Source organism: Symphalangus syndactylus, chromosome 18, assembly GCF_028878055.3.
Source record: "Symphalangus syndactylus isolate Jambi chromosome 18, NHGRI_mSymSyn1-v2.1_pri, whole genome shotgun sequence".
NCBI lineage: Eukaryota > Metazoa > Chordata > Mammalia > Primates > Hylobatidae > Symphalangus > Symphalangus syndactylus.
The window spans coordinates 27,104,752-27,176,840 of record NC_072440.2 but is presented as its reverse complement, the minus strand read 5'-3'; the positions used below and the strand labels follow the sequence as shown (position 1 = coordinate 27,176,840).

The 72,089-nt window shown below is 42.6% G+C and overlaps 2 long non-coding RNA genes across 3 annotated transcripts; one reads left to right on the top strand and one right to left on the bottom strand.

Annotated features, from left to right (window-relative positions):
• Positions 1-9,871: 9,871 nt before the first annotated feature.
• LOC129467846 (uncharacterized) lies at positions 9,872-11,897 on the bottom strand. The gene is made up of 3 exons (XR_008652492.1): positions 11,703-11,897; positions 10,724-10,799; positions 9,872-9,977 (listed from the first exon to the last, which is right to left on the bottom strand). It is a non-coding gene; the product is annotated as an uncharacterized lncRNA (long non-coding RNA).
• A 13,483-nt stretch (positions 11,898-25,380) lies between these two features.
• Positions 25,381-32,218, top strand: LOC129468319 (uncharacterized). 2 transcript variants are annotated; one of them, XR_008652603.2, is made up of 4 exons: positions 25,381-25,645; positions 28,172-28,259; positions 29,541-29,666; positions 31,973-32,218. It is a non-coding gene; the product is annotated as an uncharacterized lncRNA (long non-coding RNA). The 2 variants fall into 2 exon arrangements; XR_008652602.2 differs by lacking the exon at positions 25,381-25,645 and adding an exon at positions 26,393-26,792.
• Positions 32,219-72,089: the final 39,871 nt, after the last annotated feature.

Here is a 72,089-nt window from a genome sequence, read left to right as displayed (position 1 = left end):
GCTTCCTTCCCTTGCCTCCCCTTCCCATGATGAAACATCCACTATAGAACGCAAGTGGCATGGAGCCAGGTCAGTGATGTGCACCGTGGAAGCTGTTCTGACTGCTCACTGCTGGCAGCCACTGCTCAGGCTCAAAGCATTATAGCACTCTGGTACTTTCCCAAAGGCATTCTCAAAGGGAGCTGATGCATCTGGGTTCTCTTTCTACTGATCAGCAGAACATGCATGTTTAAGAATCAGATTAGACACAACTCTTTGGGTCATTTTATATGGTTTTTAAATTGAGAATGAATGCATCCCCATGTTCTGTGCCAGTGACTGACTGTCAGGGGCAATCACGACAGGGCTGATGAGGGGTAATTATGAGGCGGCTGCTTTGCCATGGACCTCATGTGTTATAACTTGCTACATCCATTCTAGGAAAGGGAAATTCTACCAAGCTAGTTCCTAATTTGCTCATCTGTTTTGGCAAACAGAGATATAGTCCTATCTCTCTTAAAACAAAAAAAAAAACCAAACAAACAAAAAAAATGAGCTTGTCCAAAGCCTTAAAATAAACTGCAGGAATACCTGAGACTCAGAATGCGTAAGCTCACATACTCATTAGACACAGTCTCTGCCCTCTGAGCCTCGGTTATCCTGTCTGCAAAATGGTATAACATCTGTTTCTCTCACCCTCAGTATTGTTTGAATCCAACCAGTGAATATGTGATTTGAAAATTATAATACACCACAAAAATATATTACTTATTTTGCATATATTTTATAAGTAACAATGCTTAGCTTTCTTATCTACATCTAAAAGTTTCCTGCCTTTAAATATTAGGTGTTTGTGCCAATTACATAGTCCCCTGCTGCCCACCACCACTAAATTTCAGCGTAAGTATGAATGAGAATGTGCTATATTTTGCCATGTGATGGATACATGGTAGGATGCAGTAGATACTCATTGAATTAGTTAATCACTTAGTCCTCTAAGCTTTTTCTGATGTGCCTGTGGTTACACAGTGGCCAGATCCATACTCCTTAGTTCCAAGGTTCTTTCTACATAGTTTACAAAACACAATGGGCCAACCAGCAGAGGGTCTGATGCTATGGAGTAAAGTGTTTTATTTACATTCTGCTTGGCCCACTTAGTTTCTCCTCTATCCCCTGAGAGGCTTCTGAGGCTCCTTGACTGTTTTCTTGGAGAAAGGCTCAAGTGGGAGATGAGGAGCTTGAGTTCATGGGGCTGAGACTAGAAGGGGTCTGGAAGCAGGTTGGGGAAGAGTGTACACACAAGACTTTGATCAGAAGACCTGGGATCGAATCTAGACTCTGACACTTTCTACCGAAGCTTCAATGTTCTCACATTTAAAAAAAAGTAGTAATAAAAAGGTTATGTGATGAATAAGATAATACGAAGGATTCTAATTATTTTCATATCATAAAAGATGTAAGAAACCCTGAAGTTAAAACATTGTTTTCTTTGATCGTGGTAGTAATAATAGAAACACGACTGTGGTTCTTAAATGAGCAGCCATGTTCTTCTCCAGTCAATTTTCTAGGGGCTTCTGGGAGTCAGACACAGTGTTGCAAATACTTTGTCCTCGCGGAGCCTTTCAGTCTGGCCCTGCTCTGGCTTTAGTTGGTGGTATATTCTTAATCTTCTAATATTCCTTATTTTCCAGGTGTTCTGAGTTCTTTAGGCTTATTTAAGGCTTCGTCAAAGTTCTGAGAGCCACCCTCTAAAAAGCTGAGTGATGGTACACATATAACTAACGGGAGAACATATTCTGGGAAAATAAAACTTTTTAAAGTAGATTAGTTTCTCATCATACCATATGGCCCTACAAGTGATCAGATGCACTTCTATGTGCTGTTGATAGAAAAATGGAGTATATTACATATACTTTTAATTGTGAGGAATTATATCATTAAAGAATTTAGAAATAGAAATTGTCTCTTATTTGAGTTAGAAGGAGTATTGGGGGAAAATTAGAACATCACCATATGGCTAACCTTAATTCTAATTTGCATTTTAATGGAAATGAAGCTTTAAATGCCTCATTCTCTTCAGAGTCTTTGAGACAGTAAGCCTTTTGTGGGTCTCTCTAGCTTAAGCAAACCAGATTTCAGCAGCTAACTGGCTTTCCAGAGAGTTCATACCACCTAAAAGCATTTAAAGTGAAAATGTTGCATATTGATTTGTTGAACCACGTCTCTGGGAATCCTTAAACACTGCTGCCAAGAGTACATAATTTTTTTTGTTAAAAAAATGTTTTCTGGCCAGGAGCAGTGGCTCATGCCTATAATCCCAGCACTTTGGGAGGCAAAGGCAGGAGGATCACTTGAAGCCAGGAGTTCGAGACCAGCCTTGTCAACAAAGTGAGATGTGTCTCTAAAAAATTTTAAAAATTAGCTGGGCGCCGGGCGCGGTGGCTCACGCTTGTAATCCCAGCACTTTGGGAGGCCGAGGCGGGCGGATCATGAGGTCAGGAGATCGAGACCACGGTGAAACCCCGTCTCTACTAAAAATACAAAAAATTAGCCGGGCGTGGTGGCGGGCGCCTGTAGTCCCAGCTACTCGGAGAGGCTGAGGCAGGAGAATGGCGTGAACCCGGGAGGCGGAGCTTGCAGTGAGCCGAGATTGCGCCACTGCACTCCAGCCTGGGCGACAGAGCGAGACTCCGTCTCAAAAAAAAAAAAAAAAATTAGCTGAGCATGGTGATGTGCACCTATGATCCCAGCTACACAGGAGGCTGAGACAGGATCCCTTAAGCCTGAGCCATGTTCGCACCACTGCACTCCAGCCTGGACAACACAGTAAGACACTGTCTCAAAACAAAAAAAAAAGGAAAAAAGAAATGTTGTCCCTAATTTTAAAGGTAGTTTACACTCTTTGAAAAGGAAATATTAAAAAAAAATAGATTGTCAGGAATCTTAACATCTAAAGATAACCACTGTCTATCATTCTACATCTGTTTCTATATATGCATAAGCAATTATAATTTTTATTGTTTTTGTACTTGCAAAAATGAAATACCAGATTTCCTATTTGTGATCTCTGCATGTTCCCTTAAAGCATGTTGTGAATATTTTCTCCTGGTCACATATGTAGATTAACATCCAGATTCTTATTGGCTGCAATATTACACTATATGAATATGCCATGATTTATTCAACTTGCCTCCTGCTGATAGATATTTAGATTGTAATGGGGTTCAGGACACATTACCTCAAGGTATAACACCTTGGCATTTGAGAAAACTGCAGAGAAAGGAGGGTCTCTCTGTCTTTCTCCTGCCCTGGAGTAGGCTATAAAACCTAGAAAAAATGTTCTGACCTTCTCCTGAAGTAGGTCATAACAGGCTCATGTGAAAGGTGCCCACTCTAAACCCACAGAAAAGGAACATTCTCATTTCTGAAGACACAGAAACACAGGGAAGAATCTAAACAAGCAGACCTTTCTACATTCCCCCCAGTTTACTACCATTAGATCATACCTCCTTTGTCCAATCACATTTCTCCACAACAATCGACTCCTTCATCAAACTTACCATAAAATTATACAGGTTTCTTTGTCTGAAGCCTCCTGTACTGTATAAAACATATTAAATAAAACTGTATGGTTTTCTCTTGTTAATCTATACTATAGTGCCTCAGCCTTGAACCTAGTGATAAGTGAGGAAAAGAAATCTTTCATCCCCTACAACTGTTTCCAGCTTTTATCATTACAAACAGTGTTATAAGAAGCATCCTTATATACAGATCTTTGAGTACCTTCTAAATAACTTTTTACTTTTTTAAAATGGTACCCAATAATTTGGCACATCTTTTTGAAGGAAACATTTTGGCATAACTGAAAAAAGAAAAAAAGAGAACTTTCAATTCTTTAAAAGTTATTAAGTATGTCAAAGTAATTCAGGGATAGTCTTCAGCGAATAGTGCTGGGGAGAAAATAGATGTCTATGTACAAATAAATGAACCTCAATCTTCACTTTACCCTATAAAATAATTAACTCAAAATGAGTCCTAGATCTAAATTCTAGAGCCTAGAATAATATAAAATTCTACAAGACAACATGACAAAATCTTTATGACCTTGGAATAAGCAGATTTCTTTGGAAGGATGCAAAAAATGCAAACCATTTTAAAAACTGATAAATTGAATTTTATCAAAATTTAAAATGCCTCCCCTTCAAAAGACACCACTAAAAAAATAAAAGGCAAACGAAAGACCAGGAAAAATAATAGCAGAAGATAAGTTCAATAAAGGAGATGAAGAATATGTAAAGAATTCTTATAACACAATAAGAATAAGATAATCTATTAAAAATAAATGGGCAAATAATTTGAAAAGAAGGTCTCCAAAGATGTGGAGACCTTTGGTGAAAGGTCACCAAAGATGTGTAAATGACCTATAAGCCCATGAAAAGATGCTCAACATCATAGTCATTAGGGAAATGAGAAGTGAAATCATAATGAAATACCACTACAAATCCACTAGGGTAGCTAAAATAAGAAAGATTACTGTATTAGTCCATTCTCACATTGCTATAAAGAGACTACCTGAGACTGGGTAGTTTATAAACGAAAGAGGTTTAATTGACTCACTGTTCTGCATGGCAGGGGAGGCCTCAGGAAGCCTAAAGTCACGGTAGAAGGTGAAGGAGAAGCAAGGCACGTCTTACATGGTGGCAGGAGAGACAGCGTGTACAGGGGAAACTGCCACTTTTAAATCATCTCTCACTAACACAAGAACAGCATGGGGGAAACCGCCCCCATGATCCAATCACTCCTACCAGGTCCCTCCCTCAACACATGGGGATTATAATTCGAGATGAGGTCTGGGTGGGGACACAGAGCCAAACCATATCAATTACTATACAAAGTGTTGCTGCAACTAGGGTGTGGGAACTCCCACACTTTGCTGGTGGACATGTGAAATGTTCAGCCACTTTGGCAAACAGTTTAACAGTTTTGTCAAAAGTCAAACGTATACTTACAACTTAGCATTCCCATTCCTAGGTATTTATCCAAGTGAAATGAAAATTTACATCTGTGCAACAACTTGTACTTGAACGTTCATAGCAGCATTATTCATAATAGCCAAATATCCATCAACTGGTGAACAGATAAACAAATTGTGGTATGATGAACTACTACTCAATAATAAAAAGGAATGAACTACGGATACATACAATGACATGCAGAATCTCAAAAGAGTTATGCTCAGTGAAAAAAGCCAGATGTAAGAACACATATCCTATGATTTCATTTATACGAAGTTCTACAAAAGGCAGAACTATAGTGAGAGAAAGCAGATCAGTGCTTGAAAGGGATGGGAACTGACTGTAAAGGGATGAGGGACCTTCCTAGAGTGATGGAAATAGTCTATAGCTTGATGCGGTAATAGTGTATATGTTTCAAAACTCATCAAATTGTATACTTAAAACTGGTGAATTGCACTGAATGTAAATTATACCTTAATTTAAATAAATCATGGAATTATAAACTATAATGTTTGCAAGAGATAGCCTTACCCCAATCCTAATCTTCGTCTCATCCATCATCTTGAAGGGGACACCCATTTTTTGGTAAAAACAATTTTTAAAATTGTTCTGATCCATCAAACAAAAATGTTATCCACATCAACAGGCTGTTTCAAATAGATCACATGAAAGAGATTTGTTTCTTCCTGGCCTTGCCCAGGATAAAGTTGTGTCTTCTGGTTTTTAATCTGCCAAATATCCAAAAGCAGACTAAAAATTTATCAATGCTCCAAATATTTAGAACAAATTAAATGTTTGGTACAACATGGAGTAAATAGCTGAAGATTTGATTGAGTTTTTCATTTTTCATCCAGGTGTTCAGATGCAGAATGAACATAAAAACAATGAAGTGGATGGGCAGATTTCCCAGGCAGCTGGAAGTAAATTGGACAAATGCATGACCTAAATATGTAAATCCAAAATTTCACATTCAAAGCAAGTCAGGAGGTAAAACTACACCATGGAGACATGAGGGAGATTGTCAATAAGACTTTCATGCCTCAGAATTTGATGATGATGGTGATGATGGTGATGATGATGGTGATTGATAACAATTGCAGCAGCAATTATTTCTTGAGTGCTTACTAAGTATCAGGCTCTGTATTGAGCCATTTACATACATTGTCTTATTCTTTACAATAGCCATGTGAATGAGGTACTGTTGATAGCCCTGCTTGATTCAGGAGAAAACTGAAACGTAAAGAGTTCAGGAATCCTCCCCAATTTTGTACAAGTAGTACAAGCTGAGGAGGGGCAACAGTCTTGAGATTGGGTGAAGGGGGCAACATGATAGCCACAGAAATCATTACAGAACCATAGTAGGTCCAACTTTTGTGGCCAAAAGTACTTCAGCTTCCACTATTCTGTTGTTAAAGGGTGTTAGAAAGCACTTTATTTTCATCTAAAATAGACTCAGGGGGAAAGTATTCCAGTTTTCCCTTATCTCATTATAAGCTTTAAGATGATTATCTTCTTTCTCATAACTTCTGTCAAAGCTTTATTTTGTCCTACAGGGTCTCCCTCCCACAAAATCTGGACCCATGGCAGGACGAAGTCCTCTTGTCCTGCCACTCTGTGTGGGGAGCAGTGTCTCTGAGGTGCCAAGGCCAGAAGATGCCATTTTGGTCCTATAGACAAAACCAAGAGGTTTGAATGGATCAAAATTGTCTAATTAAGTCCAGATTCATTGATTTAAGTATTTAAAAATCAGTCAAGTTTTGTGTCATTCTGTCAATCTAAAATGTCTTTGTTCTTTTTCTGGGAAAACAACTCTTTAAAAATTGTAAGATCTCATGTTTATTGAGTATTTACCAGGTAGCACATAATTTGCCTAGCACTCCACATGCATTGTCACATATGAGTTTCATGATACTATTATCCTAAATTTGCAGGCACAGAAATTAAGTTTAAAAAAATTTTTTAAGGTACCCATGGTGAAGGCATGGCTGAAGCCAGCGACTGTCTGACTCCAAAGCCCTTGCTCTTCTCCTTCCTGACTTTCCCTTTGAAACCAGACTGAGGAGAGTCAGATGGTTAAAAGACCCAAGTTTCTGCCCTGCCTGTGTCTCTTTGTGAGTAGAAACCTGAGCCTCACAGAAGCTGGCTGTGTATCTACGGATGGAGGACTCAAGGATGTTTGCAAGCACAGCTTGCTTCTGGGGGTTGCCATCCCATAGCAGCCCAACCCACCAAGTTGCCCCCTCTTGCATTATTTATGGATATTTATGGAGGATTCAATAATTGCAACATGTGCTGTGGGAGTGTTGCAATGCATTGGCAACAAGTTCTTAGCTTTTAGTTAAGACAATCAATTCCAAGGAGTTTTCATGGAGCTAGTCAAGATAGAAAGGCAATGACTGAGGTCAAAACCCACAGTGGACTCAGGAAGAGATGGTGGTACTGCTCTTGACAGATGGCTTTTGCCTCTTACCTAGGTACTTCCCATACCACTGGGATTGTTGGCTTATTTTTAAAAAGATATTAAAAATATAACAAGGAGAAGGACCTAAAAGGAAAGGATTTCTCTGAGAACTATCTCCAACTTTTATTGTAAGAAGCATTGTTAGTAATCCATGCTGTAAGAAAATCAGGAGAGTAGTTACTGCTGGGAGGGGTCCCAACTGGACGGAAGCACAGTTGCACACCTAGGTGCACTAATGTTCTGTCTTCTAACCTGGATGCACAGGTTATGTTCAGTTTGAAACTTCATGGAGCTGTATACCTATGACATATACACTTGTCTGTATGTATATTATGCCTCCATAAAAAGTAAAAGAAGAAACATTGCAAATGAAGATGACCTATTAAGAACTTCACCCTCTTTTAATCTGGAGCACAAAACTTTGCAAGAAGCATAAGTTAAAACTTTCCTGTGATGCAGCCCCAGGTATTTGTGGCTCTGCTAAAGACCTCAGCAATGGCCACTGTCATGGGTTCCTTTTGGTGACCCCCTGTGAGCAGATCACTCTTTAAGTCTTTGGACACCTCCAGTGGAGAAAGAGGAAAGGAGGCAGAGTAGAGGTCAATTCACTTTGACTCCGACCTCCCACAGAGACCAGACTGTTGGTTCCTGCTCATTTTCCACACTTCATTTCTGATTTTAGTGACTGTCAGCACTAACATGCCTATCACAGATTCCTGCCTGGCCTAATGGAAAAGACTAGATGGCTGTCTGCCCTCAGCAGAGGGATTCCCAAGAGGCACCTCATACCACATGCACACGTCTTCTTAAGCTCACGATCTCCTGAGTTTTAGCTAGAGAAAGCCTAGGAATAGGGTATATTTACCAATTTATTTCGTAGTAGTTATAAACAAGTACTCTATGTTAAATTAAGTTTGGCCTAAAGCTGCCCCCTTACATATTTTCAGTTTGGCCTAAAGATTTCTCCATAGATAGTGAACTGAAACCTAACTGGGTGTATAAACAGGCTGTAAATGACTTTTGTACAAATCATTGAGTTTCGGCCAATCACATGTGGCCAAGTGTTCAAACCACGTTCAAACAAGACAAACACCGAGCTGTAACCAATGCAGCTGTTTCTGTACCTTGCTTCCATTTTCTCCATAAATTTTCTTAGATCATGTGGCAGTGCTGGAGTCTCTCTGAACCTGTTCCGGTTTGGGGGCTGCACAATTCACAAATCGTTCTTTGTTCAATTAAACTCTGTCAAATTGCATTTGTCTAAGGTTTTTCTTTTAACACCTAAAAATTGTTTCCAAAGATAAAAAATATTTTTTTCTTCCTCAAATCTCTGGTTCACCAAACTCCTCACAAATTTACATTAGACAAGATGCTTTGTGCTAGAAAGAAACAGGTTGACACTCAGTGAAACACAGGAAAAGTTAACCAGCCCACTCCCCCTTCCAAGATTGTAAGTGGTGAATCGGATGGAAGTGGTCTGGCAAATGAAACAAGATTGATCAGATATTGATCAATCAATATTGAAGCTGGAGCATAGGTACATGGGGATTTATAATACTCTTCTTTCTAACTTACATAGTTTTGAAATTTTCCGTAATTCTAAAAGTTTTAACAAGACAACAAGACATTTAAGGTGAGTGCCAGATGGCCAGTGTGGATGATTAAATCTAACATGATCAAATTCATAAATGAAGACAAATGTTCACGTTATAAAAGAAACTGTCTTTTCATTGAGGAGGAGTCCTTCTCATTATCAACAGGGTTTGGCATTAAACAGGAAGTCCTAGAGGTGAGGGATTTTTCTCATGTCAAGTGCTCATTTTGTAAAGCTATTCCACCTGGTGCAGTAGACAATACATGGGCTTTGGAGTCAGGTTGACCTCGGTTTGAATACTAACTCCATTTTTTACTGGCTATATAATCTCAGAAGCAATATTTAACTTTCCAAAACTCAGTTTCCTCAACTCCAAAACACAGAATTGTGCTGTGAACCAAATGTGTTAAAGTGCTAAGTACAGTCCCTAGAATATAGAGGGTGTTTACTTTTATCAACGTTGCATTAATATTACCAACATCATTGAAACAAAGACTATGCATATGGTATAAATTACACGGACGCTTAATCTGCTGTTTTGCTGAGGTACTAGCATTCCCTTCCATGATCGCTGATAGTAGTAACATTTGTCAGCTTAAGATTTACCAAGAATCTGTATGATTTTAGCGATTTGAGCCATTAAGCTAATTGGGTCATGTAGAATTCTCTCTCTAGATCACATTCACTTTCTTTCAGCTGATATATTGTAATGCCTGGAAGGTCACCTTTGACATCCTAATCACAAAGTTAAAGGCCTTTTCCTGTTTCTTCTGCTCTTTGATTCTTCTGCAGCCAATGGGCTATTGGCCACTCTTTGTTCTGGAAATTATACTATTTTATTGTCTGACATGATGCTGTGTTGTCCTGGTTCTCTTCCCACCTCTTGACAGCTTTTTTCTTTTTCTTCATTCGCTCCTTCTTTACCTACCTTTTAAAAATGAGAAATTATTTAGTTCAATCCTTGGCTCTGGCTTTCCTAGGATATACCATCTCCTCTTATTTCCAACATCTCATCCATGCAGATGACTCCTGAAACTCCACCCAAAACCTCATTGGCAATCAACACAGCAAAGCAATGAACATTTTACTTGATCACTGAACCTTCACCAAAACCTCAACATCTAGGTATAAGTTTCTCATCTGAGCTCAAAACTGTCTTTCTCTAGAGATTCCTCCATTATTCCAATCTTTTAGGACTGAAATCTCAACTTTATGTCTTCCCTTTCCTCTATGGAAAGTATCTAAGTAGTGACCAGTAGAGTTTGGATATGGTTCGTTTGTCCCCACCAACCCTCATGATTAAATTTCATTCCCAGTGTAGCAGTGTTAGGAGGTGAGGCCTAATGAGAGGTGTTTGGGTCATAGGGGTGGATCCCTCATGAATAGATTAATGCCTTCCCTGGGGTTGGCGGGGGTTGGGGGTGGTGAATGAGTTTTCACTCTATTAGTTTCCAATATACCTAATGCTAAATGACGAGTTAATGGGTGCAGGAAATCAACATGGCACATGGATACATATGTAACAAACCTGCACATTGTGCACATGTACCCTAAAACCTAAAGTATAATAATAAAAAAAAAAAAGAGTTGGTTGTTAACAAGGAGCTGGCACCTCCTCTCTCCCTCTCACTTCCTCTTGCCATGTAATCTTTACAGGGGCTGGCTCCCCTTCACCTTTTGCCATGAGTGGAAACTTCTGAGATCTTCACCAGAAGACAACCACAGTTTGGTGTCATGCTTCTTGTATAGCCTGCAAAACAGTGAACTAAATAAACTCTTTTCCTTTATAAATTACCCAGCCTCAGGTATTCCTCTATAGCAACACAAAATAGACTAAGATAGTGACCAAGTCTTGTTTCTTATTTCACAGTGCTGGTTATATTCCTACTGACAACAGGCTAAATTGGACTCTTTTACCTTTCCTAGGATTGCTGAAAAGTCCCCTTAATGGTTTCCTCAATTTCAACGTCAGTTACCTCCATTCTATACCCCACATCTATGTCAAACTATCCCTCCCCAAAACACTGTCAGACCATGCCACTCTGCCACTCAGAAGCCTTCCAGAACTCCTCATTGCTTACTGGATTGTATCTAAAACCTTCAGCTCAGAGTTCAAGAGCCTCCACAATGGGCCTCAATATACTTTTACTACCTCCCCTTCCCTCAACTTGTCTACATAAAATAACAACTCCAGATAAACTTATTTCCTCATTCTCTTCCAAATATACTTTTATCCTTCCATTCATCTTCCTTTTTCTTAGACTACTTTCCCCACCAAAACTGCCTTCCTAACCTAATCCTAACTCCCAAATGGGACCAAGGTCAGATCTCACTTCTTTAGTAATGGTGTTCCTCATTCTGTAAGTTGAATTAGTCGATCCTTTCAAAAAAGTTTCCACAATTAGTATTCAGATAGTACATTTGGTAATTAACCACTTACTGCCTACTGACATCTTTTCCATTATTGCTTGCTACTATTAAGAGCTTTATTGTTATTTAAGTTTTCATATTTGTAAATCTTGTATCTCCAACTTGATTGTTTACCTCTTCTTTTAAAAGGGGCAAGCTTATCCTCTTTGTATCTCACAAAGGATTTAAGAGTAACTTGTACAATGTATTAACTTTTTGTCCAAATAATTTTAGAAATGTTTACCTCCAATAGTTAGGACCTATTCACATCGCTTCATATTCTTTCAGTTAATATGTCTTCATGATGGTCCTCAGAGCTTTGAGAAAGCATGCATCTCCAAAATGTGTGTGTATTCTGTCATGGTTTGTATCCTGGATCCTTTCTTCTGGCTTCATGTACTACTTACTATATGGCAGATTTGGCCTTTAACTACCATTAAACCAACGGAGTATGATTTCTAAACATAGAGAATAGACAGCTAGATTAGTTATGCTGTAGTAATGTGAAATAAGAATTTTCTTCCCCCTACCCCACACAGATCTTACTCAATAAAATTGTTTTTAAAAATGTGGGCTTGATTACTCAGTCATTTTCATCTAGTATTATTTTAAATATTCAAATATTTTGAAAATAAATGAATGTGATATGTTCATTGATCTATTTGTAAGAAGCTAGATATCCACAAATTGTGAAATACAGTCAACTAGCAATTATCCTCATACAGATCCAGGCTTTTCCTGATGACTAGTGATCTGTGGTCTGTTGCCAACCAGCTCTCTTCTTCCTCCAGCTCACACCCAATCTACTTTACCCAACCACACTGAAAATAAATGTTCACTTGGTCCAACCTACAAATACCAATCTAGCACAGGTTGAAAAATAAGTATCTTATGTGCCAATCTCCATTGATTCGTACCAGCTGCCTGGATTGCAGTGATGCAAAGAATTCTAAAGCTATATCCAGATTCATCAGGAAAGGCCTATTAGTGAGTCTGCTATGAGCACAAGACAAGATGTGTTGGCACTTGAACCATGAATTTGCAAGCTCCAGCCAAAGCAAAACTTACAATGTGGAGTTTCTTGTAGGGACCAAAGTAAAACTACCCCTTTGCCCTCTGAGGTTTTGCTGAAAACTCAGCTGACAAAAAGATTAATAGGAGAAAAGGCATACAAAATTTTATTGTAATGTGTATAGCACAGGGGATCACAAGAGAATGATAGAAGTGATATACCCTTTTCCATAGGGGAGGAAGGAGATGGGAAGTATAGACATTTCTTTTAAGGAGCAGTAAGTCATTAGGGAAAAATAATGGACCTGGGAGGTGGGAGGCAGACATTATGGGAAGGTGAGGGGTGGAACTGCACAGGAACAAAGGTCATCTTATTATGCAAATTGAGTCCCACATGTAATCTCTTGGAGCTACTCTCAGAAGAATAGATGAAAAGTCTGTCTGGGCAGGGTGAAGATTCCCAGTCTCTTCTCTTCTCAGGTGATTAATCTTTCCTGGTTATTTGATGAGGTCCCTAAGGAAAGCATTTAAGATAATTGCATTTATTTTGGAAAGAAGATTTCTTGGTCACATAAAGAAATTCTAGGAAGAGTCCCTCCTTGTGCTTAAGAGACAAGACAAAGGTAGAGGAATCTTCATTCTAAGGCAACTTCTAGGGCTCCTCAGCACACCACAGCATCAGTCTTTGGGGCATCACTTTCTGGGCCCCAACATTCTCCAAGGCAAAGATTCTGTTTTATTCGTCTCTACACATCTTTCTCTCTTCCCCTTTTACTAAGTCATGGCAGATGTAGCCTGCTATGAAGTTGGCACCATTAGAGAAGGTATGGTTGCTTAGCTATATCTGTGCCTATAGTGAACATGTGTACTCTTAGTCACACCCAGTTTCTACTTCCACTTCTTGTGGAAACAGTCCCCATCTTCATTTAGAAATTCATTCATCTCCTATTTTTAGTCTACATGGTTCCAGGGAGATGATCATAACACAAGCTCATTGTGACATGTGATTCAGACCACCAAACATGATTATTACATTTTTCAATAACTGGCTTAGAAAGGACATTTAACCCAACAGGGACAATGAGATACCCCAGAGTTTTCTTCTGAGGTGTTTGTGAGGGAAACAGTCACTCTTGTTGCTTGCCGGATTTGAAACTAAGAACTATCTTGCTGTCACATGGAGTTGAGACTTTTAAGCTTACAAAAAAAGAAAAAATGACCAAGTCAAAATATGATAACAACAGTTGTGATTAACTAACCTAAGTCCCCGAATCTATCATTCTGAAGCCCTGAATACCTTTCGTTAATAAATTCCCTTTTCTGCTTAAGCCTTTTTGAGTTTTCTGTCACTTATTACTGACACAGACTCCCTGAGACAAAGCTTTATAAGGACCTTCTTTGACTCCTATCAACTGCAAAAACAATATCTAATAAAAAACATGAGAAACGGCTGTGTGGGTGGTATTTATGCTGATGTTAGGAAAGCTCATACCCCGGCAGTAGAAAACATAGCAATTCAAAAGCACATGTTCTGGGAAGTGACTGCTAGCTGGGTCTGTTTTTTGCTTTATATCATTGCTCTCTTCTGTGAGTACTAATAATTAAGACTAGGTTAGATACTTTATAAGTGCTTCAACAGCAGTGCAATTGGTCCAGGAAGGGAAGTTTGGCAGCTGAGTCACCTGTCAGGATAGTGTGTTGCAGGAAGTCTCCAAATCAAGGAGAGACGCCTTCTCAAGGAGAGGTGGAGCTGGACTGGGCAGCTGTGGGAAAAGTTGGTTTCTAGCCACAGGCTTTTTCTGTAGGCAAATCAAACCAGCCTAGGTTTCCAGTCTAGGCGCAGAGCAGGCACTCCAGTCTCAGACACCTTGATCCTTTCCATAGAGGACAAAGAGGTAACGGGGAGAGGCCATAGCCTACTCATTCAAGAAGGTAGTTCTCAGGATGAAAGTTCATCACAAATGTGTCTGTCCTCTCTGGATTTTGGCAGCTTTGTTGCATAACTTGAATACTGGATCATGTGAGAACGTTACCTAGAGGAATATGCCCACTGCTTAGTGAGCATCTTTGACATTATTAACCTTGAGTAACTTGAGGAAACAGTATAGTCTATGATTCTCTTCATCTTAGGTTGAAATTTTTTCCAACTACAAATAGTAGCTTCCCGCTTCCCCAAGATCAGACTCAGAGGGTGCCTTAAACGTCAATGCTGAAATACTCATTTCAGCTCCAGGAAAATAAGTCTGTTGTGTCTCAAAAGAATTGTTCTCTGAGGCAAAACTATCTTTTGCTGCAATGCCCCCACAAAAGCCTGCATGAAAGGGTCACACAAGTATGTACAAAGGAAAGATCAGCGAAGATTTCCTTTCTTCTCTCTCCATTTTTTTTCCTTTTAGCTCTGAGCTATGAACATGCTTAAAAGTCCAAGTGATGAGATCAATTCTGAATGGTCCTTGTTCTTCAGGATAAGTTCAAAGGTATCAAAAGTCAGCCTTTAAGGCTGAATGAAAAATGCTTTCTACTTTGCTGCCGAAAGAGTTTAAAGTCTGGGGGCTTCATAGAAATTCCAAGGTGAGAACCAGGAGGGAAGTCATAGATTGTTCCCTGACATTGGAGGATATGGCTTTTTTTTTTTTTTTTTTTTTTTTTGGTAGGGAAATCAAATCCACACAGCTGTGCCTTTAGAACAATTAGACACACCTAGAAGATCACACCAGGATGCTAAGAAAATGAGACAAACAGTGAGCATTCTGACATCATATACGCCGATTGGCTTTTTAAATTCTGGGGCCTTTTCACACAGATTTTACTCAGATAAAAATGCAAGCATCTGAATAAAAAAAATTAGCCAGGCGTGGTGGCGGGCGCCTGTAGTCCCAGCTACTCGGAGAGGCTGAGACAGGAGAATGGCGTGAACCCGGGAGGCAGAGCTTGCAGTGAGCCGAGATTGAGCCACTGCACTCTAGCCTGGGTGAAAAAGCGAGACTCCGTCTCAAAAAAAAAAAAAAAAAAAAAAAAAAAAAAAAATGCAAGCATCTGAACCATATGCTTAAGTGTTTTCTCTGTACCGCTGGCTGGAGCAGCTGGCAAAACATGATCTACGACTGCTAAAACTGTTCTGACAAAAGCACTTTAGTGGGGTCTGCAGGACAGGGTCTGAAAGATGTCAGAAATTTTAAAAGGTACTAATTGCTCAAAGGATGAAGCAATCCCTCCGAAAACTAACCCAGCATTTTAATAGAACCCAGAACAATACTGAGAATCTCAGAGGGAAAATCCGCTTGTTTTCTAACTCCTGCTGATAAAGAGGAAAAGCATAACCACTAAGGACAGGGCAATGTGGAAGAATGTATTGGCTTTTCAGGCACCTATGAATCCTTCGAGAACTGTACCCAAAACTTTAGCAACTGAGCAACAAAAAAAAGAGCAGAAGCCTATTACCAAAGCACTGTTGGAAATAAGGCTATTTGGCCTCTGTGCAAACCTCTGATGTCTGTCAGTTCAATCCTTCCAACAGCTCTTGCAGAGGTCCACCAGGAAGGCAGTGAGGGAACTGTGGCCAAGGGGTGTGGAAGAATGTCCTGTCCTCACAGTCAGGCCCATTAACCCTCCACGGAGAGCTCAAAACTCACAACAGATCTCTGACCCAGTTATTTGGCTCATGCAATCAATGGCTGTCTAATAGGAATTTATCAAACCTATGAAAACTTACATTACTAGGCAGTGAAACCAAGTAAGGACTAAAAAAACCAGATGCCATCTGAATCAATCAGGACTTGGGGACATGGGTCCCCATCGGGATGTTTTACACAGCCACAGTGCCTCTCTACATCAGAGGAGCTCACAGATTCTGGGCTTCTGATAATCATTTCTCAATCCTGTGAATGTAAACCAAAATTAAAATTCTAAGTTCCTCAACCATCTGAATGGACCCATCCTCTCAGCCGGGGGCATTCCAAAATTAACCTAAAAACTAGCTCAGGCCATGATGGGAAGGGGGAGCTGGACATGCCTCATTATACCCTCCTTCCTGTTGGAATTCAAGCACAGCTGACCAGCTTCAGCATCAATACAGAGACCTTAAGATTGATAGAACAGACTCTTAAGCCTGATAAGTAACATTTACAATCTATTCTCTCTGAAGCTTGCTGCTGGAGGGTTCCTCTGCATGATAAAACCTTGGTCTTCATAACCTCTTCGTAACCTAGACATTCTTTCTATAACCCAGACATTCCAGGTGCTTAGATAATAACTCTTTCAACCAATTGCCTATCCAAAAATCTTTGAATCCAGCCAGGCATGGTGGCTCATGCCTGCAATCCTAGCACTTTGGGAAGCCAAGGCGGGCAGGTTGCCTGAGCTCAGGAGTTCAAGGCAAGCCTGGGCAACACTACGAAACCCCATCTCTGCTAAAAATACAAAAAATTAGCCAGGTGTGGTGGAGTGCACCTGTAGTCCCAGTTACCCGGGAGGCTGAAACCGGAGAATTGCCTGAACCCAGGAGGTGGAGGTTGCAGTGAGCTGAGATTGTGCCACTGCATTCCAGCCTGGGGACAGAGCAAGACTCTGTCTCAGGAAAAAAAAAATCTTTGAATCCATCTATGACCTGGAAACACCCCACTTCAACTCCCAATCCCCCTGCCCTCCACTTCCAATTCTCCCACCTTTCCAGTCCAAACCAATGTACATCTTACATATTGATTTGATGTCTTATGTCTCCCTAAAATGTATAAAACCAAGCTGTAGCCCAGCCACCTTTGGACACATATTCTCAGGATCTCATGGGGCTGTGTCACAGGCCATTGGTCACTTACATTTGGCTCAGAATAAATCTCCTCAAATATTCTACAGAGTTTGACTTTTTTTGTTGACAACTATTTTATCAACAGAGCTAGGAACTTGAAAATTAATAAATAACTCAGTATCTAACATACACAAATACACCACAGTAGGATCCTTGGCTCTTGATCCCCATTGCCAATGGCATTTTCAATAAGAACAGATGAACTAAATTAAGCAAAGAAAGATGGTTCCAGGATAGCCATTCTATTCTCCAAATGAGCAATTAATATACTACTGCTGTCTGAAAAAATATGATATAAACAAATAACAACATAAACACATCCCAGGTTAGTCAGTATACACAGAAAACACATTAGTCTCTGATGATACATCCAGGAATTGAGTATAAAATACTGTGTAGAAATGAGGACACTCTCATGGCAATGAAGAAGAATAATGGTTTTACAAAATACAGCAGTGAGCCCAGCATCCCATTACCCTCCCCTCAGTCCCCTTCCTCTCTGCTTTTTCCTTCCACCTGAGACAGCAATGCACAACTGAGGGAGTCACCCGAGATGACTAAACGGAGGGCATGACTTCTGCAGATGAATCACAGCTGTGTGGCCTACTGCTCCCTCAGAACTCAATCAGAACTCAGGAGAGAGTCGCTCTGAGATGGTAATAGCCTCGTTACTGAGGTTATAAAGGCAGTAATGTGTCTTCTCTGAAAGATAAAACAGTATTATCCACATTTCATTTGGTAAATTAAATCCCTTTGAGCTTATTTCCCATCTTGAAGATGGTGCTATTCTCTGTGAGCAGAATTTTCAAAGTGAGATTATGCTAATAACTCATCCTTGTGTCTCATTGGCTTAGCACACAGGAATGACTAGTGACATGGTATCTGCACAGAGGATGCTCTCCCCTGTCTCCAGAATATGCTGGCATTCAGCCTTCTGCTTGGCTGGAAGTTTTAGTTTGGGGGTCTTTTGATGTTTGTTTAGGGATGGAGGGAATATTATTATTACCTTGACGCTACATACCTTGGAGGTTTTAGAACTTCTGGCTTATCTATCATTTATTGAGCACCTACTACATACCAGACCCTGTGCTTAGTTCATGCACATGCATTATCTCAACAATTGTATCTTGGGATGGATATCATATCTCTCCATTATGCAAACTGATATGTCAAAAAGTTAAGTTTCCTATCCTAGCTAAAAGAAATAGTAATGATTTTAAAATTGGAAGCTAAATATACATCTATTGACTACCTCAGAGCCCCCTCCCCAGGACTGTAGCTTTGCCAATCCACCAGAACCAGGAAGAAGCTGCCACTGTGTCTGTGAACTGTAGCCACACAAACATGTGTGCAATATTCCTACCTACACAAAATGTGAATGTGTCAGCATTTGCCCAACTTCTTAATAAGGTACCTGCCATTCTTTCCAGTCACTGGGAGCCCAAGGACAGCAGGAGCATTTATTTCTTCCTCTGCATGTGAAAATCTACAACTCAACCTCAGTACATAACCCATGGCTAGGAAGGTGGTCAAAAGAAGTAGCTAGAGCCTACCAAAATAAGAAACATGCAAATGGTATGTGAACCATCCAGTGTTACCAGTTCTCTGGTCAACCCAGTGCTGACTTTCCTACTTGGCCTCTTGGGAAAGAGATAATGATCAAAGTAAACAATTTTACCACATGTTAGAAAGTTCTAGGTATGAGATAGTTAAATTCAGGGAGAATACAATCATAAATTAATATACTTTTTTGATTATTTATGAACATATATGGTCTGGTTAATGCAGAGAATTAGAATATGAAAAGAACCATATTGAAGAATATTAGTCCTCAACGTGAAGACAAGCTGATCTCATCACCACCTCTGGTCACCTATATTTCTCTTATTGCAGCTAATCAATATGGCCCACTATAGTGGGAATAATTATGATTACATAACTATGTATCTGAAATTTTATCAGGTTAGAATCTGCTCAGCCTTTCCCCAAATCCATGTCTCCCAATTTTGCGAGGCATGTGGTCCACAAGAAATCACTGCTTTTCCAAGAATTGGTATAGAGACAGTCAAAGGTCACCAAGGGTCACCACGTCATAGGGCAGTTCTCAAACTTTTCCACCAAAATCTCTTGAGGGCAGAGGGAGCCAATACATCACTTGGAGGGTGAGCCCAAATGCCTTCCACAAGTGAATGACTTCTTCAAAGTCTCATGCTTGTGATAATCTTTCATTTTTGCCCATAAGTCCACATATTTCAATATAAAAATAATCTTTTTTATTATTTATGTACTTAGAGTTGAACCTTTAAGAATGCATCCATGAATCTAGTATTTCAAGTGCCACCTTACATTTTGAGGGTAGAAACATGGAATCTAATGTCCTCAGTTCTTAAAAATCAGAGCGAAGGGTAGGAGAGAGAGAAAATGGATGAAAAGAAGCCGTCTGGTCAACTGAATGATAGAGCTAAATTTATTGTAAATTGATAATAAGAACAAACCCTAGCCTGCTCTATTTTAAAGAAGACTGTGCAAATGTGTGTGCATTGTCTCCCAGTTACACGGGCAGTATAAGCACGATTTCACAGCAAGGATCACTTGTAACAGCTACTGAATGGCTCATTTCCCTGTAACCAGGGGGCTGACTCATGGGAATGTTTCTGCACTGACCCAGCCTGGAAATCCCCAGAGAACCTTCCCAGTCTCTCGTTCCCTCCTCAGCAGTGAGGTGGGGAGATAAGCCTCCTCCCGGGGTTCTCAGGCACCATGTCTCAGCTGCCCTTAGCTTGACAGGCCAGTCTTCCCTGTGATTGGAGTCTTCATAGGGAATGGGCCCCAGACTGTAGTAGAAGTGGCTGCCATGGTGAGGTCCTGTTACACACGCTTCAGGCTGTTGCCACCAGGCCTTATCTGGCCATCTGTGCATATCTGTGACGACAGTTGCCATGGCACCAGCCTGTGGGCAGTGAGAGAGGTGCTGGAAGGGAATTCAGAGCCTGAATAACCCTGGGGTGAGTAACAGAAAGCGAGGAGGCAGTGCAGGGAGGGGTAAGGAAGGTGCTAGAAGTTCTATAAGATTATGTCAGAGATAGCACTGTTCCTTAAAGCTCCCTCAGAAAGAGCCACCAGTCTCCTTCCCTCACCAGACCTCCTTGGGCCATCATGGCTGCCTTGGGCTCTCAGCTGGGGCCACATGTTTACCCTTGTCTGGCACAAGGACATTTGCCATGGCCTCTAAGCCTGTCTTCCCCTCTGGCCTCACCACTATACCACCCACCACATCCTCTCCTTTCTGCTTTCAAAACCTGCTCTAGGAATATTCTCTAGAGATCCTGGAATATTCCCTGACGCATTCACCTTTGCTCTCATGTCCATACAAAGATAACATAGATGTATGTATATGTGTGTAAGGTGTTTTAGTTGTGAGCAGCAACCCAGACCTAGAAAGAAAAAAATCAAAACAGAGTAAAACAGTGAATCTAAAAAGAATTAAGTGAAAAACAATCTCTATGATTTTAAAGTAAAGGAGGAGAGCATCTGCACGGGAGTGGAACCTCTGTTCTCTCCAGAATACGGGGGGCCAAGGGGTAGGGAAGGTTGCAATACCTTCTGGTATAAGGACAAAAATCCAAAAAAAGGAAAGAGAGGCAACAGAAAAAGGAACAGAGAAAAAAGGAAAAAGGAGACTAACTCAAGAGCAGGGGAAAGCAAGGTCACTTCACAGTCAGAGAGAAAATATTTTGAGTGATTTTGGAACAAAAATACCTTCAGACTTTGCCCACAACAGAATCTGAAGAGATTGAAAGTGCAAGTTTAGTATAGAAGACACAGTCGGGTTTTGAATGTTCTCCTCTGTGAGCTGGGCAGAGGAACTGGAACTCAGAGCCCAGGATGACGACGATGACTAATATTTATATGGTGCATACTATATGTAGGCACTCTTCTGAGCACATCGCATGTTTTAATCCCCTTAATGCTCACAGCAACTCTCTGAGAAGGCAATATCACTCTCCCCAACTACAGTTGTGAAACCTGGGCCCAGAGAGGGCAAACAGCTTGCCCAAGATCACACAGCTAGTAAGTGGGGCACCCAGGATTTGAACACAGGTGGTCTGACCCTGAACCCAGCCCTATTTACCACTACCCACTAGCGTGTGTTCATAGTTACTCTCAGTAATAGTTTCCCAAAAGCAAAGTTACAAGTTTAAAAAGAGAAAGAAATGGGTGGAGACAAATTTCAAGCAGGTTTTAGAAAAGCAACCTCTAAGTGTAGGAGGGCTGGATAATTAACGGTGCTCCACCACACAGGAGAATGAGCAGGAGTCTCAGAGAAATCCCCGGCTTAGAACCTCTGACTTTCCTTTGTTCTTTAGTTGGTTCTGAGCATTGAGTAGGTGGAGGAAAGGTCTCCTAAGGGTATCATTATCTCATAGCCCCACTGCTGCTTAAAAAGCCTCAGCCTTGAGTTTCTAAGTGTCCTTCAGGCTTTTTAAAAGACTTAAACTGGAGCCAGATGTGATAACATGTGCTTGTAATCCCAGCTATTCAGGAGGCTGAGGCAGGAGGATCGCTTGAGCCCTGGAGTTCTGGGCTGTAGTACACTACGTGGATCGGCTGTCCACACTCAGTTTGGCATCAATATGGTGACCTCCTGGGAGCAAGGGACCACCAGGTTGCCTAAAGATGGGCGAACTGGTCTGGGTCGAAAATGGAGCAGGTCAAAACTTCTATGCTGATCAGTAACAGGATTGTGCCTATGAATAACCACTGCACTCAAGCCTGGGCAACATAGCGAGACTCTGGTCTCCTAGTAAAACAAAACCCTCAAACTGGAGCTGAAGACAAAAAAAAAAAAACAAAAAAAAAACCCCACTCTATTGTAACTACTTAAAGAGTTGTTGACCAGGGATAAAGCACTCAAGTAGAACAATATTAGGAATCATCCAGACACAAAATACACTGGGGTATTCTTCTTGGCCTTTCTGACATCATACCCTCTATGTATATTTTCTTCTTCCCGCTGGCCTTGAGGAGAAATTGCTGGGAGAAAGTTGCCACCAGAATCTCTGGCCAAAGACCTATCTTTTTTCTATTCCACGGTAGTCTAGGGGTATAGCATTTGGCATCCTCAGCTTTTCATCATCTTTGAGGGGCCTTAGAAGCTACTGTGTACTTAGATTACTTATTGTCTACAGCAGTTCTACAGATGTAAGTTCCTTGCTGGAAAAAAAAATTTTTTTCCTTAAACTGAACAAAGCCTGTTGGTGTAAATGAAACCTCAGAAAAAAAAAAAGAAAACACTCTTGTTCATTGTTATAGCTTTGCCTTTCTAGATGCTGCCACATGACCAAGTCGGACAGGTGGGAACCACTAACCATCTACCTAAGAGAGGAGTGATAAGTACTTCAGCCTCAGGTTTCAAACCTTGGATTTCAGAGTGTCTGTAAATGGAGAGAGGCATTGATTCTGATAAGTGCCTCTGATAAACCCACTTGGGAAGAAATAAAATCTTGTTACATGACTGGTTTTCCTTTTTACTTTTGCTTTTTCCCTTCCTTTTGGTAGCACTGATTCCGGGGCGAATGTGCTGTTTTCACTGGGTGTTTATGAAGAAATATTCTGTATTGTAAACTCAATTCAGTGAGGAGCAGTTCTCAACTGTGATGTCAGGACTCACTGATGAGTCTCAATAAGTCATAGGGAGTATCACAAATAAGTTGTTCCTCATCATAGAATACCAAGGTGTCAGAATGAGCTCCATTACAAAAGACAAACTAGAGCTGACTCAATATTCTTGCCATTTCAAAGTAATTCATAAACTCATGTATTCCAGTGTGTTTTCTTGAATGACAGAAAAAGAGACAGAATTACAGCCAGTGAGTGGAATGACATACCTTCAAAATACAACCACGGGCCACCTCACAACTATCAGGATGACTACAATAACAAGCAAAAAATACGAAAGACAACAAAACAGAAAATAAACTGAGAATATGGAGAAATTAGAAATGCCTGTGCACTGCTGGTGGGAATGTTAAATGCTGCAGCCACTCTGAAAAGCAATATGGTGGCTCCTCAAAAAATTGAAAATAGAATCACCATATGATGTAACAATTCCATTTCTGGGTATATACCCAAAAGAATTGAAAGCAAGGTCTTGAAGAAATGTTTGAACACCCACATTTATAGCAGTATTATTCACAATAGCCAAATGGTGGAAGTAACCCAAATGTCCACTATTGGATGAATGAATAAACAAAATGTGGTGCATATGTACAACAGAATATTATTCAGCCTTAAAAAAGGAGGACATTCTGACACAACAATATGGATGAACCTTGAGGACATGATGTTAAGTAAGATAAGCCAGTCATAAAAGGAAAAATACTGTATGAGAGTTACAGACAGAAAGGAGAGGGGTGGTTGATAATGCCATGTTGTTGTTTAATGGGTACAGAGTTTCTGTTTTGCAAGATGAAAATGGTTCCGGAAACTGGCTACAAAACAATATGAATGTACTTGACACTACTGCACTGTATACCTCAAACATGGCTAATACGATCAATTTAATGCTATGTACATTTTACCACAATTTTAAATGTTTGTAATTTTTCAAAAAATAGAACTACAACCATGGGCCCATGGAGTGTTTTGCATGTGAAGCATCACCCAGCACACATGCACAGTGGAGAAACTACTTTAGACAATGGAGTATCGGGAAGTTGTGGAGTATTGCTAAGACCATCTTTTGTTACGCTCCTTTTTCTTCATCTCCTTCCTCATAGTCTATGAAAATGTATCACCAAAGCCCATTATTTGCAGAATCTTGCTGACTTGCCCTTTCTTTTCTGCCAATGCAATCTCCATCCTCTCATAAAATCTACATTCTAACTCATCTCCTTGATTCTAGTTTTCCCTTCCCCTCCAATTCTTTCCTATGCCACTCCCATTGAAGTGTTTCTAAAAGAGCCCTTATCCCATATCTTTAGCTTGTCCAATAAGATATAATAATTCCTCTTTAATTACTGCATCGGGTCTAACCTCAGTACCCTTTAAGAGCGGACTGTTTTCTGTTGCTTTCTTTCATGAACTTTCATCCTAGCTGGAACAGATTCTTCATCAGTCTCACCTCTGTGCCTCATGCTAAATCTCCGCACCTTGAAATACAGAAGATCCCTGATTTCATGTATTTGAAAGCCACCTGTAAGGCCTATGGCCTGTCCTTATCTGTCATGAATCTAAGCCCTGCACCCTGGAGTGGAAGCATGAGTCACTCAGCTAGGAGGGAACCTGCCATCCTCGGCATCTCAACATTGCCTTGTGGTTCTCTGCTTGTCAGTTCAGAGGCAAAAACTCTCTTTGTGTTTGTGTTGTGGAAGAAATTATCACGATATTGGTGTAATTAGAAGCTCACAAATGTCAGGGACCTATCAGACTTTCTTTTCCTTTTCCACAATTTAAGCTTTTCCTCCTTCTAGAAGCCTTTCCCAGGGATTCTGACACTTGGTGTTCTCTCTCCTTTCTATTTTCCAGTGGCAAGAAAGGAACCTCTGACCTGCAAACAGGTAGCATAAGCTTCTATATGATATCTATCTGATATAGTTTCTAAATTAATTTATTTGAATAAACTTTACTACTTCAACCACAGTGTAGACTTTTTTGAAGATTAGAAACCAGGTCCTCTACATCTTTTGCCTTCACATCACCAAGCACAAAGCTGGACACATTGCGGGTGCTCAATAAATATCATAAATTGTTGATCTAGAAACAGTACACTAAGGTCTCAAAAGAGTACATGACAGCCATGGAGAAAAAATGCTGTATATTGATCATCCTAGAAAGACACGTGTCTCCAAGGAGACATGGCCCCTTTCAAACAGCCACCTCAGTTCTCTTTCACTTCCCTATCCTTTCGCCAGGTTTCTCCTTTCAACCTTGAGAGATGACTGACATGGGCTTAGGATATTCAATCATTCTGGAATTCTGTATCAGCACTGAATCATGAGTGGGGAAATTCTAAGAAATTTACTTCTTTTTCTTTTCATATTTTCCTCATTCCAAAGTGGAACTAAATCGAGGTTCCCTAGCAACCCAGGGCTCTGTGAAGATTCATTATTCTATCAAATCCCACCACCTTACAAACACAAAATGTTACATAGTTGCCCAGTTACCCCGGCTTCTGAGATGAAGAATATTATTGAAGTCAAATCTGGTAGCTATCACACTCCATGGAACTTGGGGCAACATTTAGGTACCTCTACCCAGGAAAAAATCTCTGAGAAATAGGTGGCAGTTTCTCTAGCAGCATAAGAAGAACCTTGATAAGCATCATCCTTAAGTCCTGACAGCAGTGGATGACTAGTCAGGAACCTGTCCAGGTAAGCGCACACCCTAGCAGGGCTCTGCTTAATGGCTCCAATGGCTTGGAGGCCTTACTGAACACTAGGGATTGATTTCTGTTGAAAAGAGAAAGGAAAATGAGAATCAAAATCAGGGCTCCTTCCAACCCTGGCTCAATAGCCCTTTGTTTTGCATATTCTCTCTGCAAGATGGTGAAATGTAGAGATATAATTAGAATATCAAGGCTAATGAAACTAATCATTTCAAATTAAGCCCATATACAACTGTGGCACCACAAAACTGCCTTCTCATCTCTGCTCTCTTGGGGGAACATCCCAGATGCACAGGAAAAATTAGCTGTCTTTTCTGGAAATTAAAATGGTAAAATGCCTGATACACAGAACATACTTCATAAATCTTAAGTGAGCCAAACAAGGCTTTTATCCCCTGACAGCAATCTTTCATGAGCTGGAAAACTGTCCCCAGTGTGAGGCAGTGAAGTCTGGCTAGCACCCTGCACACAGGAATATCAAGGCCCCTTTTCCCTTTCATGCTTTGCCTCCTCAACCATACTCTCCCCTTTGTAATATCTGTGTCACTAAGGAAACCATGGTAACATCAGTGCCTCTGTTGAGCACAGTGGCCACTCAGAAGAGGGAGAGTGGGTTCAGCCTATCATGTGAGATCCGAGTATGACTGGGGAAATATCCTGAAATAGTCCATGATTTGAAGAAATGGATAGATGGCTAGAATAATATGCTAGATGGTAGTCAAGTTACTAACTGCAGAATTGATTTGATAAAATTCTCATCGTGTCTCCTAACTTAGGAGAAATATTGGGTCTGATGAATGGGTAAAATTCCCAGGTGAAAAGAATTTGGTCTGTAAGATTTGGCAGCACCCTGAGGTTTGCCATATCTGATGGCCTGGCTTTAGTGGCAGCACCTAGTGAAGGCCCAGGTGTCCTTCTGACAACCTTTACCGCCTACCATTTTGTCCTTACTTATGTTGAATCACTACGCACAGGCTGTTGAATTCAGCTGTCTGTGGAAAAATTATACCAACCACATGGTTAGACAGAAGGAATACAATATATTGCTTAATTTGTATCCGAAAGCTAAGCAACATGGAAAAAAACCAAGCCTGCTCAGTCACTTCCATGAGGACAAATGAAGACACTTCAAGGTAACCTTAGACCAAACACATATTAATCTATAATCAGATGCCATTCAAAATAATAAGAGACATTGACTTGAATCTTGGAGCTGATGCAACTGAGTGTGTCACCTCAGTATTCAACAAGTAGGGGGTTGTTTACGGGGAGGGCTTGGGCTTGCCAATCAGAAGTCTTGGCTGATTCTAGCACTTCCTTGTTCTCTTTCTGCATGTCAGTTACTTGGTTTGTAAAAGTGTACTCCTTCTCAGCAGCTATCAGTTCCCTCTTGATAGGGTTATTTCTTTTACTTCTTTGTATTCCTTCCACTATACAAAATATAAACCCTTGTTTATAGTTGGCTCCTCGGTAAATATTTTCTGAAAAAACAAATGGATGAAAGAAGGATGATTTATGATATGTCCATGGTTGCTGAAAGAACGGGGAAAAATGTAAAATCACCTTGAAAAGTTAATAGATAATAAATACAAGAAGTTTTATTTATAAAAAGTCAATAGATAATAAAATAAGTTTTATTCATGATAAGTAGATGCTGCTACTTTATCAATGTCCCAGAGAAATAAATGTGTCCAGAGAACATTCATTTGACCAATTCAATCAACCAACCAGAAATTCAGTTGAAGCATCAGTTTGACAGGTATTGACTGCAGTGGCTGGGTAGTATAGTAGATCTCATTGGCCCTTTTGTGGTCCACATTCCTCTTGGAAACCAGAAGGAAAGGAAAAGGGAGGCAGGGCTTTAGCTATGCCATGATGTGGTTCAGAGAATATTGGATGAGAGCTAGTAGACCTGGTTTCTCCTCAGTCTTGGCGGGGGGCTTCCTGGCCATTGCTATGTGACCTACCTCTCAGGACAGTACACTGAGAAGAGACAGAGCAAAGAACTAGTCTGAAAGAGAGTGGACTATTGTCTGCTGGTCCCAGATCCATGCCATCCTTCCATGCCTTCCTCTGTACTGCAGTCCACTTGCTAGAGGAAGGCTAGAATATAGGAGGAAGAAGGCTTTTTTGTCTGCTACTGGTAGAGCCACCAATAACAGTAGTACCAAGATCAGCAACTATGGGCTCTGGCAGCTCCATGGGTGACACTGAGCTTTAGCGGTGTCAGTCCTGGTTTCACCAGTATCAAAATGTAGTGTCTGGGGTTCCTAGTCAGAACAGCACAGATGCTACCGTGGCAATGGTAACAGCAGCAGCATGTTTAGAAACTCAGCAGACAATGTGGGCTTGCAGGTTTCAACCCAGGTTGAAAAACCCCAGCTTCCTGATCTCTGGGGCACATGTTCCTCTCTGTGTGCTTCCCCAGCCCATCTAACACCTTTGTAACATTCTTTCTCCATTAATTCCTTCTGTTTGAAACATCCAGAGTAGTTTCTGTTTTTCTGTCTAGATAATGATTGATACATCTCCCATGCCCCACCTCTCACCCAGGACAGGATCAAAGTGTTGGGGGAGCCACAACCTGCTTCACCTAGAAAGTAAGAAAAAAAAGAGAACTGAACAGTACCACACCTTACAAATTTCAACCCCATTTTGAAAATTAAGGGTGGCTTATCAAATTTCCTAAGTCAGCCAACTCCTGGTGACAAGTATTCATGGTGGTGCTGTGATGCGCCACTGAGATCCCCCATGAAGATTGAAAGATTTATCCCGCAGAAGCTGGAATTGCTCCCAAAAGACCAACCCCAACTGTCAATCCTCTTCGGGATTTGTCTAGGCTTATGAAAACTAGGCAGAGGCAGCCCCCACCCAGTGACCGATCAGCAAGGAGTTATAAAGGCCCAAGCTCATATTCCAACAACGAAGCACCATACCAGCTCCAGCGCTTCCCATGAAGTCAGCTAAGACCTTTGCTGGGACTACATCACAGCTCAAATTATCCCTCGTCCCAATCTGCCCCCTTCCCTTCTCTTCCATGGGAGTTTATCCCAAGAGCACTCCCTAATAAGCCCTACATACTCATCTCTGCCTCAGAACCTGCTGCCAAAGAGACATATATATGTGCTGGAGCTGCCACCACAAAGTGCCACTGATGAAGTGGCCTAAGCAACACAGAGCTATTGGCTTACAGTTCTGCAGGCTGGAAATCCAAGATCAAGGTGTCCACAGCATTGGTTCCTTCTGAGGGCCGTGAAGGAAGGACTTGCTCCAGGCCTCTCCCCTTGGCTTGTAGAGAACTGTCTTTATGTTCACATGGCAGTCTCCATGTGTATAGATCTGTCTCCAAATTTCCCCCCCACCTTTTTTTTTTTTTTTTTTGAGACAGAGTCTTGCTCTGTCACCCAGGCTGGAGGGCAGTGGTGCAATCTCAGCTCACTGCAACATCCACCTTTTGGGTTCAAGCTGTTCTCCTGCCTCAGTCTCCCGAGTAGGTGGGACTACAGGCATGCGCCACCACACCCAGCTAATTTTTGTAGTTTTAGTAAAGATGGAGTTTCACCATGTTGGCCAGGATGGTCTCGATCTCAACCTCGTGATCTGCCCCCTTGCCCTCCCAAAGTGCTGGGATTACAGGCATGAGCCACCGTGCCCAGCCCAAATTTCCCCTTTTGGTAAGGACGTCAGTCATATTGGATTAGGCCCCACCCTAATGACCTCATTTTAACTTGATTGCCTCTATAATACCTTATCTCCAAACAAGGGCACGCTGAGGTCCTGGGGGTTAGGACTTCATCACATGAATTTGGGAGGGTTGGGGGGACAAATTCAGCCCATAACAGAACCCAACCTGCAAACATATCAATTGTCTTTTCAACTAGGAGGACATTGACATGGATCTGCCAGCTTTCTAAGCCTTTCCCCAGATTCAAGTCCAGTCACATCAAGTTGCCTTGTTAAAGGGTCTGCCCACTCAAAAGGAGAAAGTGCAAAAGATGCTCAGCAAGGTTAGTTATGGGTTCCCCCACATAGGCTGGCAATATTTTAATCAGGAATGACAGAGTCTGGTTCTCAGGCTAGAGGGAAACCTGAAATGGGGCATCTACTGGGAAATATGCATTTACAAGGAAGCTATTTATTACACATAGCTGGGTGATGAGAAACGTGGCTGATCATTCACCTCTGGAAGGGTGTCTGGGAGTCTAAGATAATTAGGCTCTTAAGTCCTTTGTTCCCAAAATTAATCACAGTATGACAATGAATAAAGGTGGGAGGAGGAAAGTACAGGCAAATAGATAAAATTTTTTTTTTTAACTAGAAAAGGAGCAATTTTCTTTCCTTCTTTCTCTTTCTTTCTTTCCTTCTTTCTTTTTTTTTTAATTTTGAGACAGAATCTCACTCTGTCACCCAGGCTGGAGTGCAGTGGCATGATCTTGGCTCACTGCAACCTTCGCCTCCCAGGTTCAAGAGATTCTCCTGCCTCAGCCTCCCAAGTAGCTGCGATTACAGGCACGTGCCACCACACTCAGCTAATTTTTGTATTTTCAGTACAGACGGGGGTTTCACCAAGTTGGCCAGGCTGGTCTCAAACTCCTGGCCTCAAGTAATCCTCTGGCCTTGGCCTCCAAAGTGCTGGGATTACAGGTGTAAAACCATCATGCCCAGCCCTATTTTTTCAATTTACTGATAGAGTTATCATGGTATTCCTATGTTTTTCTCCGCGTACACATTGCCTTGGTTTCAAGCTGAAAATGCGAAAATGCTTTGCGGTAGAAAGCATTGTCACAGTAAAACGCCTTAAGAGTCAGCATTTTGTTAGTGGGGGCAGGGCAGCAGGAAATGTGGGCTATAGAGAAATTTATGCATGAATGCTTAAAAGCAACCTAAAGCCACCCTGCACTTTGGAACTCAAGTTGGTGTTACAGTCTGTATCTGGAGCCATCAAAACCATGTTGGGATGGGGCATTTGAAGGAGTACAAACAGGCAGGGTTACAATCTGGCCCTGGGCCCTAAATCCAGAGAACACTGGCCTCAAAAACATCAGAAAGCAATGGAGGTCTGAGAATCGAGTGCAAATGTTCTCATGTGCCAGGAAAACCTAAGACGGCTATTTTCACAGCATATTGGGGCTTGGCCAGGTTCCAGAAACCATCAGCAAAGTAGCCTGCCTTGATACTTCAAAGGAAGAAGTCGCACTGATAAATCCTGCCCACACTTTCCACCGCACACACTTCATCTTGAGGTATATAATACCACAACAATGAGTCACTGGGCTGGAGCCTGAGGCCTGTCCACAGGACAGAAAGAAAGAAAAAAGTCTCTCACATCTGTTGTCTAGGGCAATTCCCCTCACTCTTCAAAACTGCATAAAAACAGAATAGTAAAAACTGTCACAGGAAAAATGAGTTATGGCCTGGTTTACCTGTACAGTGTCCCTCAGTAGAACTATAACGAAGTTGGCCCACCATTTTTCTTTACCACATTTTATCACATTTTGATAAAACTCATCAGACAGGGAGGAACCAATCTACTTTATTCCTTAGATTAAGCTCAGATATCTCAGGAGGACTTTAAACCATGAGACAAGCTGAGAGCTTTTCTTTAACATACTTACACACTCATACCTTTCTCAGGAGATCTGAAACTTGGAAAGCCTCTGTCTTCTGAATTGTACTTGGTATAAATGAAAATTCAGCAAATATTCACAAGAATATCCAAGGTAAAGAATATCAAGCCTAGGTGTCATGGACGAGAAGAAAGCAACAAGGGGATGCTAAGGTCAAGAGTAGGGCCTTTGCTTCTTCGTGGGGGTTGGGCAGGGAGAAATCACAAAAATTCCTTTGCTATAAATCCTGCACGTTCTGGACTGCTCATGGGCTGACTGGCAATTTGATCAGGCAATAGACTTTTCCCATCTGGTCATTTAGCAAGGGTCTATGGAAAGATGGTGGAAATCATCTACATCTTTGCTAGGTGAGACAAGAAAGTCAACGAATGCAGCAACTACATAGCATGCTGGAGGCTAAAGTCGTAAGAGACGCTTTTGTTTAGATGTGTGCATGTGGCCATGTTTGCTTTGGGGCAGTTTTTTGGACACACAGACACGTCTCCACCCACTCGTTTACCCCTATCCCATTCCCACCCTTACCTGCACCCCCACCTCACTTTCTTCTTAAGACTATAGTTATGCATAACTGCTAAGAGTAAACACTTTCCAGATGACCTACACAAAAATCCTTTTCCAAAGACTCTTCTTGGTTTCAGGTGAGTTCTCATTTTCCTTTCACTCAAGTTTTTGTTTGTCTCCCCCAGGGTACCAAACGCAGTCAGATGACACTTCCTGACAGCATCCAAGAGCAAGCCTCACCACTACATCTGTCAATGAAAAAGAAAACGAGGAGCTGCCAATTTGTCTATTTACAGGTGCCAATAAAATCCTGCACAGAACTTTAGTCAACAAGACTGTTTCAGAAGGGGTGGCCAACAGTGTGGCCTTTCACTGGCAAGGGCCACCTTTGTCATCACTTAAGAAGTAAAACCTGCCAAGTTTTCTGTGGGTCTCTCAATAAATCTCACTGAGTAATTTCATACACATCAGCCACCTTAACTTGAGGAAAGCCAACTTGCTGAGCATTATGTGGATTTACCAAGATAAGGAGCCCAGAGTCTATGGCAAGAAGTTCTTGAGGCCCCTCAGGGAGTGTCAAACAGTCCAAACCACAGGCAGGGGAGGAAGAAAATTACACCTCTCCTTCAACACCTCCAGAGCCCAGGATCCCGCCACCTGTCAGAGCAGAGGGGCAGTGGGTGTTGGCATGGCCCACAAGATGCCTCCAAGGAGAGAGGCACTGAGATAGGGGTTGCACTGGGGTTTCTAAATCCTGGGAGCTGAGAGTCAGATCCAGGATACACACTGGGGTTCCCATTGCCTAGGCCTAAAACATGGCAGTTGTGGTTAGCTCTGGTGAAGCAAAAAGACCACCAAATTGAATTCAGATAATTAGTTCTAATTATGCTAACTCTACCACTTTCTGCTTTTTAGAACTTGAGCAAATTGCTTGATTTTTTCTGAGCTTCATTCTTTATACAGTTCTTATGATGACTAAATAAAAAGGTATTCAATATTAATAGGTAGTTTATTAAGCATTTCCTGTAAGCCAACGACAGTGCTAAGAACACAAATATCCTAGTGTTCAGATAGGAATCGCAAGGGGTAGAGACAGTAACTTGCCCAGAGACACACAGTTAAAACATGGCAGATATCTTATACATATTTTGGTTATTTTGTTTCTCATTTTAGAACCACAAGAACACCTCAGCTACCACTATAACATATGAATTTTTTTAATCCAGTGCCAATTTTATTTTTTGGTTGTTTGTTGGCAGAACACAAAACTTATAAAAAACTTCCCCCAGGATAGCCACTGTTGTGTGATAAAGTTGGGAGATTGATTAAAATGGCAGTGACATTGTGATATTATTTTTGTTTTGTGTTGTTAGTGGCCAGATCCTTCACAACCACCTGGAAACTAGTGTGGCTTCTGGTTCTAGCCATTTGGTAACAGCTCTGAGGCTGAATTAATTGGACGTGAGAATGTGACAGTGAAAGATGGCTTGGGAACACCCAGGGTCTGAAATAAAGCTTAGAAAATACACCATGCCTTTATAGAAAAAGCAGATTTCTGTTTTTTATAAGGGAAAGACTGGCAGGAATTCCAGGCCAGCTGCCCCCAAGAAAGAGGTAACTATTTAAGCCAATAAGGTTTCCATCTACACAAGTGCTCAAGTGGAAACCAGCCAACCAGAGTTAGCAGTTCTGTGGCAGAGAATCTCTGAAATCGCTGCTGTGTTCTCAAATCACAGAACAGAGGCCTCCTAAGCTTCCCGAGCCACTCAGCCTCACAGAGCCTCATTTCTGCTTCTCTAAGATGTAGGGATTAGACCATGCAAAATGGTCTAACCAAACAGTAGATATCTTGAGGTTTCTTTCTGTTCCAAAATTCTGAGATTCTTAATTATGTCGAGGAAGCCACTTCGAAGCTGCTTTAGATAAAATAACCAGAATCCAAAATAAAGTTCGGCTTCAGCCAAGCATAATATTCCTGACACTTTACACCAAGCTTGTCCAACGCGTGGCCTGCGGGCCACATGCAGCCCAGTACAGCTTTGAATTTGGCCCATACACTTCCTTAAAACATTATGAGATTTTTTTTTTTTTTTTAGCTCATCAACTATCGTTAGTGTTAGTGCATTTTATGTGTGGCCCAAGACAATTCTTCTTCCAGTGTGGCCCAGGGAAGCCAAAACATTGGACACACCTGCGCTACAGTGTGTATTTTCTTTCACAGTGTCTTAAAAGGAACACATTTCAAAATCCCTACATTTTTCTTCTTTTTCTTCTCCCTCTCCTCCTCCTTCACCTTGTTTGCCATCATTATTGTTGTGATTGTACTTAGGGTATTTGTTTAATGTGTTTGTTTTTACAGAAAGTGCCTTTAGCAAGCCACTGCTCCTACTGACCTAGTAGTGGAAAGTAAACTGAGTGTCACAGAACTCCAAGCATCCTCACATGTGCACTGAACAAGAAAACTGTGGGAGTGCCTGCCCAGCAACAGACCCCTATCCCACGCCACCCCAACGGGTGCCCACAACAGCCCCAAGGGAAGGGGTTCTTGGCGCATAAATTGCTAGGTTCAGATCAGGTGACTCTTCTTCCTCATTCACAGGTGATTGGTCTGAAGCCTGTACTAGTCAGGGTTCTCCAGAAGGACAGAATTAAAGGAATATATGTGTGTGTGTGTGTGTGTGTGTGTGTCTATATATATATATATATATATATGTTAAGTATTAAGTATTAACCCATATGATCACAAGGTCCCACAACAGGCCATCTGCAGGCCGAGGAGCAAGGAGAGCCATTCCGAGTTCCAAAACTGAAGAACTTGGAGTGTGATGCTTGAGGGCAGAAAGCATCCAGCATGGGAGAAAGATGTAGGCTGGGAGGCTAGGCCAGTCTCTCTTTTCACATTTTCCTGCCTGCTTATATTCTAGCTGTGCTGGCAGCTGATTAGATACCAGATTAAGGGTGGGTCTGCCTTTCCCAGCCCACTGACTCCAGTGTTAATCTCCTTTGGCAACACTCTCACAGACACACCCAGGATCAATACTTTGTATCCTTCAATCCAATCAAGTTGACACTCAGTATTAACCATCACAATCTAGGTGTAGAAGTCTGACCTCAGAGCAGCTCCTCTCTGAGTCAGCCTGACACAAAAGCTGAGCCCAACGAAGACAAGGGGGATCAATGGAAGCACTCAGAGTCCCTCTCTAGAAGAGTCTAAATGAGAATCATAGAGATATTCACGAGTGGAAAGGTAGGAATGAAACAGAAGCCCAGAGGCCTTCAGCAGAAACCTAGAGCAGCAGAAGCCACAGGCAAGAGGAAGCCTGGGCAGGCAAAAGCTAGGGGAAAGCCTGCAGTCCTAGACAGCTGAAACTGAGTGACATGCAGAAGAACAATGAGATACTCAGCTGTGCAGTGGCACAAATAGTAGAAAATTAGAAAACTCCTGCTGCTGTAGGACCACAAGGCAATCCAGTTCCCAGAGCTGCTTCTGATTCTGTGTAACCTCCTAGTTCCTGATGGACATACCATTGTCTATGAGTTTTGGCTCTTTGCAATTCCCCCATGAGGTCTGGTACAGATTTCTGCCTACATATATCCACCAATGAATCTCGATTTCTTCACTGTAACCTGAGTCAGTCTCTCGTTCTGATCATCGAAAGGCCTATTAAGTATAAAATGCTGTAGGGACTTACTGTCTGAACAATGACTCCTAACCTGTTCGCAACTCCAGTAACATGGATGCTTCTGTTCTGGGAAATTCCAGGGTTTGTATTTTTATTGAATTGACCACTTGCCTGTTCTTCAAATGCTCTAAACCTTTTATTTACATAATGCCTTTGTACTCTCTCGTGTACTTCTCATACTGTCTCTAGCCTCTCATAACTAAAAGTACTGATACTATTACTTCGATTACCATTTTACATTTGTACTTTTCCAGACAGATCTTTCCATAGTACTTTTCCAAGCAATTTCACCCACATTATCTCTTCTGAATCTTGTAATAGCCTTATGAGGTAACAATAGTAATTATAATACCTAATATTTACATGGTGTTATATAATTTAAAGACCAATTCACACACAGAATCTCATTTGGCCAGATCCATTTAATGAAGCTGTGGAGTATTTTTCTCATTTTACAGATGAGGAAACTGGGTTCAGGGATGACAAAGAACCCATTGCAAGTCCACACAACAAAGAATGATTTCTCCTGGCTGTCACTTCAGTGCTAAAATGCTCTGTAACATTTTAGCAACAGACACCCAGGAGCTGCTCTTCACTGTGTTCCTGTGGCACTGGAGTGTGTCTCGTTTCTTGTCTTCATTAAGTCAAGGGTCCTTTAGGTTTAGCTTGCACCATTTATGTGACTGGGGTCTGCCCACATGATCTGGGAGTAGCCATTTAACAAGAAAATCACCTTTGTCTTCCATAGGTGCACTAAAAATACATTGATCATATTAATTTAGCCCCTAGAACTGTTTCTCTCCAGTCCCTTAATTTAATAGAGATGTGTTCCAGAACCCAGCTACCTGAGGCAGGGCTTCGCTTGAATACAGAGGGCTTTTATTTTTCAGTACCGGGAAACTGATTCTTTCAGAGTTGCGAATCAAACCGGCCTGCTATACACACATTGTACCATTACAGCTTGTAGGACGGAATGTTGAGATCATTTTAGCTTGAGAGAGAAAGAGAAAGACTCAAAATATAAATTGTTCTTCATTTTTGTCTATAACAAATGTGGTTGCTCTAATGATAGCACATGAAGCGGGTTGTTTTATCATTCCTTAAATAAGACCTTGACATTCAGTACCTCATCTTCCTGTCATTTGAAAGCCAGGAGAGCTTAAATTGTGTTCACCCTAGTATCTGTTCTTCCCAGGCACGCAGATGGCTGATGCAGTTTATAATGGTAACTCTGGTGGTTAGAGCAGCATTGCGCACATAATAAAGCAAGCAACATGCAAACAGCGTGAGCTGGATTCTGGAGGGCTCCTCCACAGGGTCTGAACTACTGCAGAGCAAGGCGTTTAGAAAAAAGGTGGCAAATTCATGGCCATGGGCTCCACACCATCAATCAAGGCTTTCTTGCTGATAATAGATACAGCTTCTGATTCTTTAAAATATAGAATTCTGGGTGCTACTTACCAATCAGATCTGACTACAAGACAAAACTTATTTGCCATTTAAAAATTAGATGATCCCTAGCAAACAAGACTGCCAAGGATTGATCTTGATCCGATGACTAATGGACCCCATGACCTGGTCCCACTAAAAATGAACTCCATGGCCCCTGCTGTAAAGGTGACAACTCAAATGTGTCACCTCATATCATAAATGTGCACTCGACACTTACTGCCCCATTCATATTGGGAACTACATTCACACTGATTCAAGGGCCACACTCCAATAATACTGGACAGTGGCTCCCCAACATATCACATGGTTCCAAACCTCTGTGCCCTTACATACCCTGTTCCTTCTGCCTGGAATGTCCTTTCCCTTCTAGGTGACTTATAAATCCTCTTGATATTTCAAGACTTCAAGATTAAATAATAGCAACTATCCATAACTCACTTCCTCCCTGGGTTATCTGCTACCCTTTCCCAACCCTTGCCAACCCTAGGCTAAGTGACGCACTCCTCTTCTGTGCTAACCATGTACTTTGGACATTCCTCTGTCATTCACTTATCACACTGACATTATTAGTATTCATATTACTACTTCTGTGTCTGTCTCCCTAATAAAGTGTAGCCTCTTGAGGATAACAACACTCTTATTTACCCCCAGCACCGAAGTCAATGCCTAGCACACAGTAAAGGCTCAGATGTGTGACAGAAAAATACATAATTTGTGAAAAATTAAAGAAGTGGGTACGTAATAAAAGGCAAAGGCAATCCTCCATGTGTTCATGTTTGCATCATTCAGAGGCAACACTTCCCACTCTACTCCCCTTTAAATTACAAATTTCTGCACAGAGACACTTGGGCTTCCTTCAGTGTATTAGTTAAGAGTCCAAGTAGCTGCACAGCAAAAAAACCTGAACAACCAGTTTAAACAAGCAAGGGTTTATTTTCTCACATAAGAAGTCTGGAACAAAGTGGCTGCTGATGTTGATTCAATGGTTTGCCATTATCAGGACTCAAAAATTCTATTCAATTATCACCTCAAGATGTTTCCTAAAGCTCTGGAGATAACTCCAACAGTCAGAACAGGAAGAAATGATAAGGGGGTTCCAGCTACATCTGCCTCCTCCCCAGACTTCTGCTCATATCTCATCGGCCAAAACCAAGTCACATGATTAGGGGATATGTCTCACCCCCAAAGGTGAGGGAGGCTGGTAAGCTGGAAGGAAATTATTCTGACTGACTTGGGCCAGGCATGATCCATCACTAGGGCTGGGCACATTGTCTCCTAAACCTAATCAGAGTTCTCTTGGTAAGAAAGACAGGAGAACTAGATATTGAGCAGACAACTAAAGCATATGCGGATTCAGAAAATAGCTCAGTGCTTTAAAAATAAAGCATTACATCAGAATGCAAAAGAATCAACATTCACCACTCACTGTGAATCTTAAGGTTTCTCCTTAAAGACCCAATGAACATGCCTTCAGGTGCCCTCCTGACTGCCCCACTGCCAGGACCAAGGCTAAGGCCATGGCTTTGCAGCAGTGACTTCACTATGTATTCAGCACAGATCTCTGAAACAGGAAGCTGGCCCAGATGTACTCAAATTCTGATTTTATGATATTACAACAATGAAATATCCTGTTCATTCAAGGAGCATCTCTGGAAAGGTGCTGATACACTGCTGGTGGGAGTGTAAACTGACACCAGCATTTTGAAAAGCAGTTTGACATTTTCTAGTTGTTCTGAAATTATACCCAGGACTTAATTTACAGAGGCATGACTGAGCGACAACACAGAGAAGCTAATGCCACCGTAGAATTTATTACTTCATTTCCCAAGAGAAGGGGGCATGCTTACCATGCAGGGCCATGTGGGAAGCATCGGTATGGTCAGGAGGCAGAAGACAGGAGGTAGGGGAAAGCTGGGGGCACAGCCTTTATCAGGGTTTCCTTGAAAAGGGAAGGCAGGGCAGAGTAAACAGTTTAGGATGAGCTAGTTTGAATAGCCTCTATCAGCCCTTGGGTTACAGGGTTGGTCTCAAGTTGCCTGGAACATGGCCCTGGGATAATTTAGGGCAGAAGAAGTATTGGCTTGGTATGTGAGAGTTAGATAAGGAGGGTGGTTGGGACTATAGATCCTGGATTCCTTGGCTTGTATATGAAAAGTATGCTCTTGGCCAAGCCCTTTGCAATCTCCAGGAATTGGCTCACCCTGGGAGGGGCAGCATCTCCCTGGGTCTGCAAGGCCCCCAAATGCCAGAGAATCAAGAATACAGAAAATAAGAAAAAACAGTTAATATACTTGGCCCTGTGATGAGTGGATGCCAAATAGACACACACAGAACACTAGTCAAGTTGAAGATACACATCTCTATGATCCAGCAATTCTATTCCTACATAAAAACCCTAGAAAAATGCATGCACCAGGGAACATACCCAAATGTTAATACCAGTGGATAAATAAATACCCAGTGGGAGTGGGTAAACTGTAGCATATTCATACCCTGGGATGCTAAATGGCAATAAAAACAAATCAACTAGAGATGCACTTAACATTAATGAAGCTCATAAACAATATAGAGTGAAAGAGGTGAAGATACAAAATAATATCTTGTATATGATTTTCCTTATCTAAGATTCCAAAGGAGGCAAGACTAAACTATAGTGCTTAGGGATACAGAGGTGGTCAAACTGTAAAGAAAGTTGTGATCACCTTAAACGTCAGAATAGAATGGTTTCCCCTGGGAGATGAGGGATTGTGGGGGGGAAGCAAGATTAGGGTTCCTGGGGTACTGATGATGTTGCATCCTTTGAAATAATGGTGTTCATTATTTGTTATACTAGACTTTTCTGTATGTATGCGATATTTAATGATTTTTAAAGGGGTAAAAGAAAAAAATGTAATTTATAGTCATTGAATGTCATTTATTAGGTACATAACCTCCCTTTATCAATGTAAAGCCTGCTGCTATAGTAGAAAGGTAAAAAATATATATAATCTTCTTCTGGTATACCATGACTACTGTAGCATAAAATATATGTTTATGAAAAATAAATTGACCTGGTGTTTTTTTGATGACCCTAAATTCTCACATTGTCTTGTCTGCCTGGAGCCAGGCCCTCAAAAACGTGGTTGTAGTGTTTGCATTCTCCCTCCTGGGTCACCTCTTCCACAGAGGCAAATTTGAAAGCAGTTTCTGGAAGCCAGCATTGGCTGGTATTATGACAATATATAATTTTTTATATTTTTTAAGTAAGGAGGAATTATAAACTTCTTGAAGTTGGGAGGCAAAGAGATGCATCAAGCGTAATTACATCCTGCCTGCTTCGGTGCCCCCTGTGGCTGCAACTGGATATGGTGCCACTTCTTCATTTCCCATCCTAAACCAGTGTGCACTGCTGCTCTGTGTATGAAACACCTGTCGGGGCCCTCCACAAGCAGCTGCTTCTGGAGGTTGTGTGAAATGAGTCTGATATCCCTGGTGCCTCAGCACCTTGGCTCTAGGGTCCATGATATGCTTCAGTGTACAGGTAAAAATTACGTGCTCAAAGCTTGAGATTTGCTTTTGGCTGCTTATTTTGTAAGCACCAAAGATCAGCATTTTATGGGGAAGCTCACATTCTCAGCAGGGGTGGGGGCTAAGGGGAGTATCTAATCAGCCGAGTGGCTTGAATTTTTGCCCTTGAACCAAAGCAGGTAGCAAGGGAGACGTGAGGCAGTACCAGGACCGCTCTGAAATCTTGAAAAATCTAATTGTATAGCCAAGTGCATTACTCTGGCTGGAGTTGTCAAGAGGCCTAAAGGGTAAAATGCTGAAAGTAGGGGCAGTACGGTAAAGGTTTTTCTGTTTTGTTTTGTTTTTTGGTTTAATTTCTGGAAGAATTTACTTATGCTATTAGATATTGTAGTGTTAAAGTGAAGAAGGGTTTTGTTAAACAAAAAAAAAAAAAAAAGAAATCTGCTAGGAAAACAAAGAAAGACAGGGATATACAGGGAAAGAGATTTAAAGAGAGAAAGAACACGAAGGAATACAGAGATGGATAGAGTTCCTAAAAGCAGAAACACACTGAAAGACAGAGGTTCCTGTCCTGACGGCGGACGGGAACTTTCCTTGCCTTTGTTCATTCTGGGGGGTAAATATGTCAAGTTAGAACTCTTTGCACTCTCCAGGTTAGTACCGTACTTAAACCCATTTTATTACTGTGATGGATTGCATTCTTACCACCAAAAACCTTGTTCTCACTCGCCCTAACTACTAATGGGCTATAAATAGGGCCTTTAAAAAGGAAACCATGTTTGATGTGGATTGTGTTCACCTGTGTTAATGACATGCTGGGGAAACAGATTAGCTGCTGTCTTCCCATGACACTGCATCATGCATTTTACCACTGACCTGACCTGGCCCAGTCCAGCGGGACAGAGGGCACTGCCCTGACTGTATATAAATCCAGGCTTTTATCGTGAAAAGAAACATCTCCAGTGAAGGAGAGCATTTATAGCAGGACAGAAAGAGCTCCAGTTATTGTTTGGTAAGCAGTTGAGTCCTAGGAGACTCTTCCAGGCAATGAGCAACTTCAGCTGGAAATAACTAAACAGCTCTAAAGGGAAGGGGGGCTAAGGGGAAGGGGAAGTAATGAGCTCCAAGCCACAAAAGAGAGCATAATTAACTCCCCCATGGTCTCACTGATGGTGCAGCGGTGCTGTCCAACCCTCCCAGCCCTTCCTCTTCAGCTAGAATTAAAGTTTCATTCAGTCTCAAAAGGGCATTAGGAAAAAAGCACTGCACAGTACAACAGGAAGAAATCAATGAACTTTACGGAGAAAAGATTACAACGTGGCTGCTCCTTCCTGCACAGTTTGCAGAGTGGGCTGACTTTAAAGTGCAACTATTGGATCGTCTGAAGTAGACTGAAGGAAGTCTAAGTCTGGGCCATTTGGGAGAGAAAAGGATGGAAATAGCTGCCTGATGCCTGGAGAAGCTATTTGTTTTGACTACTGCTGCTGCTATTTTCCTGAAGGTTGGAGCTCACAGGACTGGAAAATCAGTGCCCTGAGCTGAGTAAAAGTATTTTCTTCAAACAACTGGGAGGACCTGTGCTTTGGCACCTACATGCCTTTTTGAGTGTTCTGTGCTCAGGGCAGGGAAACCTATTGTCAGTGGCCTATCTTCCACACTTCTCACCCACGGCAGATCATCATTAATACCTCCTCCTCTATTCAGCAAAATTATTTCTATCAATAATTGGAAATTTTAAAAATAATGTGGCCAGGAAAGGCAGTGAAAATTTTTCTTTACTATATTTTTATACATATAGCCTTGCAAGAAAGAAAGGAAGAAAGGAAGGGAGAGAGGGAAAATTTATTATACATACATAAAAGGGAAAGACACAACTATTTATTCAAGGGTTTTATATCCACCTTACAGCATGAGCTTTGATCCTTTCTTTACAATATATTATTTTATATAAAGAATTGTCTGGCGATGTCTGAATAAATTTTAATAAAACCAAAATGTCTACAAAAAATACAAGTCAGGCAGCTATGAAATCAGGCAATTGTGGTAATATTTTATTTACTGGATTCATTATTTAGTTTTAAAAGGAATAATTATAATTTTAAAAGAAGAGTGCATTTCCATTTTAAAGCTATTATTTACGTTCAGTAAAATAGTTTATGTATGAACTAGAATATGCACTTAACACAAAATTCATACCGCATCAATTTTCAGTGTTTCACTGTTTCAAATTTTAAACACAAACACTCAAGATGTTTGAGTGTCAGAAATGAGGTAATTCAACTTCTGTTTCTTTGTCTTTTGCAATCATTGTTTTTTTTCAAATCTGCTGTAGGAATATTCAGCACAATAAGCATTGAAGAAACAAACAGCAACGCGACCTCAAAGGATTCCAAGCCATTATGAACTGACTCTTCAAATAAGTGCTTATTTTCACATAACCAGGGAGTTTCTGGATTAACTTCCATATAAGACATATTTATTAAAAGGTAAATAATTTGGCCAGGTGCAGTGGCTCACACCTGTAATCCCAGCACTTTGGGAGGCTGAGGCAGGCGGATCACGAGGTCAGGAGATTAAGACCATTCTGGCTAACACAATGAAACCCCGTCTCTACTAAAAATACAAAAATAGCCGGGTGTGGTGGCACGTGCCTGTAATCTCAGCTACTGGGGAGGCTGAGGCAGGAGAATCGCTTAAACCTGGGAAGTGGAGGTTGCAGTGAGCTGAGATTGCACCACTGCACTCCAGCCTGGGTGACAGAGCCAGACTCCGTCTCAGAAAAAATAAAAAAGGTAAATAATTAAAACGTGCTGATTTGAAGCCTATATAGCATTGAAACTCAACAGTAAGCACAACTATTGTTTAACATCTAGATCATTAAAAATTTTGTCAGGGAAGAGTTTTTATTATGACATTATTTAGAAGTGGGGGTACATGGTGCTAGTAGAAAACGGATCTCAGGGACTGTATGCAGTGTTTCAAAGGGCTGGGCGTGGTGGCTCAAGCCTGTATCCTAACACATTGGGAGGCTGAGGGGGGTGGATTGCTTGAGCCCGGGAGTTCAAGACCAGCCTGAACGACATAGTGAGCCCACATCTCTACAGAAAATACAAAAATATGCTGCGCATGGTGGTGCATGCCTATAGTCCCAGCTACTCGGGAGGCTTAGGTGGGAGGATGACTTGAGCCTTGGAGGTGAACCCTACAGTGATCTGAGATTGTGCCACTGCACTCCAGCCTGGGCGAAGGGAGTGAGACCGTGTCTCAGGAAAACAAAAACAAAAAACCAAAAAGCAGGTCCCATTTTAGTTGATTTGGCATTTTAGTTGATTTGGCATTGTTTTTCAATTCTTTACAGATTTGCACCCCTATTGCTGGCACTAGGTGGAGCTCCCCAAAGGCTCTGCCCTTGGCGCTCTTCTGCCGGTTATTCTCGCCCATGACCCCAGAGCCAGGGAGAATCTCACCAGTGCAGCCCAGAGCACCTCTGATAACATCTGAGCAGAGTGAGGGAGAAGAAACGCAGGAGGCAGGCATCTCATTTATGGAAGTGCTCCTCTGGGTCAAGCCCTCTGCCAATAGTTTTCATGCACAATGGCCCTTTCATTCTCCCCAACAATTCTTCAAGGGAGGGGTGATAATCCCAGGATTTGGAAACAAGGAAAAGCAGACTACAAGAAGTTAAGTGACCTCCCCAATGGTCCGCTGCTCATAAATGGTAGTATCAGAATTAAAACCCAGATGAGGCCGCCCAGGACTGAGGCTGGAGTTACCCCCGAAGGTGAGCACCATGGAGAATGGCCTGGAGTTCCCTGGCTGCATATAAATGCAGGAAGACATGCTAAGAGTACCACCGGTCTCAGTAGAACAAGCACACTTCTCTCAGGCTCTTTACTGAATTCAAGTAATCACACCTCGCACACCAACCCACTGCCAAGAAAGAGCTTTTATTTGACTCAGGAGGTAGAGAAAGTTTCATTGAAGGATTTCTAAATTTGTCGTCTTTCTTTATTCCTTCCTTCTTTCCTTCCTTTCTCTTTTCTTCCTTTTGTTCATTGTCTTTCATTTTTCTTTTTCTTTTTTCTTTCTCTTTCTTTCCCTTGTCCATTCATTCCCCTTTCCTTTCTTTTTCTTTGCTTTTTTCTTTCATTTCTTTATATTCCCCTCTTTTGCTATCTCTGAATTTTCATGTCTCTTTTTTGTTCTTTTTTATTCCCTTTTTAACCCACTTCCTTAACAACATCTGTATCTCGGGTGAAATTGCTGGAACTATCACATTAAGTTCCAGAGAATTTCTCATTTGGGACCTTGCATATCACACATGGCTCCAAGGGGCTGATGGATTCCTTTTATGTCCTCTTTACTACTAAAGCTTATGGGGAACATCTTGTGTCTCTCTGTCTTTTCTCTGCTACATTAAAAATGATCATCTACCTCTCCATATGGCCAAAGTTTGATTGAGGTCTTGCTTACTGGTTAGTATTGATTAGTACTTATTTATAACTGGTATAATATTTTTCCTACAAAGTACAAATTGCAATTTGCAGTATCAGACCACAGAAAGCTTTGGACCACATAATAAATGCAGGATTTGACAAGCATGAATCATGTTCTTTCTTCTCTCTATTTCAGGCAGAGCTATTTTGTGTTCTTTTGTGGTCTTGCCTTTGAGTATGACCAAGGGCAACAAATTCAATGCTCACCATCTCAGACTACTGGGGGAAGGGCTCCTCCCAACTCACCAATGTGAGTGGCATAATGAGAGCTAAGGACAGCCCGGGGCCATGGGACTGCTACACAGCAGAGCCTTCCTTGAGTTTGTCTCCTCTGGAGGCACGTCCTTGACAATCTTCATAGCAACAAAACAGGTCAGTGAGGAAGGGAGAGAGCAATTGAGGGCTTCCTCTCCTTCCATAGCTAGCAAAGCAACAGGCGTCCTTACTATTATTTTTATTTTTATCCATTTACCTAGTCAAAACACATAGGAAGAGAATAAGCATCTTCAGAATAACAAAAATGTATCAATTAGGATTAGGTTCCTCTGCATATAACAGTAGCCCACATAAGTGACTTAATGATATACAAATTTATTTTTCCCCACATAAAAGAGGTCTTGAGGTAGGCAGCCCCAGGATGTAATGGAAGTTCCACAGTTACTGAAGACCAGGTGCTTTTTATCTTTCTTTGCCATCATACTTAGCATATGGCTTTCATCCTCAAGGTCACTTCATGGTCCAAGAAAGCTGTTGGAATGCCAGCCATCATTTCTGCTTTCTAGGAGAGAACCAGGAAAAAGGGAAAGGCAAAACACGTAGCTCTCTCGGTTGAGGCAGCATTCTTGAAGATTTCTGGAAACCCAACAAACAACTCCTACTTACAGGAGGCTAGGAAATATGTCTCTGTATCTAGGCCCATCACCAACCAGAATAAAATCAGAACCTGTGAGTGAGGAAGGAGAGAATCAATACTATGTAGGCATCCAGCAGTCTCTGCTCCAAGCGAGGTGCCAGCCCCTGAGCTAAGAACTTTATATACATAGCCCTGCTTCTTCCTCAAAATACCTCCACTAGCCACAGGCCATCAGAGCTACAGAAGTCTCAGGAATTATTAATCCACCAACCCAATTTTATTTTAACTAACGTTTGAGTAGAGCTTTAGCATTTACAGAACTATGCCCCAGATCTCATTGAATTCTCAGAAACACTCCCTTAAAGTAAATATTATCTTAACTTGATTTTCCAGTGCAGGAAGTTGAAATCTAGAAAGATTTCAGTGGTTGGCTCAAAGTCACATAGCTAATTAGATGCAAAACTGGTACTAGCACTCAGATCTCCTGATACCTAGCCCAACATCTTCCTTCCTTTTTTTCTCACTTTCTTTTTCCTTCCTTCCTTCCTCTTTCTTTTTCTTTCCCTTTCCTTCCTTCCTTCCTTCTTTCTTTTTTTCTTAGATAGGAAAGATACAGAAAAGTTCAGAGATTATTATAAATGTCAAACCACTACTCAACAAATGCTGATGTTTTTGTCATTTTGCTTCAGAACTTTTTACTTTTAGATTTAAAAAAATTACTGAGAAGATTGAAATCCATTTTGTTTTCCTCACCAATCACATTCCCCTTCCTCTCCAGAAATAATCAATATCATGAATTTGATGGGTATCTCCATGGTCCATATTTCTCTTTTAATTTCTCACATGAATTCATAAATAATATAAATTGATCTTTTTGAAGCCTTTTTTTTCACTCAACATTGTTTTCGAACTTTACCCAGGTTAATGCATACAGTTCATTCATTCTAATTGCTATGGGATGTTCTATTCATAAATATACAGTACATTTTATTTATCCATTTCTATTTTCCTACTACATATATTGAGAGCTTATTATGTGCCAGGAAGTATTCTAAAAGTTTTTTGTGTATTATCTCAATCATCATAACAAGTCCATGAGGAAGAGATTGTTATAATCCCTGGTGTATATAAGGAAGAAACTAAAGCAAGAAAGAAATAGGAATCAGCCCAAGGTTTCACAGCTCTTAAGCCACAGAGCTAGAATTCAACCCCAGAAGATCGGAATCCAGAATCCCGTCCCTTGACTTCCGTTCTAAATATCCAGGCAAACTCAGGCATCCTCACCAGTAAGCCATTCCTGTTATTAAAATATTGCCCCGAACACTCTGCCCTGATCTGGCAGGACCCTGCCCCACTCTATGACCAGCATATGTTCTGATTGATTGGTGCCTGTACCTATTTTATTGCTAAATATTTTGAAAACCACTCCTATTCTGTACTCACTAGACACTTGGGTTTTTTCCAATTCTTCACCTCTACAAACAAGAAGACCTAGGGGTAGAAATGCTGAGTCATACATTATACCTATCAAAGATTTTACTAAAAACTGCTGATTGCTCTCGAAAGTTGACTACATTCATGAAATATACTAATAAGCTAATGTGAACTCCCATTTCTCACCAATATTTTATGTCATTAACCATTTTGATTTTGCCAGTTTATTGGGAATAAAAGAGTATCTCCTCGTCTTTATTTGCATTTTGCTGATTACAAATAAGGTAGAAAGTTTTTTTTAATGTGTTTATTTGCCATTTGGATTTATTCCTGTTTGAATTGTCTTTCTCTGCTCTCTGCTTTTTTTTGAAGTGGCTTCTTCTTTTATGTATTATCTCTTTTTTTTCAAATGTGTATATTTTCCTTTCCTTTTTTTCTTTCCAACTTTTAGGTTCAGGGGGTATATGTGCAGGTTTCTTACATGGGTACATTGTGTGTCACAGGGGTTTGGTATACAGATAATTTTGTCACCCAGGTAGTCGTCATAGTACCCAGTAAGTAGTTTACCTGCCCTCACCCTCCCCCCACCCTCTTCCTTTTTATAGTTTGCACATTAATCCTTTGCCTATAATACCTGGTACAAATTCTCCCCCTGCCTCATCCTTCCTGTTTTAATTTTAAACTTTATATACTCAAATGGATAAATATTTTTCTTTATAGGATACACTTATTGGTATTTTAAAGAGTTTTCTCACTCTAGAAGTAGTGAAGAAATCCAGTATTTTGTTCTTATTATTTTATAACTTTTTTTCTTATATTTATTTTTGTGTGTGTGGTATGAGAAAGGAATCCAGCAATTTTTTTTCTCCTTGGAAATTGTTCCAACGTCATTAATTTAGTAGGTCATCTTTTCGCCACTGATTTTTAATACCACTTTTAACACACATGTCCAAGTAACCTATGTGTACTGATCTGTTTCTCCGTCTTCTATGCTATTTCATCAATTTGTTTTTCTCTTCTCAGTATTCTTTCAGTTTAATTCTCTGGCTTAAAAATAATGCATGCTAGAGCCTGATGCCTTCTATCTACTCATATAATTCCTGTTGTCCTGATGCTGCACACAAGCCTAAAAGTTTGTTAAGTGTCTGACAGTTCTTCAGGAAAGGAAGCTAGAAGGCATATGGTCTCTTTGATTTCCACATCGGAGATTCCACTTGCGTGACTGAGAGATCTACCTATTTAGAGTGCATTCCTCTGCAGTAGACGGAAGAATAAATTCTTTTTTTTTTTTTAGATTTTTTTTCTAGTATTATACTTTAAGTTCTAGGGTACATGTGCACAACATGCAGGTTTGTTACATATGTATACATGTGCCATGTTGGTGTGCTGCACCCACTAACTCATCATTTACATTAGGTATATCTCCTAATGCTGTCCCTCCCCCCTCCCCCCACCCCACGACAGGCCCCGGTGTGTGATGTTCCCCGGTGTGTTCAAGTGTTCTCATTGTTCAATTCCCACCTATGACTGAGAACATGCGGTGTTTGGTTTTTCATCCTTGTGAAAGTTTGCTGAGAATGATGGTTTCCAGCTTCATCCATGTCGCTACAAATGACATGAACTCATCCTTTTTTATGGCTGCATAGTATTCCATGGTGTATATGTGCCACATTTTCTTAATCCAGTGTATCATTGATGGACATTTGGGTTGGTTCTAAGTCTTTGCTATTGTGAATTGTGCCACAATAAACATACGTGTGCATGTGTCTTTATAGCAGCATGATTTATAATCCTTTGGGTATATATCCAGTAATGGGATGGCTGGGTCAAATGGTATTTCTAGTTCTAGATCCTTAAGGAATCACCACACTGTCTTCCACAATGGTTGAACCAGTTTACACTCCCACCAACAGTGTAAAAGTGTTCCTATTTCTCCACATCCTCTCCAGCACCTGCTGTTTCCTGACTTTTTAATGATTGCCATTCTAACTGGTGTGAGATGGTATCTCACTGTAGTTATGATTTTCATTTCTCTGATGGCCAGTGATGATGAGCATTTTTTCATGTGTCTGTTGGCTGCATAAATGTCTTCTTTTGAGAAGTGTCTGTTCATATCCTTCGCCCACTTGTTGATGGGTTTTTTTTTTTTTTCTTGTAAATTTGTTTGAGTTCTTTGTAGATTCTGGATATTAGCCCTTTGTCAGATGAGTATATTGCAAAAATTTTCTACCATTCTGTAAGTTGCCTGTTTACTCTGATGGTAGTTTCTTTTGCTGTGCAGAAGCTCTTTAGTTTAATTAGATCCCATTTGTCAATTTTGGCTTTTGTTGCCATTGCTTTTGGTGTTTTAGACATGAAGTCCTTGCCCATGCCTATGTCCTGGATGGTATTGCCTAGGTTTTCTTCTAGGGTTTTTATGGTTTTAGGTCTAACATGTAAGTCTTTAATCCATCTTGAATTAATTTTTGTATAAGGTGTAATGAAGGGATCCAGTTTCAGCTTTCTACATATGGCCAGCCAGTTTTCCCAGCACCATTTATTAAATAGGGAATCCTTTCCCCATTTCTTGTTTTTGTCAGGTTTGTCAAAGATCAGATGGTTGTAGATATGCGGCATTATTTCTGAGGGCTCTGTTCTGTTCCATTGATCTAGGTCTCTGATGTGGTACCAGAGATTATTGTGTGGGAGTCCAAGTCTCTTTGTAGGTCTCTAAGGACTTGCTTTATGAATCTGGGTGCTCCTGTGTTGGGTGCATATATATTTAGGATAGTTAGCTCTTCTTGTTGAATTGATCACTTTACCATTATGTAATGGTCTTCTTTGTCTCTTTTGATCTTTGTTGGTTTAAAGTCTGTTTTATCAGAGACTAGGATTGCAACCCCTGCCTTTTTTTGTTTTCCATTTGCTTGGTAGATCTTCCTCCATCCCTTTATTTTGAGCCTATGTGTGTCTCTGCATGTGAGATGGGACTCCTGAATACGGCACAGTGATGGGTCTTGACTCTTTATCCAATTTTCCAGTCTGTGTCTTTTAATTGGAGCATTTAGCCCATTGACATTTAAGGTTAATATTGTTATGTGTGAATTTGATCCTGTCATTATGATGTTAGCTGGTTATTTTGCTCATTCGTTGATGCAGTTTCTTCCTAGCATCAATGGTCTTTACAATTTGGCATGTTTTTCAGTGGCTGATACCAGTTGTTCTTTTCCATGTTTAGTGCTTCCTTCAGGAGCTCTTGTAGGGCAGGCCTGGTGGTGACAAAATCTCTCAGCATTTGCTTGTCTGTAAAGGATTTTATTTCTCCTTCACTTATGAAGCTTAGTTTGGCTGGATATGAAATTATGGGTTGAAAATTCTTTTCTTTAAAAATGTTGAATATTGGCCCCCACTGTCTTCTGGCTTGTAGAGTTTCTGCTGAGAGATCCGCTGTTAGTCTGATGGGCTTCCCTTTGTGAGTAACCCGACCTTTCTCTCTGGCTGCCCTTAACATTTTTTCCTTCATTTCAACTTTGGTGAATCTGACAATTATGTGTCTTGGAGTTGCTCTTCTCGAGGAGTATCTTTGTGGCATTCTCTGTATTTTCTGAATTTGAATGTTGGCCTGCCTTGCTAGGTTGGGGAAGTTCTCCTGGATAATATCCTGCAGAGTGTTTTCCACCTTGGTTCCATTCTCCCCGTCACTTTCAGATACACCAATCAGATGTAGATTTGGTCTTTTCACATAGTCCCATATTTCTTGGAGGCTTTGTTCATTTCTTTTTACTATTTTTTCTCTAAACTTCTCTTCTCGCTTCATTTCATTCATTTGATCTTCAATCACTGATACTCTTTCTTCCAGTTGATCAAATCGGCTACTGAAGCTTGTGCATTCGTCACATAGTTCTCATGCCATGATTTTCAACTCCATCAGGTCATTAAGGACTTCTACACTGGTTACTCTGGTTAGCCTTTCATCTAATCTTTTTTCAAAGTTTTTAGCTTCTTTGTCATGCGTTCAAACTTCTTCCTTTAGCTTGGAGAAGTTTGATCTTCTGAAGCCTTCTCTTAACTCTTCAAACTCATTCTCCATCCAGCTTTGTTCCGTTGCTGGTGAAGAGCTGCGTTCCTTTGGAGGGGGAGAGGCACTCTGATTTTTAGAATTGTCAGCTTTTCTGCTCTGTTTTTTCCCCATCTTTGTGGTTTTATCTACCTTTGGTCTTTGATGATGGTCACGTGCAGATTGTCCTTTCTGTTTGTTGGTTTTCCTTCTAACAGTCAGGACCCTCAGCTGCAGGTCTGTTGGAGTTTGCCGGAGGTCCACTCCAAACCCTGTTTGCCTGGGTATCAGCAGCAGAGGCTACAGAACAGCGAATATTGCTGAACAGCAAATGTTGCTGCCTGATCGTTCCTCTGGAAGTTTCATCTCAGAGGGGTACCCAGCCATGTGAGGTGTCAGTCTGCCCCTACTGGGGGGTGCCTCCCAGTTAGGCTACTCGGGGGTCAGGGACCAACTTGAGGAGGCAGTCTGTCCGTTCTCAGATCTCAAACTCCGTGCTGGGAGAAGCACTACTCTCTTCAAAACTGTCAGACAGGGACATTTAAGTCTGCAGAGGTTTCTGCTGCCTTTTGTTTGGCTATGCCCTGCCCCCAGAGGTGGATTCTACATAGGCAGGCAGGCCTCCTTGAGCTGCGGTGGGCTCCACCCAGTTGGAGCTTCCTGGCCACTTTATTTACCTACTCAAGCCTCAGCAATCGCGGGCACCTCCCTCCCCCAGCCTTGCTGCTGCCTTGCAGTTCGATCTCAGACTGCTGTGCTAGCAATGAGTGAGGCTCTGTGGGCGTGGGACCCTCCGAGCCAGGCGCGGGATATAATCTCCTGGTGTGCTGTTTGCTAAGACCATTGGAAAAGTGCAGTATTAGGGTGGGAGTGACCTGATTTTACAGGTGCCATCTGTCACAGCTTTGCTTGGCTAGGAAAGGGAATTCCCTGACCCCTTGTGCTTCCTGGGTGAGGCAATGCCTTGCCTTGCTTCGGCTCACTCTCGGTGTGCTGCACCTACTGTCCTGCACCCACTGTCTGACAAGCCCTAGTGAGATGAACCCAGTAACTCAGTTGGAAATGCAGAAATCACCCATCTTCTGCGTCACTCACGCTGGAAGCTGTAGACTGGAGCTGTTCCTATTCAGCCATCTTGGAACTGCCCCCAGGAAGAATACATTCTAAAGGTAGTGAGTAAGAAGGAATGAGTCCCAGGTTCTGCATCCACACAGATATCCCCACTGCTAACATCCATTCTCTGACATCCAAGTAAATGTCAATGACAGCACATTATTCATAACCATCATTCTTATTAATTTACATTGACCAAGATAACACAGGTATCCAAAAAATACTGGAAAGTAATTAATTCCAGAGCTTAGGCAATAAAGCAAGTTTTAAAATCACATTGCTTTTTGGAAATGATCATATTCATACTATATAATGATCTGTACTCTATAGTACTTTACAGCATTTGGGCATCTGTGTATATCCAAGGTTTAGAGTCTGGCTCTGGGAAAAGGCCCCTTCAGCACAGTTATATACACTGTAGGCAGAGAATGTGAGGGTTGATCAGTGTCCTGCATACAACACCCTGAAATAAACCAGGGCACAAAAGAAACAGATCCTGGCCCAGAATGGTGCCTCATATCTATAATCCCAGCACTTTGGGAGATCAAGGCAGGTGGATCACTTGAGCTCAGGAGTTCCAGAACAGCCTGGGCAACATGGAGAAACCCTGTCTCTACAAAAAATATATGCACAAAAAATTAGTTGGTTGTGGTGTTGTACACCTGTAGTCCTAGCTACTGGGGAGACTGAAATGGGAGGATCACCGAACCTCAGGAGATCAATGCTGCAGTGAGCCGTGATCACGCCACTGCACTCCAGCCTGAGTGAAAGAGTGAGACCTTATCTCAAAAAAATAAATGAAAGAAAGAAAGAAAGAAAGAAAGAAAGAAAGAAAGAAAGAAAGAAAAAGAAAGAAAGAAAGAGAGAAGGAAAGAAAGAAATAGATCCCTCACAGCAGTCCTGAGTTTGACTATGGCAGTTATCTCTCCTCTGCCTGAGTATAGACTCAGCTCAGAGACCAGTGGGAATGAGGAGGATGGGGACCGTCTAGGAATCAGTATCTCATAGGGCCCAGCTTTTGACCCTCACCTCAACCCAACCATAATGGATAGAAATATGAATCATTATTCTTTGCCAGTATTAAGAAGATCATAGGCAGTCCTGACAAAGTGCTTTTCAGCTCAAACCACCAGCGTTATTTTTCCTATTCTGTAAATCATTAAGTACCTGATCTGTAGAATTTTTAAACTCTTGCAAGAGACTCTTGCACGGCAGCTTCAAGAATATGCCACAATTCAATCAGAAAGCTGTTTTTAATATTAGAATGTATTTTTCCACAGACAATTTGACTCCCAGTGGTGGAATGTGGGGTGGAGGAGTGGGGAGGAGTAATTCCTAAAACATCTTGACTCTCTGGTTTTGCTGGAGAGTTTGTATAAAATATGGTTATCAAGATACTGATTGCACAGAGCCAACATTACAGATGCACATCTTTTTACTCCATCTCTTTACTCTCTTTTCCCTTTTTCCAAATGAAATTTTACACAAATAAAGGAAGATAATTTTTTTAACTCAAGAAATGTAAGGATATTTCTGATTTGTAGCATCTAATTTCTATAATTAAAGTTATATTTTGCTCAGATTAAATTTGAATAGAAAGGCAATCAACTGTATAGCCAAGGATATTTATTTTTTAAAATGTATTTCTCTCCTGCATTAGAGCTGGCATGATTCTTCTGGTCTTCACCAAGCAAAACAATTGTTTTTTAAAAGGAGAATAATGCAGGCTACTCATTCATTCAAAACAAGAAGTTTTGAAGAGGATGAAATGAGAACTCCACAACTCCTTCCTTAAAACCATAATTGGATACTCCCCGTAACATTGCCCTCTGGGTTCACATCTAGGGATCAAATTTCAGGTAAAGCTGTGTTTTAACAAGATTCACCCAATTCTTCGAATAATAAACCACATTGGACAGGTTTCAAGACAAAAATGCCATGTATTGTATTATGCATAATAGCAAGTCATATTTATGCAGGCCTTGGTATGATTTACAATTGTTTATCAATTTTTATTTCTTTTTATCCTGTTTCTTAACATGTGGACCCGACTGGCATGCTTACATCAATTGCTCTTTTTTCTTGCTTTATTGTGGTTGTGTTTTAATGAAAACTCTTCTTCCTGAAAGACATCCAGCTCCATGCCAGATCAATGGAATCTGCAGGTTTTCTTTCTGGAATATAAAGAACTTGGATTCAATTGGCCAACAAATATATTTGTTAAATGAGGCTTTCCTCAAAGGTCACTCATTCATTCAGCAAGTATTTACTGAGCACCTCTTAGGCTCCAGGCATTGTGCATGTCTGTGAATTCAAATTTGAATGAAGCAGACATACAGCCCCTGACTGTGTGGTGGCTGAAATGCAGCGGCGAAGACTGAAAAAAGCAAACATCTAATTATACATTGTCTTAAGTGAAGGGAGGAAAAACCGGAATACTGTGATACAGAATAATGCAGTGCAGAGGGCTGCTACTTAGAACAGTTGAGGAAGGCCTCATGGAAGTCTTTTAAGCCAAGTCCTAATTGATGAGGGGGACCCAACCATTGAAAGAGAGGAGGGGAGTATGTCAGCAGAATAGCAGATGTGAAGGTCTGGCAAAGGAGGTAGACAATCGACGCTCACCATCTTTGCCCACCTACCTGCTGGCCAGCTTCATGGGCAAGTCCAGTCCATTTCCCCTAAGAAGCCTTCCTGCCCATCCACGCATGGTCCTCTCTTCCACGACCTCCTCCGGCATTTCATCTGTTCCCCATGACTTACCACTGAGCCATATGCTGGGTTGTATTGTCCTCAGATGTTTCCTGTGGTTAAACCTGTCTCTTTCGCAAGTTTTGCAAACCCACTGAGGACAGAGGGCACGTGCCGCTTTTGCACTGCATGCCATGTCTGCTGCAGCGCTGGAGCGGAACTGACGTAGGAAGCATTGAAATGAACTGAAGATGGAAGGCCTAGCAGGGCAGGTGAACGGCCATGGCTAAGCCTCTTTTCTATCTGCATCTGCTCACACTAGACGAAATGCAAATAGCTAGGCCCCATCTTTCTCTGTTCTACTTAGCATTTATATGACACCTTTCAGCACAGAGAAATGAGTAAGTGTAACCAGAAGTGGCTGTTCCATGTGCTCATCCCCAGCTCGGCTGTGGCCAGGCATCTGGTCCCCACCTGCCCCCATACCCCTCCTTCCCAGAGGGGCAGCTGTGGACCCCACCACTTCACTTTCAGCAGAGCCCTTCCCATGGAGCCGCACACTGTTGAAAGAACGCATTGTCGGTGCTAAAGGGAGAACGTGGGTAGCACACTGCAAATCTGAGCTGTTACGTGATAGATGAGCAATGAAAAGCGTCCTGACATCATTAAGTTGTTCCGGAACATGGTGTCTGCTCCAGCCTCACCTGCATGCAACTGCGTGAAGACAATTGCCTGCATAATGACTAAAGCCTGGCTTCGGAGTCAGCAAATTGGGTCATTCCAACCCCACGAGGTTTTTCTAGATTCTTCCAGTTGGGGACAAAGACATTTCATAGAAACTGCTAGACTCACATCTGCAAATGGTGTTAGAGGGTAGGGCTGTCTTCAACCATATGAAAATAGACTTACCTTTTCACTGTTCCAAGTATTCCCAGAATTTGAAGCTGTCCTTCAGCACTACCTCCTGCCCCACATTCTGGAAGCCCTCTCCCAAGCCCCAGGGCATCCACGTCTGGACAGGCCCTTTTGTAGAACCCACAGCACAACCTCCTGACTTTGCCAGGGCCCAGCACTAACAGGGAGTTGGGGACAGACCACCTGCTGTGTGGCAGAGCAACTTATCTGACATTTATGGGATGAGATTTGTCAGGGTCAGAAAGGGCAACTCTTCAAAATTTTTTAAAGAACATCTTAACCTTTGGCATGCTGCCTGGGGAACTAAAAGTAACCTCTTACTCTTCCCTACTGATATTGTGGAATTTCAAGTTTCTACAAAAGAACTTGAGTATCAGTCAGCAAAAGCAGTGGAGTGGCTGGATTTATTCCTCATTGCTCAATCACTCCTAATTTGCCTACAGGAACCTAATGGTCATTGGGGTAGAAGAGGATCCATCACTCTACAACATACAGGACAACATCCTGGGCTCTGTCCTCATGGCAGCAAGCTCATTTTGCCTCCTGTTTCATAGTAAGAGTCATTGTTCACCAACAGAGCAGCATGTGTAGTAATTGGAACATGCACTTCAGAGTCAGATTACATGGGTACAAATCTTGGTTCTGTCTCTTACTAGCTGTGTGATCTTGAGCAAGTCACGTAGCATCTTGGTTTCCCCATCTGTAAACCAGAGGGAAATAATAGCTCAGTCAATGAAATATGATGAGACTCAAATGATGGCAAAAGTCCTCAGTACAGTGTCTGGCATGTAAAGGGGTGTAGTAAGTATTCACTATCTGTCGCAGACCTACTTACTATGTCACACACTGAATTATGTGCTTTATTTAATTCTGTAATTTAATCCTACAACAACTCTCAAAGGTAGGGCCTATGCTTATAATCACCATGCTATGCTACTCACCTTGTTTCCCTAAGAGAAATATTTTCATGTCAGTGGCTATTCCCACCTGCAATTTTCCCTTGACAAATTGCTCCAAGACGGGTACTTCCTAAGGGGAAGCTTTCTCCATTAGCGAGAGAGTAGGGGAAATGGAGGGGCAAACCTTGACCCACCATTGCCAAGAAATCAACTGTGGAAGTGAGTCATCTATCTCTCATCACTGGGCTGGACTTGATGATTAATGGGAGATATTTCAGATTAATACACTTTCTTGTTTAAGTTTTGAAAATTAAAGATCTTAGAAATGTGAACCCAGAGAATAAAGAAAAAAGAAGGAAGTAGAACAATATTCTCTTTCTAGTCACCTGCTTTCAAGAACTCAATCCCTTTAGGCCAGCATTTAGAGAATTGCCTGTCCCCAGCCAGGTCATCTTGCTTTCCTTTTCTCCCTCCTCACCTCCAAAAGGACGTCAGTTCCAGCCAAAGTGCTTATCATAGATCCTCAGCACAAACAGTTTCCAAGTTACCAAATGGGACAGTGGAACAATTGATTGTACTGGCACAGGCCAACGGTGGGAGATAATAGAGTGACATGTGGGCCCAAGCAGCTATTGTTGCTGCATTTTTATGTTTGGTTTTGGGTTTTTTTTTTTTTTTAAAGCATGAGTATACAGGCTGTGCTGGCCTAAGCCCTTGAGATTCTTGAGAAAGAAAAGATACCTCAGCTAGAGTCTTATTGAGGCCAAGTTTCTAACAGCTCAGACCCAATCCTGTTACCTTAACAGAGCTGATACTGCCTCATCCTGAAATGGGCTTTCAGACCTAGCCATCAAGAGCTACCCTTTGGCCCCAAATGTCACCACCAGAGTTAGGCCATTTAAATGAGCATGGCTGACATTTATTGAGCACTTTTCACTGTAATAAAAGTGTTTTTCAGGCTTTCATTTAGATCTCAAAACAGATGCATTTTAAAGGGACTTCTATTTTCTGATTTCTAGGAATAAGAAGGCAGAAGCCAAGAGATCTTGAGAACCTCACCTATAACTGCACAGCTGGTCAGTGATAGGGCAAGAATCTGAGCCCAGGCCTTTGTCTTTGACCTTAAACCCATTGCCTAAGAATGAGAGGAGAGAAAAGGAAAGCACAGGAAGTGGGAGAAAAGATGAAGACAAAAGAAGAAGGTGTGATATAAGACATAAAGTCAACACCCAATACTACATGCTGCCTTGACATCTGGCAAAGTACGGCAGGCCCCAAATCACCTAGATGCAAGTTCCCCTCCTCACTCTGCTCCCAAGGATAAGGTTTTCTAGCCAAACAGCACTCTTTATCAGAGGTCAGCTAGGGCTGGGCACGGTGGCTTGCACCTGTAGTCCCAGCTACTCAGGAGGCTGAGACGGTAGGATCACTTGAGCCCAGGAGTTCGAGGTTGCAGTAAGCTATGAGCTATGATTGTACCACTGCACTCCAGCCTGGGTGACATCATCTCTAAAAAAACAAAAAGAGAGAGAGAGACCAGGCACGGTGGCTCACACCTGTAATCTCAGCACTTTGGGAGGCTGAGGTGGGCAGATCACAAGGTCAAGAGTTCGAGACCAGCCTAGCCAACATGGTGAAACCCCATCTCTACCAAAAATACAAAAATTAGCCAGGCGTGGTGGTGGGCACCTGTAATCCCAGCTACTTGGGAGGCTGAGGCAGGAGAATCACTTGAACCCGGGAGGCAGAGATTGCAGTGAGCTGAGATCGTGCCATTGCACTCCAGTCTGGGCGACAAGAGCAAGATTCCATCTCAAAAAAAAAAAAAAAAAGCAACAGCCAGATACAGTTCCTGCTTACTCCTGAGTAGCAGCCTTCAGTTCCCGCTTACTCCTGAGTAGCAGCCTTCAGTTCCCTGCCAGACCAAGAAATTATTCAAACAAGGTAACCACATTCTCCCTCACAAACCAGGGGGCACACCACTCTCCTGATACTGCAAAGCTTGCCTCTCTCTGCTTGTTCCCTCCGTTTCCAAGTGCAGCAGCCATGTGGCCTTGCACGGCATGAAGTGTCCTCCTCCCAGGGCTTTGAGCAGACATATGTACAAATAAACCACCGTTCATACCATCTGTCCAGTGTCAGGTATCATGTCTCATTCAGCTATGCCCGCATCCCTAGGATGGGAATCCCTCTTCAAGAGGAGGTGATCAAAACAGAAGAAAAATAGTTAAAGAGGAAAGGATGAAGGATGAATCTGAGGTGACCCACCAGCAGATTCAGCCACAGGGTCTTCCATGTGGGTCCAGAGACTGTGATGCTGTGGTTAAGAGAGCAGATCTGGAGACAGCCTGGATTTAAATCATTTCTCTACCACCTTCAGGCAAGTTACTTAACCCCTCTGGACCTTCATCCCTCATCTGTAATGTGGGAATGGATAATAGCCACCATCCATTTGGTGTAAGAATTAAATAAAATCATCCATGTATAGCCCATTGGAGAAGGCCCAGCGCTTAGCAAAGGCCCGTTGTCTTTAATATCCTGAACCTTCATGCTCTGGGACCACTTTTCCTCCTGGATCTACCAGAGAACCCATTTGCCTTTCCTCCACTGGCCCAGCCAGCTCATCTTTGTGTTTCTGCAGCATTATTTGTGGAGCTGTTGACTGCAATATTCCTTTAAAATATCTCTAAATTGTGTGCACCAACTTAAGCAAACAACCGAAGGACCTAGTCCTCCTATGCTGCCCAACAAGGAGCGCTAGTTTCAAGCACTTAATCTAAAACTGCCACAGCCTCCGCACGACGAGGACAGCAGAGAAAGTCGTTCTTAGAGTTTTCCAAGTCAATAGGCATCAACATTCTGAAAAGCTTCAGCAGAGTCTACTAGGTATTCATGTTTGAATATTTATTCACCAATGAGAGCTCACATTTATTGAGTGTTTATTGTGTGGCAGGCTCTATTACAAGCATTTATGTGCATTCACTCATTTTATTTTCACAGCAACAGATTTGAGGTAAAGTATTGCCCTAATTTTGCCGATGAGGAAATGGAGGCACAGAGGGGTTCACCAATTAATTCAAGTTTCAGAAATTCTGTTTAACTGGTCTAGGGAAAGGGCCCAGGCAGTGGTCTATTTTCAAAGCACTCTCAGTTGTTCTCAGGTACTGTTAGGGTCAGAAACACTCGCTGGAGCCAGCATGCTGATCCTGCGATCCCATAATCACATCATTCCTTGCATTGTGAACTGTTTCCTCTAAGTGTCTCATGTCTCCAATCATATCATAAATCCCAGGAGTGAAACAGCTAAACAGAAACAATGTATTCTATTAATCTGGAATCTATTCCTTCAGTACTGACACCACTGGGTTTGTCCAGAGTAGGCACTCAGTAAACTTGACATCTACATACTTGGATTGTGCACAGTGATTGGGAAGTTCTGCCATTCAAGGCAGGCACTATTTTAGGTGCCTTACATCAATTATTACCTTTATTCTAAGAAGAAGGTGTTATTATTCCCATTTCATAGGTAGAGAAACAAAGGCACAAATTGCTTATGGACACACAACTAGTCAATGGCAGAGCTTTGAGCTGACCAATCTGGCTCCAGAGAATGACCTAATCCAATATAGTAGAGTGGAAGGCGAGGGGAAGGGGAGAGGAAAAACCATAAAGAGGAAGACAAAGCCAACTTGAGAATTCCAAGTTATTTAACTAGTATAGTATCAGTTTGGTAGGACTGCTGTAATTAAGTATCATAGACAGGGTGGGTAAGAAACAGGAATTCATCATCTCACTGTCCTGGAGGCTAGAAGTCTTTAGGGGACAAGAAATATCTTTTCTTCCCCTCTTGGGTTCATGACTGTGGTGGCCCCTATAACAAAAGACAGATTAACAGGAGAAAGGCATGGCAGATTTATTTAATATAAGTTTTACACAGCATAACCTTTGGAAATGAAGACCCAAAAAAAGAGGCAAACATCTGTAATGTTCTCCTAAGCTTGGTGAAGAAGTGGATAATCGTGGAGAAGTATGATTGGACAAAGGAGGTGTGACCTAATAGTAATAAACGGGGGAAATTTAGCAAGGCCTGTTTGTTCAGATTCTTCTGTGTCCCTGTCCTCAGAGATAAGGATGTTTCTTTCCTCCAGCTACAGGGAGGGCACCTCCCCCATAAAGGTCTTATGATCTGCTGCAGGGGAAGGTCAGAAAATTCTTTCTACTTTTTATGAACTACTTCTGGAGAAAAGGGCTAAGGGAAGGTGATAGTGGCCTTCCTGCTTTTGCTGTTTTCTCAAATGCCAAAGTGTCATATTTGATGTTCAAAGATGTGTGCAATCTTTGACTTTCCTTAGCACATAGAAGCATCTCCCCAACCTCTGCTTTTGTCTTCCTCATGGTGTTCTCCCTGGGTCTGGGTTTGTCCTCAAATTTCCCCTTTCGTAAGAACACCAGTCATATTGGATTAGAGCCCACCCTAGCGACCTCATTTTAACTTGATCACCTCTGTAAAGATCCTGTCTCCAAATACATCACATTCTGAGGTACTGGGGGTAGGACTTTAACATATGGATTTGAGGAAGACACAATTCACCCCTCCACAGAAGTTGGGGGTCCCATGGTGGGTAGGTTAATAAGCCAGTGCTCCACAGGAGGGGGAAGGAAAACACTCCCAAGACTGGAGGCTGCAAAGAGAACAGCTCCCATGTGTTTAGATGAGGGTGGGTCAAACTTCAGCAGAGGCCAGGGTAGCAAGGCCACGCTCAGGCTTCCACTGGCACTGAGCATGAGTGGTCACCGAATGGCTCCCCTCTTTTCCTGGCAACGCCTGGGCCCCAGGATTGCACAACACTCTCATCAATGAAAACCAATAAGCTGAAAGAAAAACTAAACAACAAAATAAACCACACACATAAAAAAGAGTAACCTTATGTTGTCTACAAAAACCTCAAAAAATGCCAACAAGTACTGAGTCAGGAAATTCTCCCCAGTAGCTTTTGTTGGAAACATTTAACATTTCTACTTTATCTCTTCTTTTCTTTCAGACCACTCCTCAGAGGCAATCAAGTGTAACAATACCATCATTCAGGCCTTTTGGTTCCCAGAGGACTCACTCTGAGCCTCGGCCAACGTACACCCTTACAATATCAAAGTAGCCTAAACTCCCTGAGAGTGGATTTCCTCCAGCCCTTCTGAGCTGAGGGAGAGGAGGATTACATATCTGATACACCAGTTTTGTTGCCATCTGGCCACCAAAAGAGAGCACTGGGTTGACTGTATCCCCTTGGTAGTGACTGCTGAGAAGACACATCCCCAAAACTAAGGTTTCAAGTCTGGCAGTGGCCAAGAAATATCAAAGACCCTCTATAAGGGGCCCTTCAATGCCACCCAACAGTAACCTTCACATCCCAGGACAAGAGTTCAGTTAAAGACTGGACCACTGGACCCTCACAGGACAAGAATACAGCTAAGAAAGGACCACAGCACAATCTCAGCTGTCCTCATACCTCAGTCTTCCACTTGGAATTCCAGGTTACTCTGTGTCACAGCCTTCCTGTACCAGTTGCTACCCCGTGAGGCTGGGATCCCTCAACACCTTCATTGTTTCTTCATTCTGAACCAAATGAGTAAACAGGGAGGCAGAGGAGGGACATGGCAGGGTGGAGCAGGCAGTGAGAGTGTGCACAGAGAACGCAAGTGATGCAATTTGGTGTGGCCAAGCTGATTGCTGGCCTAATTACTATGGGCTCTACCTCAATGAAACACCATCTTTCTGGTCAGAAGAGCAAAGAGATATTTTTTAATGCAGAGCAATAAATAGCAAGAAAAATAGAGGCACATTCCCTTCCTCACCACTCCCAACCCCAAAGGCTCAACTTACTCCTAAAAGGGGATTCATGAACTTCCAGGTTGGCATTCAGAGAGCTTTAGTCTGGCAAAGTCCATCCTTCCCAAGAGTCAGGTGGAATCAATGAGCCCATTGTTCTCAAGCTTGTGCTGAGAAATAATTTGTACAAAACAATAGCGAGCCAGTGCCAGAGGTGATCTTTGGCCACAATCATCATGCTAGAATAAATAACGCATCAATATACACTGATTAGGAAATGACATATTAATTGTCCAAACACTGAGAGTGAAGGGATAGCCTGGGCCAGCCACCTTGCCATTTTCAGCATGAGCAGAAGGCTTCACTGGAGACACATAAGAAAGGCCAGGGCTCACCCTCCAGACCAAGACCCGAGAGCACAGGGCAGGCAGCAGCCACCAACAAAGGATCCACGCCGGAGGGGCTGGGAAATGGTATTATGAGCCTCACTTTCGTGAGTTTCACATTTCTCATCATGAACCATATTAATACATGTTTGCTTGGAAGAGACAGGGGGAGAAAATGGAGACTTGCTGAGCATCTGTCCACATGCACTTCCCCACTCACTGTGATCTTCCTAACTCCCTGAGTAGGTACCATCATTCTCGTCCTACAGAAGAGACTAAGAGGAGAAAAGGGATTCCTACCTAAGGACCAGTTATCAAATCAATATTCATTTTTCTTGCAAAAAGATGTTCCACTCTGAATTAAGGCCAAGGAAGAACATACCAAGTTTGGTGTTAGGTTATTTGTGAGCACAGAATCTTTGACAGTATAGCCAGGTTAATGAACTTGTTAGGGAACAAAAGGAAACGAGTTTATCCTTCCCCCATCCCAAGCTCTGTGAGATTTCACCTCCCCCACCCCCAGCCCCAAGCCCCTCCAATGTCTTGGCTTCACTCCATAGCTTTCTGGGCTGCTTCCACTAATAAGACCAGGTCTCCTTTGGTAGTTAAGAGCCTTTCAGGTATTAACAAGTCTCCTCCAAGAGAACACTTCTCTCTCACTCCATGTTGAAGCTTCCTTCCTCCTGAAGCTGAAGCCTGATTCTGCTTGCTCAGAAGTGGGAAGGAGGAATGGTGATTAGTAAGAAGAAGGGGAAGACGGTTCCACATGCCTTGCCCTCACAGGAAGCCCTCTCGCTCAGGGTCCCCTGAGACACCCAGGCATCCATTTGATTGCATCCCCTAGATAGTGACTGCTGAGAAGACACATCCCCATCTCTGGCCATGGCCAAAAAATACCAAGGACCTTCCATAAGGGGCCTTTCAGTTCCACCCAATGGCAACCCTCACGTCCCAGGACAAGAGTTCAGTTAAAGACTGGACCACTGGACCTCACACATAAGAAGCTCACACCCCAGCTAGCCCTGAGTTCAGAGTGTGCCAGGCAAGCTCCAGGCTTGAGATTCGCATCCACCCCCAAACTCTCAGGGATGCGTGCAAACCTCTCCCAAGGCAGTGGATGAACCCCTGCTCCTCTGTACATCATGTTCAGCCAGGCAGGGAGCAGAGGGCAGCTTTCCTTCATGCAGGTCCCTCTTACATTGCAAGAGCCAATGAAGGCAAGAGCCAAATGGAGACCAAAATGACAAATATTGAAATGTTTCAAAGTTACAAGTCAAGTCAAAGTTACTATTAAATAAAATAAGTTCTAGCTTCCCACCTTGACAAATATAGCTCCTCAATGGCCTGAAAGGTCAGTTTGCATTTAGAGTGTTCGGTCTTCTTGGAATTTGAATCTGAGACTTTCCTCCCATCCCCAGACCCTGTCACTGGCCGACAAGCTGCTCTGCTTTTCTTCCCACCCTCAACTCCTTTCCACACCATAAGGGCAGTGAGCCACCCAGACGGTACATCCAAGATCCACCCACATCCTTCCCAAACTGCTGCCCAGAGCTGAGCACAGTCCACCTTGGGGGAAGGACCCAAAGCAGATCGGAGCAGGCCCTGGAAAGAGACATATTCTGAAGGCCTGGACACTTGGAACATGATGGGGAGGCGGAGGCGTGTCCAGGAGGACACGTCCCCTTAATCCCACAGGCTCCGGCTCCTGTTCCATGGGGAGGAGTGTGCTGAAGAATTCCAGAGAGGGCCTCTCTCCCAGGAAGAGGACACGGCAGGGGCCACACCCGAGGGCAGTTCTGATGAGGGTTCTTCTCGGCCCTCCTTCACCTGCCTGATGGGGGCACCATGGGAAGGGGAGGGCAAATGCTACAGCCCCGTCCCCAGAAAGCCTCAGCTCACCAGTCAGCAATTCCCCTTGCTATGAGTCTGTGTCTCCTGCTAATGTGGACTTCATGGGATAGTGGGCAGGGTGAAGGGCAAAGGGCCTGTTTGGCCTCCCTCTAGAGGGGCTGCTTTCTTTATAATATGCAGACACTTACTGTCCACCTCTGTTTTGGGGCTTTAGCCGAAATCCAGAGACCTCCATTTCCCTCGGGGGACAGAATGGACACATAGTTCTAACACGACAAGGATTTCAGCTGGGAAGGAATGTTTCACACGCCCACATTTTAACACCATGAGGAGGGAGAGAGTGAGTGTGTGGTTCACATATGGGCAACTTTAAAAGCAGGCACTATCGTGTGACAAGACTAAACTTAGGGAAACGTGTCTGCAGTGACACGGGGAGAAGACACCAAATTCCCACTGGGGAAGCTCCACGAAGACTTTGGAAGAGAATGTTCGTCTGGATCCACTTTCACACTCACAGAAACCTGCTCTTTCACAAACTTGGCCATTTGGTGAAATGGCTTGGACTTGGACAGCACGGTGCCGTCCAAGGCCCTGATGGCAGGAGGCCACTTCCCTTATACCACTGAACTACTTCTGGGTTGGCAGCAGCTACTGTCCCCACCCAGAGTGCCTTCCTTTTGTCTTAGCAGTTGTGAGGCGTGAGGAAGCACTGTCACCTGCCAGGCGCCCAGCCTTTCCCGCCTCCACTCAGCATGGTGGGGACCACCTGGCCTGCGGCTATGAGTGGGCTAAGCCCTGCTCTAGTCTCTGGCCAAGAGGGAGTTGAGGAACTTAGGTCTTATGCATCAACACAGAGGAGTGCATAGAGAAAAGGGGACCTAATTTGGAATTGGAGGCTCTGAATTTAAGTTCCAATTCAGCTGCTTCTTAGTTGTAAGCTTTTTAGACATCAGTGGATTTTCTGGGCTTTATCTGGAAATTGGAGTTTCTTCATCTGGAAATTGGAGACACTAAGAACATCTGCTTTCCTACCTCAGTGAGGAACTGAATGAACTACTATGGTATCATTTGGAAGCTGTGAATTCTGAATTGTTAGAGTTATGAGACTTGGCTTTGAATAGGAACACCGTGGTCTTTGTTTATGGTTTATTAATGTCGACTCTCTAGAACCATGGCTCTGCCTACACTAGCAGGCCAAATAGTAACAATAATGGCAACAACAACCTCTTGAAGAAGAAAAAGTCTATAATAATATAATCATAATAGCTCAGTATTTGTTGAGAACCTTCTGTGTGCTAGAACTAGGCTGCGTGCTCAGATTTGCCTCACTCCATGCTTAACCACACCTCATGAGAACCACTATCACACCTGGTCTCTCACTGCACACCAGCCTGATGCATGGGCTGAATGAGCCTGGATATCTGAATACTAATATATTCCACCTCCTGTTGGGATACCTTGCACTCTCATTTGGAACCTTCTCAATGTTAGCCAACTGGACCTTCTTGAATTTTTACATACTCACAAGATACCCTGCTGGATGGGGCTTTCTCCAAACATAAGCAAGCACCAGGGTCTGACCTTGGGTTTATTCATCCCAGTGCAGCCCAGGTGTTCATACCTGTTCCCAGTGATCCCAGCACCACCTTGGCCATAAGAACTGGGTTCCCCATGGTTCCAGTTATTGTTGAATAACAAATCATTGTAACTACCAGCCTAGTGGTAGTGGCTTCAAACCACAGCAATCATTTTATTGTCTTTCATATTTTGTTTAGATCAGGAATTTGGGAAGCTACTGGGTGGCTGTGGCTTGGGGGTCTGTCATGCAGTTGAAGTCAGTTGGTGGTGGGAGCTGAAACAGTGGGGAAGCTGACAAACTGGAGACTGGCCAGATATCTCTCTTCATGCAGTCTCAGGGCTTCTCCATGTGGCTGTTCCATATGGACTAGTTGGGCTTCCTCCCAGCATGGCAATCTCAGGGAAGTCGAGCTGCATACATGGCATCTCAGGGCTTTGGCATGAACATTCCAGTGAGTAAGGTAGAAACCATGGTACCATTTTTGACCCAGTCTTAGAAGACATATAGCATGACTTCTTCCACAGTCACAAACATGTCAAGATGCAAAGGGAAGGAACATAGATTCCACCTCTCCATGAGAGGAGTGTTAAAGTTACAGTGTAAAATAAGCATGTGAGATGGGAGATATTACTGCAGCCATCTTTGGAAAGTACAGTCTGTCATAGCTACTAGAGAAGAGGGTCTGCTGGGAAATAAGACAGACTCAGCCCCTAGATGCCACAAAAGCATCTGGTCCTAATGTTCACACTCTGCCCCATGAGGAGGGCTTAGATTTTTCACCGTCTTCTTATGTGGGCCTTGGTTTCCCATCATCTTTTCAGTTTCTCACTGAAACCCTAGCCCTAGCCTTGGAAAATTCAGGCTTCCTCCCCTAGACCATGGCAGCTCTTCCCGTCCTAGCTGGACCCCATTCCTGAGGATTGCCAGCTGACCACAGTGGACACATTGTGGCCCTAATCTATACCTGGCAAATGCCACTGAGAAGAACACCTGCCACTCCCACTTCTGCCCCTCTAGTACCCTCCTGCAATGACCATCCCAACTCAGACTGAATTCAAATTCACTAAGTCACCTATTTATTTTACCCATTTCTATGACTTCATTGATGACATCCAATGTGGGTTTCACCAAAGCAGCTGGTGAACCTCCAGAGTGTGCAACATCATGACACTTAAGCAGGACACTTCAAGGTATGGGCCAAGACAGGACTCAGCTCTGCAATTTACTAGCAATATAAATTTTAGACAAGTCACATGACACTCTGAATTCTTGTGATGTGAGGATAAGAGAGAAGAGTACTTTGCTGTGTTGTATTTATCTGCAGGCTCCAGCAAGGTGCATATGAAAATGAGTTGAAGACGTGTATCACGTACCATGTAATTATTATTACAGTTGCCACCTAAAATTGCTTCTCTATCCTCTTGCCCTATCTACAGGGAAAGACAGTGTACCCTTCGGCTAAAATATGTCCATTCCCTCTTGGCCAGCCTGCTCAAAGCCCAACAGGCTATCCGTTCATTTTTCTCTATCACACTCCTGCAGCAGGAGATCGGTGCAGTGAATGCCATCCTGGCCCCACCTCCTCTGCCCTCACTCTCACAGGCATGCTGTCGGCAATCTCAGCCTCTTTCCAGACACCCTGTTAATGCCACCCTAAAATCCGATGATCTAAGTGGTTGGTCCCAAAGACCAGTCCCATATGCGTGGACACACCCAGGCTGTGCTCCTTGAGTGAGCAGAGAGGCCTGCAGCTGGGCCTCCCCCAGCACTGTGTGTCCTGCATTCCTGGGATACAGGTGGGAACCGGGTGCATGAGGACAGGCCAAGGCACCAAAGTGACAGCAATTAGCTGTGGATAAAAGAGCAGAGTCGTGGACAAGCACCTCATTCCTCTCCCACAAGACTCAGACCATTCCGGGACAAATTCTCAAGGATGCTGCATTATCCGCCTGTCTGGACAAAGTCTGGCAGGAAGGAAATCTTTCAACGGTTCCAGCTTGATGTTTCTGGGCTCTGGGCTTTTTTCCTTATTCTGATCTTTCCCACACAAGAAAAAGGAGCTGCTGGCCCAGCTCTGAAGATCTGGCCCGTTTGTGATGCAAAGCAGCTTATTTCTAACTGCAGAAGTGCCAATAGTGCTGGAGGGGGCTGGCTGAGGGAGAGGATGATAGAATTGTTTATCTTTCAAGGAAACCCAGGGGGTACAAACAGTCAAAAGATTAGCCTGGGTAGCTTTACTGCCAGGGATAGGTGGCATGATGGGAACCTGCCTCCCAATTCTGCCATCAATCAAGGTTTTAAAACTTTTACAGGCATTTCTCTTTACTCCTCAAAGTAGCTTTGGGGAGAAAAAGAGTGACAGTTTAATCTCTCTATCCTCACCAATTTTTATTTCCTCCTCCTGAACTACCCCCTCACCCTCCCTCCCAACCTAAAAAATCCATCTGGTGTCACCAAGGGCCAAGCAAGGTCCATGAACAACCGCTGGAGGCTGAAGCAGCCAGTGTGGGCTTGGGAGGAGCCTTGGGAGAATTGTCCTAGACTGGAGCCACTTGGCCAACGGTGGGGCAATGGTGGGCGTGCCGGAGTGGAGGGACTGGGGGAGGGAGAAAAACAGAAAGCGATCCAGGACACATGAACGGGCCTGGAATAATGAGAAGGGAATGTGGCTAACAAACATGGCCAAAGTACACAAGAAGAGAGAAAGGGAAGAGCCGCCCTCAGAGGAAAGAGAACATAGAAGGAAAAGAAGATGGAGGAAAAGAAGGAGGAGGAGGCAGGGGGAGGAGAAAGTTCTAGAAATGAGGAGAGAGTAAAAACAAGGCAGAGAGGTTTGGAATGAGAGGAGTTAAAAGAGTATGACAGTAAAAGAAGCAGGAAGAAAGGAAGGGAGAAATCATCAAATTATAAATGGGTTGTGCCCTAAAGACTTTTTTTACAATAGGTAAGTTGAAAACTAAAACCCATCTCCATCCAAGACTTTGACTTCCATCCTGACTAAGTTCCTAATGCGACCTGCAAAACGGACCAACTTGCACGGATCCAAGAGTGAGCACCTCCTTATACTTTGTACCTAGGCACCTCTCTGGCCTCAGCCTAGTCCTGACCCCAGCTACAAAATCTCAGGGCTCTCAACCCTGCCTGCACATTAGGATTTCCAGGGAAACTGGTTTTGTTTTTCGTTTGTTTGTTTTTTTCCAGACAGAGTCTCACTCTGTCACCCAGGCTGGAGTGTAGTGGCATGATAATGGCTCACTGCAATCTCTGCCTCACAGGTTGAAGCAATTCTCCTGCCTCAGCCTCCCAAGTAGCTGGGACTACAGGTGTGTGCCACTGCACCCAGCTAATTTTTGTATTTTTAGTAGAGACAGGGTTTCACCATGTTGCCCAGGCTGGTCTCGAACTCCTGACCTCAGGCCATCCGCCTGCCCTGGCCTCCCAAAGCGCTGGGATTACAGGCATGAGCCGCCGCGCATGGCCAAGGGAAACTGAAAAAGTACATTTGCCTGGGTTCTTGCTTAGATTAGTTTAATCAGAACCTCTGCTGGACGAACACATGCAGGGTTTTAAAGCACATCCAGGTGATTTTAATGCACAGCCAGAGTTAAAAATCACTAATAGAACTGACACTGTAGCATTCAGCTCTGGGGGGGGGGGGGGGGCGGTTAGTGGGCTTTTGGCCCTTGTGAATAATATTGTTTCTAAGGGGAAATGTGTTTAGGTTTTAATTCCAGATGCCAGGCACTAACCAGCCCTCACACTCTGTATCCCACCCACCCACATCTGCAACACTTATTTTGTCAATGGAAGTGGGAGGCGCAATAGCTGGTCGAGCTTCCCCCTCCACCCCGAGTTCCAATGGGAGGTCCCCATTCCGTTCCCAGTGTGGCGAGGGCCATCCAGTCACGTGTGGGAAAGCTGAGTGTTTCCAAGTCAGGGAGTTCTTACTGAAGTTTGGTTAAAGCTGAAAGAAAAGAGAAAACAAAACATGTCAACATGAGTCTCACTTGGATAAAAAATAAACATACAAAAAGTAAAAGAAACAATGTATCAACAATAAATGCCAGAGATGGAGGCTCTATAAGAAATGGCAGAACCTTCAAGTTAACAAACAGGGACGGGCACCGTGGCTCACGCCTGCAATGCCAACACTTTGGGAGGCTGAGGTGGGTGGATCACGAGATCAAGAAATCGAGACCATTCTGGCCAACATGGTGAAACCTCGTCTCTACTAAAACTACAAAAATTAGCCAGGCGTGGAGTCCCAGCTACTCGGGAGGCTGAGGCAGGAGAATCACTTGAACCAAGGAGACGGAGGTTGCAGTGAGCCGAAATGGCACCACTGCACTCCAGCCTCCATGGAGACAAGACTCCATCTCAAAAAACAAACAAACAAACAGGGAAGACACATGCCTGGAAATGAAATTGAAATGTGGCTTAACAATTCCATACTAGGAAATCTGCTGTGCCAAGACGTCAAGAAAACTGGTTTTTAAAGCTGCGTTAACTTGTGTTAGAGCTGCCAGACATAGCGAGATCATTCCAATCAAACCAATACACAGCCATTTCTCCTGGGGAAAAAGGGACAAGATGGAGCTTGAGCACTAAACATTTGAGAAACTCTGCAACATGTGGGGCCACTGAAGACTCCACGCAAATCTCTGCGGCCCGCACACCCCACCCACGAGCTGGCAACTTAAGGGTTAGGTCCCACTTCCTACGGATTCCATGGAGATATGCACATGGGAAGCAGGATGCTGCCTATGAACAACACCCAGGGAGACAGTTGGCAGCAGCACAAAGCTTCATGAAATCCTTGAAGCCAACAAGACAGATCAGAACAGGCCAGAGGGTACAGCCAAAAACCTGTTGTTTCTTCACCTCTTCCAGCATCACACAATATAAAATCAATCAAATCACTGAATTACACCAGCCACAGCCTGGGGAGGATTATGTAAACGGAGCCATTGTCTGGTGGCAAGGCAGCCTCCCCTCAATTCCCCTCTGAAGAGACTCTCTGGCCAGCAAATGGGAGGCCAGGGCCCTGGTGCCCAGCTGGTGGGCCCTGGGCCTGCACAGAACAGAATCGCAGCTCATCCTCACAGAGTAGGTTTCTCCCACCATGAGGGTGGCTGCTCCATGAGGGGCAGCCAGGTGGAAGAAGTCTGCACATCAGCCACCCTCTCTTACTCTAATTAGTAACAGGACAACTCAGTTGTGCCTAAATTATTTGAATTCCTTTGTAAATCAGGCTCCATAGTTACCAAGATCGGAGATCTTTGCACATTCCTTCAGAATAAGGGGTTCATAGAGGGGCCCAGGAGGAGCAAGAAAGACGGCAGCCCAGCCAGGGGAGAACTGGGGCATGCTCCAGGATACAGGATAGCCATAGCAACACCCTAGGCAAAGCAGCAGCTCCAGAGATCTGATCTTGTCCCTCAACAGCATGTGCTGCTGCTCCCATAATGGCAAGTCAGCCATTCTCTGTTCAAATGCTAAGGCCTCTTCAACAAATTCATCCATCTCATGGCTTCTGCCTTCTCACAGCTTCTGTTTCTTGTGCCATCTGCTTACTTGTCTCCT